General features: G+C 52.0%; 1 protein-coding gene across 1 annotated transcript; it reads right to left on the bottom strand.

Annotated features, from left to right (window-relative positions):
• Positions 1-15,710: 15,710 nt before the first annotated feature.
• Positions 15,711-64,893, bottom strand: DMBT1 (deleted in malignant brain tumors 1). The gene is given in 28 exon segments (XM_064488598.1): positions 15,711-16,204; positions 17,682-17,956; positions 20,441-20,829; positions 25,371-25,555; positions 26,398-26,606; positions 28,265-28,415; positions 30,370-30,453; positions 30,456-30,504; positions 30,506-30,604; positions 30,606-30,727; positions 32,405-32,437; positions 33,041-33,067; positions 33,502-33,825; positions 37,226-37,545; positions 39,556-39,949; positions 42,283-42,303; positions 43,109-43,466; positions 46,974-47,013; positions 47,804-47,837; positions 48,011-48,367; positions 50,378-50,737; positions 51,001-51,198; positions 52,047-52,076; positions 53,017-53,151; positions 53,864-53,893; positions 54,489-54,518; positions 55,280-55,603; positions 64,617-64,893. Coding segments are annotated over 28 exon segments (5,022 nt in total). The 3' UTR covers positions 15,711-16,037.
• Positions 64,894-71,399: the final 6,506 nt, after the last annotated feature.

The raw sequence follows: 71,399 nt of genomic DNA, 5'->3' as shown, positions 1-71,399 counted from the left end.
GTTGGAAAATTCAGCTCTCAAGAGGGTGACCGATTTGTCCAAAGAGCCTGGGAATTTCTCATCTCAGCTCTGAACAACACTTCTCCCATAAACGAAGACCGTTGGCCACCCTAAAATAGCCTAAACATTTCAAATAATTTTTTAATGAGATCCGTGATGAATTTGATGTTGGAATAAACACACTGAATACAATTTTCAGCTGAAGAGAAATGAAGCTTCTTCGTTTATGGACAATTCACTATTTCAGGGACCTGAGTCAGGTGCTTGGATCAAGGGCCCCGACTGTAATCACAGGGCCTCCCACTGCTGACCTGCCCCGTGGCTTATCTTCCTGATGTGACAGATTGGCACAGGCAGCCCTGGATCATAGATCTGTGGGCATGAGAGCCGGATGGCTTTAGGCAAACTGTTTACTCTCCTAAGCCTCAGTCCATTCATCTGTAAAATGGGAATTTAATAGTATCTGCCTCATTGGGTCCTGAGGATAATCCACACATACATGGCTCAGTGTCCAGCTCAGGGCAGTTGGGGGGGGGGGGTCTCCACTAAGTTACCTGCCATGTCAGCATTTTAAGATATTCATTTTATTTCATAAACTAGATGATACTTCTTTCCTCAGTAAATTAGAAATCAACATATGCTCTGGAAACTATTTGACCATAAATGTCAACCAGGACACTGGATGTCCAGCTCCAGGTGGCCTTCCTGAACATTGAGGAAGCATTGGTATTGGGGGGCACAAAGGAAACTTTCCCCATCAAGTCTCCTTGGAAAGATAAAATCAAGGTTTTCCTGACAGCGGACTGCAAGCGCAGAAGACTAAAACACCCTCATCACTTCAAGTGCTGTCGCTGGACTGGACCCACATCCGTAGGGTACTCCTCTTGTCAGGCTCTTTGGTCCAGACCTTAAGCACAGAGAAAATGTCCCCCCTGAAGAACTGTAGGACATGTCACTTTGAAACACATCACCTTTGCATACTGATGGTTTGAACTGAAGACACTTGAGAAACAGCAGATGCAGGAAGGGCTCTGATGTACCCATTTCTACCTACAAGCTGTCCACAACCTTTCCCATGAGAACAGTGCCCGGCCTGTACCAGGGAGAGAGGACACAGGAGGCGGGAGGGAGGCTGACGGGGATCTGTGCTACACCCTGACTGTCTCCCCCTTTCCTTCCGCTCAGCCCCGCACAGATCCTACTCACTGACCCGCAATTGTCTGCAGGAGAGGAGAGAGGAAAGGAGGGGCTAGTGATGGGGCAGCCCCTGACTTGAGGAATGAGGGGCAAAGTCAAGCAGGCAAGAAGTCATTGGGGGAGGGCAGGAGGAGCAGAGTGAGGAGAGATGAAAAGAGGAGCTGGAGCAGAAAAGGAAGAGAAGAAAAAAGGCAGAACTGGACACAGAGAGAGAGGAAGTTTTCCCTGAAGAAATGGATGCCTTTTTCCCTCCCAGCATCTGGAATCAGAGCTGGTCCCCCTGGTGAATTCACTGCAGTCCCAGTGCCCAGCCCTCTGTAGGGCGAGTGCCTCTCCCATCAGGACACCCTCAGCCCCTGCTGAGGGCTGCTGTTTCCTGCTGTTCATCCCTAAACCTGTGTTGCCACCATGTCTCAATCCTTGGGGACAGAAGCAGAGTACCCCAATCCTCTGCAGAGCTTCCCTAGGGGCCCCCATGTCCCCTTTGGATGACCCCTCCAACTCAGCTCAAGCCACGGCACCCACCCAGTCACACCTCAGAAAACACCTCCACAGCAAAACCACGTCTGACTGACCTCATCCCCATTGATCTGAGCCCCACTGCCCTGCAGGACATCCCAGGGTGCATTTGCTTAAGGCAGGAGGGAAGCAGGGAGCCAGGCAGGCCCATGAAACATATGTCTAATGAGGGACAGTGGAGCCCCAAAATATTTTAAAATCCCAAGGTGGCCTCAGCCCGGGTCATGGTCATTCCCATGTGTTCCTCCTCCAGCCGAGGGTAAGGAAGGCATCTTATTGGAGGAGAGTATCTTGCAGATCATCACCCGCAGAATCTCTTTGTGGGCAACAAGCCACCTGTACAGAATCCATAAGGTGAACAGGAAGCAGAGAGGGACCCAGGAGCCGGGGACTCGGGGCCAGGCTTTACCTGTACTGAGCAGCAAGGCCCAAGGGATGGCGCGAGACAGCTCCATCTCAGCAGGCCTGGCAGCAGCCCCAGGAGCGAGCCTGGCCCTGGGCCCGGGCTATATAGACAGCTGCTGCCACCTGGTCCCCGCCCCTCCCCCCGGGGCCCAGGCCAGCAGCGCTGCAGGAGCTCAGGGCCCCGAGGGAGCCCTGGTTCTAGAGGGAAGGGCGGGACCTGCTGTCACCACTCGTCTCCCTCAGACTCTCCCTGTTCCTCTCTCACCTGGACTGGGAAGTGTGGCCAGTTTCTTCTCCTCCTCTCCTCTTTCTGTGGTCCTGGGTGAAGGGTGACAAGTTGGCCACAGGCCACCAGGACCTCCTGTTTGGGTACCCTCCCGCCTGGGGTTAAGGTCCAGCACTTCCACCTCTATGAACCTGCGTAAGCCTCACAACAGCTTGGACAGGAGAGGAACGGGGACCCAGAGACCAAGGGACAGGCCCACGTCACAGGGTGACAGTGACAGAACCAGGATGAGGTCTGACCTCCTGGCTGCCTGGTGTCTCTGGGAGCCCTCCTGTGTCACTCGGGGCAAAAGCACATAAACAGCCTCCCGTCTGCTCTGAGTGAGAGAACTGAGGGGGCAGCTGTGGTACATATCAGCCCGTGTGTGGGCGTGTCCCTAAGGAGGACACCTGCACACATGTCCACTTTCTTCCTATATTTATAATATCAAGACCACATGGCTCAGTCCATGTGAGACCAAGGAGAGTGTCCCAGTTATAAGAATTGCTTGTTGGACTAGGCTGGCAGTTTCTCAACAGTTTACCAGGGTTTCCACAGGGCCAGCATTCCACTAGGTATTTATCCACAGAAACGAAAATGAATGTCCACACAGAAAATTGTGCATGAATATTTACTGCAACATTATTCATAAGAGTCAAAAAACGGCACAACCCAAATGTTCATCCACTGATGAATGGATAAATAAAGCATGGCCTGTCCATACGAGGAAAATTATTCAGCTATAAAAAGGAAAGTCAGCCCAAATGCCTTCTGAGAAGCATTACCAATCACACAGCAACCAGGAGCACGTGGGAGTCCGTTTTCCTGAACTCTAAACAACTCTAGATTTTACCAAATCTTTCAAAATTCCTTGCTGATCAAATATGCTAGAAATAATATCTAACTTTTTAAATGTGCTTTTCTCCAATTGCCAGGGGACTTTTGGTCTCTTTTTGTATGTTTCTAGTTCAACTGCAGCTATTTTGTGAACTGCTGATTGATTCATATCTTTTGGGCAATTTTCTATTACTGTTGGATCACTCATCTCTTTCTTACAGATTGTAGAAGACTTTCTGTCCTCTCCAACCCATATCTTTCTTTACAGAGGCCCTGATGGGTTCACAAAGTGAAGGAGATTCTGACTCAAGGAGAACACAGGGAAGCTGCCTTGAACCATCTCCCTCAGAGCTCTCCGGAATGGAGGAGGAAGCAGATTAGGAAGTTTCTCCCTCTCAGAATAGAGAGCTAGCTCTACTTTAGTTACACCCCCTGCTTATTACTACTATAACTGCAATATTTCCTCACAGTTCTCCTTCCATCTAGAATCTTCTTTTCCTAATCTTTGCAAGATACCCCTTACATTCCTTTGCCCTCAAAACACTCCCTGCCCCTGGTCTGCAGGGAGGACAAAGGGTCTCCCCAATTGGATAAATGCCCGGATGGAGCAAACAGGGGAACCACGGGGAGAAGGCAGCTCCTCATCCTCCATCCCAGCCCAAGGAGCCTGCCTGCAGCTCCAGCGTGTCAGGCCTGCTCCTCCCAGCAGCGTCCGAGCAGGGCTGTGGCCACCTGGGGAGAAAAAGCAGGCACAGTCCCTTTGCCAGAGGACACTCAGGAATCAAACTCTTAGGTTCCTAAAGTCACAACATCCTCGGGAAGACACTTATAGGTCAACAGCAGATTTTGAGGTTTTGTGTCCCTTGGATGTTTGTCCCTTAAATTTGCACCTAGATTCTGAGGGCCCTGAACCAGCCCGGTTTCTCCCCTTCTAGGCTCCTCCCTGTGCACGGCCCCTGCCCCTCTTTCTTCTCCTCCGTGAGATGCAGCAGTTGTCTCCACTTTGCCCCTGAGTGTCCTCCACCCCGTCAGAGCTTCCCAGCCACTCTCTCTCTGCACCGTCCCGTGGATGGGTGTCCTCTCCTCCCCAGCACCAGGCTCTTACTCTCATGGAAGCGTTGAAGGGTGTGTTGGGCAGTATGTAAGCTGCCCCCAGCATGGATTCCCTCCGTGTTGACAGAGAACCACAATTTCATTCAATTTCTGTTCCCGCCTGCCTGTCCCGTGGGCCTTGGGAGAAGCTGAACCCAGACCCAGCTCTGAGAACTGGCCTCAGTGGTGGAGGAGGTGGTGTGAGCGCCACCAGGAGGCTCCCTGTCCTGCTCAGTGATGGTGCAGGGAGGAGCATGTCCCCCAAACAGGCCAGTGAAGTGAAAGGAAAGGTCTGGCTGCAGGGGAGCGGGGACATGTCTGCTCTCCACTTCCTACCAGCTGAGAGTGAAGCCAGCTCACAAGGGAGGCAGAGCAAGAGGATGGCGGGGATGCCAGTCCAGAGCCACCAGGCACCTTCACCCCCAAAGCCTGCACTCTCCCAGCTGCAGGGTCATCCCCTGGCCTTGATGTTTAAGGCATTTGAGACGGGGTTTCAGTCACATGCAGCGCAAAACATCCTACCTCTTCCAGGTCCCATGAACCCCAGGAAAGAAAGTGCTTCTAAGATTCCTTAGAAAATCTTAGAACAACAAGAAGTATCTTCTATTTGAGCCCCGCAAGCTGAGCAGACCTGTTCCTGTGCTGATCTTTTGTAGAGAAAACGCTAAAAATGGCTAAGACGCTTCATACAATACTAACTAAACGTGATGACAGCCATTCTGTCGTTTCCTTAACTTTAATAGAATTGGTCCTGAAGTCTCAACTGTAAATTAGATGTTTTGCTGGATTTTCTTTATAAATGTGCTTTACAAAATTAAACTTACTTCCTTCAATGACTAGTTTCTAAAGAGTTTTGTTACAACATTAATAGCTATTTAATTTTGTTGAGTTTCTTTATCCTTTGAGATAGTAATATGAATTTTATTGTTTATTCCATTAATATACTACATTAATAGAATTTCTGATTTTGAATTATCTTTCCACCCTCAGGATAAATCCTTACTTTTGAAGAATATTTTCTAAACTACTGAATTCAGTTTCCTAAAATCCTATCCTATTCTGTTTTCTTTTATCTTATGCTTGAATCTAAGCTCATAAATTAGGTTGCTTAAATTTTCTTTCCTGTACTGTCCTTACCCATTACTCATATCAGATTATAGTTATCAGATTATTCTAAATCTGTAAAAATGAGTTGAGTAGCCTTTTTATTTCCTCTAAGATATTCTGAATAAGATAAAGATGATTGAAGACACTGATATTCCTTGTAAAACTTCCTGGAACTATGGTTTTGAGCAGAAAACGTTTTTCACTCTGGATAATTTCAAAGCATCTGTCCTCCTATTTTATTAAATAATCTGTGAATTCCCATTTTTCCTCCAGTTTTATTGAGTTTCAATTGACATAGAGCACTGTATAAATTTAAGGTGTACAACAGAACGATTTCCCTTACATACATCATGAAGTTTTTATCATAATAACTTTAGTGAACGTCCATAATCTCATAGAGACACAAGCTAAAGAAGTAGACAAAAAAGTTTTATGTGTGATGAAAACTCTAAGGATTTACACTCTTAACAGCTTTTATATCTAACCTACGGCAGTGTTGATTGTATTTATCACGCTGTACATTACATGCTTAGAGCTTATTTTTCTTACGCCTGAATGTTTGTACATTTTGATTGACCCCACCCAATTTCCCCTCCCCCCCACCTCTGGTAATCATTAATCTGATCTCTTTTTCTGTGAGTTTGTTTGTTTTTGAAGTGTAATGACATACAACACTATGTTTGTTCCTTGTACACAGTGTAGTGATTCAATATTTCTATATGTTTCAAAATGATCACTGTAATGAGCCTAGTTACAGAGCCACCATAGAAAGATGTCCATTTTTGACTGTGTTCCTTCACTGTAAATTTCATCCCCTTGACTCATTTATTTTGTAGCCAGAAGTTTATACTTCCTAATCTCCCTCACCTATTTCTTTCCTCCCCTTCACCTCCCTTCCCTTTTGGAATCACATATTTTTTCTCTATTATCTACAGCTCTGTGTCTATTTTCTTATGTTTGTTCATTTATTTTGTTTTTAAATTCCTCATGTAAACAAAATCATACAGTATTTGTCTTTCTCTGTCTGACTTATTTCATTACTATAATACCCTCTAGGTCCATCCATGTTGTTGCAAATGACAAGAATTCATTCTTTTTTATGGCTGAGTAATATTCCATTGTGTGTATATACTGCCTCTTCTTTATCCATTCATCTACTGATGGACATTTAGGTTGCTTCCATTTCTTGGCTATTGTAAATAGTGCTGCTGTGAACATTGGGGTGCGTGTATATAATGTTTTCATCTCCTTTGGATAAATACTCAGGAGTGGAACTGCTGGTTAATACTGTAGTTGCACTTTTAATTTTTTGAGGGATCTCCATTCTGTTTTCCATAGTGGCTATACCAACTTACACTCCTACCAACAGTGTGCAAGGATTTCCTTTTCTGTGCATTCTTGCCAGCACTGGTTATTTGTTTTCCTTTTACATAACCATTCTGACAGGCATGGGGCAATGTCTCAGTGTTGCTTTTATTTGCATTTTCCTGATGAGTAGTGATGCTAAGCACCTTTTCTTGTGCCTGTTGACCAAGCAGTCCCATGTCTTTTCTTTGGAAAATGTCTATTCAGACCCTCTTTTTTTAACACAAGTTGTTTGGTTTTCTTATGTTGCGTTTTATGTGTTCTTTGTGTATTTTGGATAGTAACACCTAATAGGATATGAAACAGAATGGGACCCTGCAGGGCCTTTCTGGGTACAGACTCCCCTGTGTCTCCCTCCTCTTGTTTGTAGAGACGCTTTAGCATCCTAGGCATTCCCTGAGTTCCAAAGAGCAAATTTAATCAGAGAAGTGAGAAAATGAAGAAACAAAGGAGAGTAATCAAGCAAGACAACATAATAATGGTTTAATTATAAAACAAAGTCAAGGACCTTTTGTTCCTCCCCAAGGGCTGTGGATAATACCCCGGGCCATACCCTTGAGCTGTTTCCCAGACACTGAAACCCCCACCACATGGAGGAAGTTAACTGTGTGCTGACCACCAGTATGTAGACCCCAGGCCTTTTGGAGTGGGATGTTTTAATGAATCTCTGTGTCTCTCTGACCCCCTCCCCTGGCCCTGGCCCAGTGCTCCACCCCCACGCTCTCCTCTCCTGGTCTTACTGGTTTGACAGTTGCCTCCACGTGGCTCTTTCCTGGGCCCAGAGCCCAAAACCAACTGAACCTCCTGCAGAGATACTGGGGAAAGGGCAGATCTAGTCAGAGATCCAGGAGCACCTGGGCTGGGTCTGTCTTCTGCCTCCCATGGCGGTGGCCCCAGGTCCAGCAGAAGATTTTCATCAGCTTCCATTAGCTGGTGGTCACTGGGTGGGTCGACGTATGTCTGTACTGTCTGGTTGGCCAGCTCCTGGCCCTTCCAGCATATCCCATTGGTGGGAGACTCCTGAGCTTCAATCCATTGGCCATCTGTGTTCATCAATGTTTCTGAACCTTGGAAATATTGCTCTTTTATTTGAACCCATGTGATTTTGCTTTTTTCCCTACATTATCCATCCTGCTATGTGTTGAATTTCAAGAAGGTTTTTACCCAAAGTCAAAGGACTGTTTCTCGAAGTGACTGGGAAGTCACCTCCATAAGAGTCACCGTCGGGAGCAGTGAGGACTGCGAATCACTGCCCTGCACCAGACCAACCCGAGAGGCTCCCGAGTGATTCTAAAGCTTGATAACTGCTTCATTTTAAAACAACTGAACCATTTAAAGTCTTGAAACTGTCTTCATGTTTACCCGGGAGGAATTCAGAACATGCCACCCCACAGTATGTTGATCTGTCGTATTGACTATTTTGATTGAAAGACACTTGAAAAAAGGCAAATCCTAAAAAACAATAACAACACTCACACACACACTCTGACCTTTTCTGTCTTAAAAGCAGGAGATAAATTGCCACTGAAATGCATCGTCCTTATGTCAAAAGGAAATAACATTGTTCTCATTGGGACAAAAAGTTGAGTCCAGAGAATTCTACACACAGAGATCTTGATAAAATAATTCTAATTCTCTTCACCTCCCCAGCAGTCTACTTATTTTTCCACAATTGCCTCTTTGTTGAACCTCATGTAAAAGCAAGTCGGTTTCCCAATTTGGGGAGCTTTCATTTCTTATGGAGTCTCCCATGTCACATGAACTTGCATTAAGTAAACCTGTGTGCTTTTCTCCTGTTGAGTCGTCTTCTTTCAACTGAAGTCGCAGGTCCAGCCACACAAAACCCCGAGAAGGTGACGACAACGTTTGCCTCCCCCACAGCCAAACCGAATCCAGCTCAGCAGCCTTATCTCCAGGGATGAAGTCAGTCTGCTTCCCTGTGTGACAGGAGGGAGGCGGGCACATTACAGCCTCAGTTACAAATGGAGGACAAGTCCAGGGACCAGCCCTGGGCTCTTCCGACTGCTGTCCTTCCCGCAAAGCCCCTGCCTAGGGTGGGCTCAGTGCCCGCGGCTTTGCTGATGCAGCCTGTTTGCAAATTCCCTCCAGTCCTCCTGAAGAGGGCAGGCAACTCCCCAAAGCCTTCTTCCCTCTCTGAGCTTCCCTTCCCTCCACAAATAAGTCAAAGCAGGACTGGCTTCCCTTCCAGGAATCTCTTCCTGAAGTGGACATCCCTTTAGAACTGGGTCCTGCAACTCCCAGCCACCAGGGGACCCTCCCCACTGGAGACTTTCCCTTTTCCATTTCTTGTGCAAGTGGAGATGTCACTACTGCTCACACATTGGGGAATGAACATGAGAGGTGCTAACCCAGCTCCTCAGATGGTGCTGGAAGACGTTATCCAGTCCATCCTGGATACACACACATGCATGCACATACACAACACACACCCACAACATACGAAGGCCCATATGCATTTGTAAGTCAGGGTCTCCATCCAGTCCTAAGTAAACCTGAGGTCTTCTCCCCAGTCTGTTCTTTGCCCCTAGAGACCAAAATCAAAAACTGGCCAGACACTGAATTGAGCCAAGGACAGTCTCCAAAAGTCCTGTGTACAGGGGATCAAGGCATGTAGGACCCACCTTAGATGCTGCACTTGGCCTGGTCTCCTGCCTCAATCTCCATCCAATCTGCTGCACTGGTGGTTGTCATGGGAACCTAGACACCATGGCCCCTGTCGCCCTGCTGTCTGAAGTCTAGAGTGACCAACCCTTCTGTTTTGTCATGGCTCCAGGGGGTTCTCAGGAAGATCCCAGAAAAATAGGGATGAGTGTTCCCCTCCCAAACAAGAGTGGCGTAAGTGAGGATCCAGTGCTCAAAGGAGAGGGGACAGAAGTTTTACTGGTCAGATGACCAACTCCTCGCAACACGGTCAACCAGGTGCCTTGTCAACCAAGCGGGAGATGCTTTCACAAAGATTTTATAGATTCCAACTTCAAGTAGCTTCCTGGCTCCTCCATCAAGTCTACTTCTCTCCTCACACCTCACAGGAGGCCATGTAGGATGGAGCGGACATAAGAGTCACTGTGGGTCTCTGTTGAGAGGGTTCTGTCCTCTTGCCCCAGCTGGACATTCCCCTAGGCCCCTCAGGCCAAACTCAGTCCTCCTACAACTACCCACCCCTCAGAGGACAAGCAGCAAGAAGGGGACACGCCCAGAGTTGCCTCCCACATGCTGTGTACAGAGGCTGTAATGGGGCCAAGGGAGGAGAGGCAGGTGGGCGGGGGCTGGTCGTCTGCCCACTCACAGCTCTCCTGCCCATGAAGATCCCCCAGGGCTGTGAGTGGAGGATGCTGTGGAACTCTTCCACCTCGTCTGTCCACTGCTCACTGCACACCCTCCTCAACCTCAGGGGAATGACCACAGCTCAGCCCAGTGGCCAAGAGTGGCCTTTCCTGTCCTTCTGAGCAGCAGCCCCGCTGAGCTCTCCGTGTGCCCAGGGCCAGGGAGGCCCCCACATGTCTCCCTCCCCAGTCAGCCTGGGAGCCTCTTCTGGGAGATTCTGTAGCACAAAGGTTGGTCTCTGAAACACATTCTGTCCTTGGTTTCAGAGCATGGGCAGGGCGATCTTGGCCACACAACAAGTGTAGAACCCAGGGAAATGGAACTGTCACCTCGAAGTGACCTCAGGACAGGGACCCACACCTAGGCCTCAGAGGGTTCAGACTTTGAAGGAGGTCAGAGCAGGTGAGGGTCAGTGAGGTAGGTGGTCTGGCTATGGAACAGAAGCCAAGGAGGCCCCTCACTCCTCTGCCTGGACCCAGCTCCCCAGCCCTCTCCTGCCCTTGCAACCTCCGTCAAAGTCTGAGCCCTCTCAGGCCTTCGTCAGAGCCTGAGGGAGCTGCCAGCCACCCCCTCACCCAGGCACCTTCCGCACCAAGCCTGTGGGATGCAGATGCTTCTCTTAAGATGGATCCTCCTGGAGGCATCTGAGCACAGGGAGGCCAGTGGAGGGTTTGGCCAAGCCTCTTAGTGGCTGGGTTCCTTCCTGGGTCAGTGTGAGCAGCGGTGTGTGGTATGTACCAGCAGCTCTGGGGTGGAGGTGGGGAGAGCCCTGACCTGTGATACTTATGGTGCAAACCCTCCCACCTCTGCTGACTTTATGCTCTCAAATGACATCCCTGAAGGTGGAGCTGGGAAGAGGGGTACAGTCGCCCACCTGTGTGTTGAATTCCTCCCAGACAGCTGCTGTAGATGTAAGCCATCTGGGACAAATATAACCATAAAATGAGGTTGAATGATTATGAAGTGAAGAGGTTAAGTATTACCTTGCTCTGAATACAGTTTATTTAATTGTAAGTTTGTACAATTTAATGTCTGAAAACAGCTGTGTTGAAAAACGGGCTTGAAAATTTTATGAAAAGGTATCCGACCACTGCTTGGCCTCCTCCAGCTGAGCTCCTCCCTCCAGTGGGCACAGACCGAGGCCGCCTCTCCACGTGCACACAGACCATATGCCCACCCCTCGTGTCCCAGCCAAACTCCAGCAGGGATGAGGGACTCTCAGGTCAAACCCATGACTCTTGGGGAGATTTGTTTGCTGCCCTTTGTGGCTCCTGCTACTTCAGGGCAGGCTGAGACCCAGTCTCCTGGCGAGTAAAGTAAAATAATCCAGCCCTTTTTGCAGTCCCTATTCATAGGGTTTAAAAAAAATTAAGATGGCTTTTTACTTTGGGAATCATTTAACATTCAGATTCAATAAAGTTGCTCTTTTGAGTTTGGCACTGATATTGTGAAAATGAATGTGAATCTCATTTCATGTTTCTTAATCATTCTCTTTTCTTCTTCTAGTTTTATTGAGATATAATTGACGTATGGCACTGCATGCCTTTGGGGTGGGGGGGTAAGTAGGTTTTATGTTTTTATTTTAATGGAGGCACTGGGGGTTGAACCCAGGACCTTGTACTTGTTAAGCACACACTCTATCACTGAGCTATACCTCACCCCTCTTATTTCATGGTTCTTAATGTTTGTTCTTATTTCACAGATGGATAATTAAGGAATTATGTGTCATAAATAAGGAGCCTAAGTGAGCTACAGGATGGATGTACCCTCTTTGCACACACACTAGGGTATATTCTGAATATAAGTCTCATTCATATTTTGCTTCCTAGTCTTTTTGTTGTACAGGGCTGGTCTCCTGTCATCATATGATTATTTATATGTGAAGCACATCTTACTATTGCCTTATTTTTGTTGCTCTTTTTCATGACAAGATTTGTCCATAGGAGAATGTACATCTTTTTTGCAAACAACTTAACAAAGAAGTTAAAAGAAAAGACAAAACCCTGGAGAAATGACCATGAGTGAGGCTGTCCCTGAGTAGCCCAGCTGGAACCTTCCGTATGCCACCAACCTTGTCTGGCCATCAGCCCCCTTGCAAGGCAGAACCCTGCCACGACACTACAGGGCTCGTTAGTCAAGACCAAGAATGGGGTCAGTATCCAAAGGAGTTCTAAGGATACTGTCCAGGGAGAAAGGGGACCTCTGTTGTTTGAGGTCCAGTAAGAGTTTGTCTCCTTAACCTCAGGGCGGGAGGGCATTAGGGTGAAGGCATGTAAAACAGCTTCCTATACTAGATCAGAGCTGGTACCCAAAGGAAGCAAAGTAAGATCCTCAACAGAAAAATTGCAAAGTAGAGACACAGCGCCTCCTGGCGATTGCATGGAGGGGTGCCAGGAGTGTAAGTCGGGGAGATGACGGTGCCCTGGGAGGGGCTGGAAGGCAGAATCTGTCACCAGAAGGGGAAAGGACACAACTCCAGGTAGCTTCCAGGACCCTGCCTCTCTGTACTCCTGGCCACTGGACAGAGGCTTAGGGTGTCAGTCATTCTGCTAAGGGTAGAGCTGAGGGTCACGGAGCACTGAGCAAGTCCTAAAGGTGTAGGGAGATGGAGGAGCCCCGCTGCCAGGTAAAACCAGGGGGCTCACAGGTAAAGCCAGGGGGCCCACCAAGCTTGGCAGGGCTGTAGATGGGGTGTAGACATCATCAAATCCCTCCTCTGACATCTGGTCCTCACCCACAGGGGCCACACCCCACCCAGCTGCAGGCAGCGTGTCAGATGCAGTAAGATGGGTAAACTCTAGGTGAGGCCAGTCTCCCTGGGTTCATGGGCCCTGGGGCTAGGACAGAGGGAAGCCCTGCACTGGGAGTCAGCAGACTGGACTCCATCTCGGCTCTGCCATTCCTTAACCAGCTCTTGCCTCTCTTCTCTCCTCTCCGACCTCGGTTTCCATCCCTGTCGGGGGGAGATGACAATATCTGACCCCACAGTGGTCAGGGATTGCATTTCAAAACATGTCTAAGTGCCATGATGGTAAGAATGTTTAATCAGTGTTTCTCCACATGTTGTTCTTACTGAGAGCTTAGGTTGAAGCAGTGCAGTTAGTCAAAATGAGACACTTTAGAGAAATGTCATTTGGGATTCGAATGGAGTAGCTATGCCAAAAGGAAGATACATTTTGGGGGAACCCTCAGGGCAGGCTGCTTGGCCCTGGACAGAGTCCTCCCATCTGTGGGAAGGGACCCTTTGCTTCCTCTGTTCCTTCCCATGAGCAGGGCCCCAAGTGGCCCCTTCAGAGGGATGGAAGGAATTCTAAACTTGTGGTTCTCAACCTTGGCTGCAAGAGAATCCCCTGGAAATTTTAAATCACTGATGTCAGACCTACCCCCAGAGATTCTGATCTGTGTGGTCTGGGGACAACCAGGCAGCAGAAGGTTCAAAGCCCCCAGGTCATCCTTAGATGCAGGCCTGGGGATGCATCCCTGCCCTAAACCACAGTCCCAGGCGCTGGACCTCATAGCGGCCTGGTGTCAGCCCTGCCCTGCCCAAGGTGTGGTGCTATCTGTGGCTGACATCAGAGGTCACCAAACACTTGTACGTGCTCAGATGAAGGGATGGGGCTCCCAGCTTATTCAAACTACATGGAGGGCAGACTCCAAGTTCCCAAAAAGCCACCCCCGCATGCTTCTTAGGACTCAGAGATACTACCTGTAGGTGAAGGGAGTCACACGACATGTTGTCTAAGCTGCGTGAAGCTTGGAAGGCGTGCAGTTTTACAAGAACAACTAATCAACGATACTGGGTTACAATTTGCTATTTAATAGACAAGCAAGTTTTAGCCTAAGGGATTTAGCTAATGATTATCCTCAGTTTCAACTCTTGCTTCCACTTAATTGTCCACCTGAGCCCCCACCTGCCTGGGTCCTGGAGGCTGTCACTTACCCACCTGCACCCCTGCCATGGGACTGGATTTTCTCACCTGCGGATACTCCTCCCCTATGATGAGGGGTCTGCAATGAGCCACCCCGTGACACTGTCCCCCTGTAGTCTGCCCCAGCCCCCCACTGCTGGAGACCCAGCTCCCACAGAGAGACTTGTTCCAGGGTAGACACATCCACACTGATTCTCAGAACATACAGAGCTCCGTTTGGGCTAGAAATGAGTCATTAGCTGTTCCTTTGAGGGGTAGCCCATGGCCAGGAGGGAGTCTGAACACAGAGCTCATCTGTGGAGGATGGCTGGCTCCTGAGGGGCAGGAGATGTTCCCAATGAGAGAGAAGATTCCAGGTGGAGTCTGGTGGGACCAAGTTTCTACTTTAACAAGGTAAGGACATTTGTAACCTCTCTTTGTATCCTCGGGCCAAGCAAATGGTCTGGCTTGGAGCCAGCAGCCAGTGGAATGAAGGAATGAATGAAGTCAGGACCCTGTGCTGGTTCCGTCTTCAGACAGTTTGCAGGGTACGATGCCCAACTTGCTGCTCTGCTCCACCGTTGCGTATCTCAACCCCCCGTGCAGCCCTGATCGCTGCTTCTCCTGCGTGTGCTCAGATCCCGGCCAAGAGCTAATTTCTTTACACTGTCACTGCTCTTTGGGGAAGACTCCCAATAAGAAGACCCTCAGTGCTGTCCTCCATCACTCAGCCTGAAAGAGCAGGGCGACAGTGGTCAGGGATGGCGAAGACAGTGGAAACAGGAGAATTTCCTGGGCCCCAGGCGCCTCTGCCCCATGCAGGGCTCAGGGAGGCTGACAGGTAGCGTGGGCGGAGATTGCTCGCCCCAGTGCTCCTGGGCTCTCGGGCAGCACACAACTCAATTCTCAGCTGCCAGCTGGGACCACAGCTAGTCCCATCCCGAGGTGTCCCCTGCAGCTGCTGCCCTGCTGGGGTCTCATCTGCTCAAGCCACGCCTCTGAGTGAGGCTTACCTTAGCAGTTCCCCTTCGGGTCAGGGGTCTTCAGCCTGGCTCAGAGGGACGAATGCTGGCACAGCCAGGGAACTATTCATAGATCCCACTGTTCCCAAACTTTATGTAGGGGCCCAGGGTCTGGCTGCTCTCCCATTTTCTGGCAAATCCACTGTCTCCTTGGTAGCCACCCCATGCCTTTGTTTCTTCTGAGCTCCTGGGGGCGCCTGGCAATCCACTTCTCCCTGGAGACCACGTACAAACAAGACTCCTGGAGGCCCACTCTCCTCCCTAACACCTCACAGTCCTGGATATGTTGTCAAAAACCAGAAGATGCACAGATTCCTGGAGGAATGGATGCAGTCAGCTCGAATTTACAATTTATGATGCTCTTAGCATTCAGGTCTTTCTCTAAGCTTCACCCTGTGTTTCCTGCTTTGGGCAGAACCAAAACTTGTCAAGGGCATAGAGGACACCTTCCCTATTTCCTAGAAGGTTCTGGAGGCCATAGGGCAGGGCCCTGTGGCCTTTCTCATTTCTTCTGAGAGCCTGACCTGCCTGTCTGCTTAACTTGAAGGGATCCAGCGCTTAGGTGAGCCTCTGGAAACAGTGACCAAATCCACATTTGCTTTGAAGTAAGTTCTTTATTAAGCATGTGCTACAATAAGGAAAGGCTGAGATTCCACTATAGGTCTAAGAATCTGGCTCATTAAAGCTCAGGAAAGAAATTCTATCCAGAGAAAGGTCTGCTGCCACTAGTGAGGGGCTCACAGCTGCAGGCAGGGTTTGAGGTTCCGGCACCTGCTGGCCTGACATTTTATCCCACCACCACGTCTGTTTCTGGGAAAACCCTCTCCCATCATTCTCACCCACACCTCCACCTGCCCCCCGCCGTGCCCCTGGGCCAGAGTAAAGAGCGCTCAGTGCTCTGGGTGCCCTGGTTTCCTCCTTCCTCACTTGGGCTGCAGAGCCCGGGGGCCTCTGTCTGCTCTGTGTTCTCCTGCTTCACATCTCAGCGCTCAGAAGCTGGACACCAGAGGCACGGGTGCTTCTCCCCAGTATGAAGGCTGCCACGGCCAGGACCACGACCACGAAGGTCCCAATGGAGATGGCGGCACTGTGGTTGCTCCACTTGGCACTGGCCTCCTCCTCCAGGTGGGCCACGGGCAGATCTGGGAAGAAGAATTGGGAATCAGGATGAGCCTGGCAGGGAAGGAGGACAAGTCAGGATGGGGGTGGTCCCAGGGCAGGGTGCTGGCAATCAGGACCATTTGTCTGGTCGGGGGAGGTGAAGGGAGAGAGGAGAACCTTTCAAACCCCAAAGGGCAGCTGATTCTCTCTCTGGGAGAGTCCACAGTGTCTTGTCAGCCAACAGGAGTGGGGAAGGGTTCTGAAGAGGAAGTCAGAGTGGGGTTTTGTATAACTCAGCTGACTCAAGGCCCCGATGGATGGGAGGGGAGCAGGTTGGGGAAATGGGTACAAGAGTCCCAGCAAGAGAGACACAGGCCTTAAGTTACTGCAGCACCAGTGGGAAGAGAGGTGAGCGGCGTCCCCATCGGCACCCCCTGCCCTCACCTGCCCCGCCTTCCTTCTCTCTGCGGCTCCAGCCCCATGGTGGGTACCATGCAGGTGACTTCTGTCTGCACTGTGTCCCCTCCCACTGGAATGGGGCAAGGATTTCGATCTACTTGGTTATATGACTCCTGGCACATAATAGGCCTTCAAAAGCTGCATGGAATGCTGAATATGTGAGGAAAGAACAGAAAAGCAGCCAGGCCAGGGGGAGGAGGGAGGGGGGAAGCTCTGAACACAGGCCTGAGGAGAGTGAGCTGTCAAAGATCCTACGGGGGTGGAGCCTGTGACTGCTGGACGGTTTGTGACAACTCCTGCTGCCCCACACCTGCCCCTGTCACCAAGGCCACCACATTTGTTGACCTGGCCTGGCCTGGACCAGAAATTGTAGGAGACTTTCTGCACACATTTGTGCATCCACACCCACAAGGCAGCACAGCAGGATCTCTGCTCCCCGTTCTAGATGAGGAAAATGAAACGGCTTTTCCAGTGTCAGTCCTGCCTGCCTCCCAAGGCCCTGCCCAGACCCTGATTTCACTGCAACGGGTCTATAGTTTGGTGTCATTATCATCATTAATAATGTTATCATGAAGGTTAATATAAATTATATTAATGTTATTTAATATCATTAATGTTAATAATGTTAATGTCAATAATAGAAACCAAAATCAGCGTACTTTGCACCCAATGACTTGTAGCAGGTGGGGGCCAAAGCAGTGTAACTGACACTATTTTATGTAACTCTCTCAAAAGTCCTCAGAGGCAAGTATTAACTTGTTTTATGGATGAAGAATGTGAGGCTGGGAGTTCAGAACGCAGAGGATAAAGGTGTCAGGTGTGTCTGTGTCCCAGGTCTGAACTCTCTCAACCAAACCCTACACATGCCTCCCCTCAGAGAGCAGAAGCCCTTGGAAGAAGACAGGAACCAGGTCAAGTTGAATTCCGTACCGCCCAGCATAGCCCAATGTGCCTGGCACACAGGAGGTGCCCAGTTCCAGGTGGAACCTATGCCCACAGACACAACCCCAGTGCCCATGGCTCACTGGCAGACGGTGGGGTGGGAGGAGGGACACCTACCCAGGATCTTCTTCTCAGCCTGTGGGGCATCCTCCAGTTGGATGGGTCCTAGGACAACGTCCACCTTCTCCTGGTAAGAGCCCACGTCCCTCTTGGACCTCACCACGCAACCTCTGTGGCAGCGGGAAGAGTAGTCATATGCCCTGCACACGACCATCTTACACTGCAGGTACACGGAGGGGAAGCGGTTCAGGAAGTGGAAGGAACTGAATTTGAAGCGGACCATGTGGGGCGATGGCGGATGGTACGACTGGTAGGTTTCGTCCTTCACACACCTGGAAGGAGAGGAGAGGAACCGTCAGCTCTGGCCAAGGCGCTGCCTGCAGGAGCGGGACATGCAGGGCGTGGATCTTCACAGCCCGACCCTGAGGCCCACGCCTGCCTGCCTGCCTGCCTTCCTCCCTTCCTGCCTTCCTTCCTTCCTGCCTTCCGTTCTTCCTTCGCAGCGCGGTTCGGACACCGCCTGCAGCCCCGCGGGGAGGTCCTGGCAGCCCTAGCACATGGGCAGCATCTCGAGGCCGCACCTCCGCCCAGGGGTCCACGTGGACCAGCAGCCCCCCTCCCTCCGCCACAGCGCATGCTCAGTACCCGTGAGCTCAATACCGCCGCTGAGTCAGGGAAGCAGCCCGGCCAGAGAGAGGGCACGAGGAAGGGACATTCCCTTCCCTTTTGTGGTCTCAGGGCCTGGCTGGCAAGTGGCCATCGCCTGCTCTCTGGTGTGTTTGGTGCTCCCGTGTCTCTGGTCCTGCAGCTGCCCGGAGCCCCGGGCGGCGGCGTTTTCCACACGGGCCTGAGTGCCGTCCAGGGCCTGCTGGTCCAGGGCCTGCTGCTCCAGTGCCAGCCACGTCCTCATTCCCTCAGGCACCTCGTCTCCCCGGTGTGCGGGGCAAAGCCACCTAAGAGTGCCCCGGGAGGTGCTGTCCTAGGGGATGGCCGAGGGCGGCCCCCAGCGGCCCCCGCGGAGGAAGCAGCTCGTGCTGACTCACGGGCGCCCCCCAGCGGTAGGGCTGCGGGGACGCGGGCAGAGAGAAGAGCAAGGAAACTGGCCCGGGGGTGGGGGCGGAAAAGTCTGCGCTGGGTGGGAGCCGTCACCAGGGCAGCCTGACTCCGCTGGGAAGTGCGACCCGGAGCCCACGCCCTCCCTTCCCTGTGCCTCTCAGAGCTCCCTCCTCCCCTGCACCCACGTCCTCTCCAAGCCCAAGTTCCTTCCCCCAGCGGTCACTTAGCAGCAAAGCTGAGAGGGGAAGGACCCAGGGACTCATTGGGACAGTCGTACACGAGGTCAGGTGAACCCGGGGCCGCCGGGCAGGAACCGCACTGACGCCGCAGCCGTCGGGGTGGCCTGTGGGGGCCGGAGCTTCGGAACCCAGACTGCACTTCACAGCCCCCGCGGAAAGTCTGAAAATAAGTCACCGGAGCCCCGGCGCAGACCAAATCTACAGAAGGTACAGGAGACGCCTGGGCGTGGCCGGGAGTGGCTCCGGGTTATTGCCATGGGCGCCCAGGCAGCTGGTCTGCAGCCAGTGCGCCTCCGCTCCAGGGGCAGCTGGGACACGTCTACCCCCATGTGCACCTCCCCCTCCTCTGAGAAGAGTGCATCACGTTATATACATACACACGCCTGAATTTGACCAAAATGAACCTTGAGATCCTGAAAAGGACCAAATCTCTCACGCATCTGCATTAATCTCATTTGACATAAATTCACATGTGACCTTGTTACTCGCTGTAGAAAGAGGATGTGGGTAAGCTTCTGCGACATCTTTGCTGCCAGTGGAGCTGCTGTGAACTGAACCAACTGCCTAAACTGAGCAAGACAAGGATCCACATCTACTCACCCACCTGACACAAATTCAAACTGTGCCTGGAAAGAGATGCTGTTTCTAGGATCTCCGGGAGGTGTGAAATTTAACCTCCCAAGGCTCATTCCCAGCAGAGCCCCTCACCCTGTCAGCACCACTTCTATGGGAAGAAATTGTTACTGAGGTGCCAAGGTCGACGTGTAAGCCGAGAGACGGTGCGCACGCCGATGGCAGACATGACAGGGCAGGGATGAGCGCTGCATGTGCCAGTGTCCTGGGACCCCTGTATGAGCTCAGAAGAGGCAAATCCCACTTCCCCAGAGTCCTGTCACCCAGGGAAGGAGGACTATGGTGGAGCAGCCCATCCTGGGCACCCCTGGCCCCAGCATGGGCACCACCGCCTCACCTCTGCGTCTCTTGAGCTTGGTTGGAACCATGGACTCTGACAACATCCATTCTCAGAAGATGGAGGTCAGGAGACCACCTGCTGCCTTCAGGCAACATTCGTGCCAGGCCTGCTCTTTGCCTGGGGCCCCATCTGCTCCTTCTCATTTAATCCTCCTACAGGCTGTGACATGGGCTTCACTAGGCTCATTTGATGGCTGAAGAAAGTGGCTCAGAGAGGTGCAACCCTCTGCCCAGAGTGACACAGCTAGTATGTAGCAGAGCTGGCATCTCAACCTCAATCTGCTTCAGAATCAATGTTTTTCCCACGACATGCATGTCTTTCTAATAGTGAGTCTTGCCTTAATATTCAGTTACCTGGTCCAGTTTCACTTTATAGCTAAACTGCTTGGTGACCACTGATAAGTCGCTGAATTCTTCAGACACCCAGAGATGATAACCTGACTAAGCTTGAGCGACTAGGAGCAAATCTGCATTTCTTGAGGTCTGGGCTAGTGCTGTTTGATTTATCAGATAAAGGTTGAAGCCTATCCCATGAAGACATGTCCTTACCCGCTCCGGATTAGATCATAAGTCAAAGATGTAAAGTCACCGGGATGTGGTGACGCCACACAGGTGTCCACAAATAAGGCCAAGGAGGTGTTGGAATGGAGGATTTCAGCCTGAATGTACAAATTCTGGTTCAAGTCCACATAGTATGGGCTGCTGGTCACAGGATAAGAGAATGAAGAGGAAGTATAAAAGGACACGTTCAAGTCAAAATTCCCATACTGCACGTTCTTGACCTCGATGGTGTCATTAGCAATGTACACTGTGTTCACCCAGGTGTTCTGCAGCATCTTGCAGCTGACACGGATGTGGAGGTCCTTCTTCCTCTTGATGACGCCACTTGAAACAGCCGCTCTGAGGAAGTTGGAATAGGTGATGGTGTCGTTGTCCACCTGGGAGAGGCAGGCAGGAGAGCAGTCAGGCAAATGTCCCGACTAAGGGCATCTCATTGCTGGTTTTGCGCAGAATGAGAGGGAAGTGATGGAACAAGATTTCATAACCCTCCTGGAACCACAAGAGATGGTGCATGACTATCGCCATGGTTACCGTTACCCGGGACAGATACGCTTAACCAGCAAGACTCCCTCCTTCACACATCCCCTTTCCTCTACCACGTGATGGGGACCACAGTGTGAGCCAGGCATTGGCGCCTCTGGGAGCTGCTGCTCAGGGAAAGATGGGCGAGTCTGGATGAGCCCTACCCCTGCTGTACACCTAAGTTGAGCCTGGACTCCACGGCTCAGGGCCCTTCTGGCTGGTTCTGTTTCATTTGCACTGCTGCTGGGGGAAATCAGGGGAGGCGGTCACGTGGGAGAGGCTGGTGGGATCAGTTCTCACTGCGCTGTTTGGATGGGTCAGTAGCTACTGCAGCCTGGTGTCCGGAGCTGCCGGAGCCAGAAGCGACAGAGACCCAGTTACAGCTGGGGTGGGTCTCCGGCCTCTGGGTAGGAGCCTCCCCAGAGGCTCATATGGACCAACGGGTGAGCCATGGCAACGCTGGAGCACTTCCTGTCACACTTTGCTTTTTCACTCCCCAAACCTCAGGACCATTTCCTATTGTGCCTTTCACCAAGGACAGCTAACTCCTAAGAATGTTGGTCTCTCATGCCGTTTGACAGATCTGCTTGTAAGAGCGACCTTTCCAGAGACAAGAGCCTTGCACCTGGTGGTCTGTGAGCATCTCAAGGAAAGGGTATGTGTAAGCGTCTCTCTTTTCCCAGGGCTTGGTGTACTGTTTACAGTAGCATCAGTGGCATCAATTCATGTCCAGAGAATGGAGGAAGGTCCAGGGGACAAGAGCCCAGCAAAAGTCCTCCAAGGAATGAAGGCTGGAGACAGAAGCAGCCAGCCCAAATGGCCAAGAGGACACAGGCAAACAGGTGCCCCTGGAAACCCCATGGTCATGACCATCTGGCCTCAGGTGAGCCAAGCACAAGAGAGGCATCACCAGGTGGAGACTGGGGGACTCTTCCCTTCCCAACAGCAAGTTATGAGTTCCCACCAGCCGTGGATGTCTTTGCAAGAATGAACACAGAAATAATACCCTAGTGGCCTAAACGGAAGTCCTAAAATGTAAGCCTTACTTAAAAAAAAAAAAAAAGTCTGTCTTTTAGTCACATTTAGCGCTGCACACTGTCAGGAGCAAAAGTTCATTCCTGGTCGTTTGGGAGAAAGACAGATTCCCTTCTGAAGCCAGCACCTATATGAGCTAAATAAAACTAGTCTGTAGAACAAAATGTGTTGGAAAGGCTTTCATTTCATGCCTGAAGTTGCAAAACTCAGCTCTGTGTCTGTCCTGTCCAGAAAACATGTGAAAAGAGAAACGTTTAACAAGTAACTTAAGGTGATTTTGCCACCCCAAGACCCTTGCCCCCTCTCTCTGACCACGAGTTTCCCTTCGCTCCCTGCAGAGGGAGGCTCTGGCCTGAAGGGGGCGCCAGAGCCCACACTTTGGACTCAGGTCTAGTGAGACTGAGGATGACTTCCATCCCTTTACGGGAAATACACTATGTTTTCTCCCTCTATAGTTTCTTTTCTTTTTTTTTAATTGAAGTATACTCAGTTTACAATGTTGTGTTAATATCTGGTGTACAGCATAGTAATTCAGTTGTACAAACATATACACATATTCCTTTTCATATTCTTTTTCATTATAGGCTATTACAAGATATTGAATATAGTTCCCTGTGCTGTACAGCAGGACCTTGTTGTTTATCTATTTTATATATAGTAGTTGGTATCTGCAAATCTCAGACTCCCAATTTATTCCTCCACTCCCCCTTCCTCCCTGGTAGCCATAGTTTGTTTTCTATGTCTACGAGTCTGTTTCTGTTTTGTAAATAAGTTCATTTACATTTTCTTAAGGAAAAGATTGGGAGCTTTATATTTGAGTGCCAGTGGTTATAGAAATAAACCATATAAACATTATTGCCATGTTACTCTTTCAAAAACAAACAAGGTACCTTCAATTTAACTCTGCACATTAACATGAAGGTTTTCTTAGAATCCACTTTTGTCTGTGGTTTCTGTGGTCAAGCTGGACTCTGAAAACAATGAACGTGGAGGGCAGGTTTACTTCTTGATCATAAGAAGCAGCTCTGGTTTTAAATTAAGATTCATGATTAGATACCTGCTCAGTTTGAAAGCACTCAGGATGGAATGGGAGGTCTAGCAGACACGCTGCTATCCCATAGAGACTCGGACTCTTCCACCTGGCATCCCTCATTAATTCGGCCGCATGAACAACATTTGTCAGGCACCCGCTAAATGGGCACCTGGAGGAGATGCAGAAAACGCCAGGTACAGGGCATGCTGCCCTGCCTTTGATCCCGGCTCTACAGCTCAGGATCATGTGGCCTTGGGAGAGTGGCTTATTCTCTGTAAACCTCCATTTCCTCATGATTAAATGCGAGTAAAAGTTGTCCCAAGAATTTTGAAACTCACGTGGAACTCCTAGTTCAGTGCCTGGCATATGTATAAGCCATTAATAATCTGATCATAAAGGCTTACCCCACACCAGGGCCACTGGGAGTTGCAAGGATGAAGGAAACACTGGCTTCCCGGAGGCACAGTTTGGTACGGATACAGGTATTTAAATAACAGAAGAATAAGGATGTAGCATGTGCTGCCCTCAACCAGGAATATGTATATATGTAATAACTGAATTACTATGCTGTACACCAGAAATTAACACAGCATTGTATACTTCAATTAAAAAAAAAGTTAGAAGACCAGGGCTGGCCCGTGGCTTTGGCAGCTCCTGACAGAGATGGAGCAACAGGGATGGGACGGGCAGGTGTCACGTCTAGAACCAGCAGGGATGGTCACCTTTGTGGCCTGACTCCTACCAACTAAACTCATGACCAACCAGAATCCAACACGACTGATTCACAGGGTAAAATATGAAAGCCAGATCGACCAGAACGTTTGCATGGCCTGACTCTTCTGTACCCTTCTCTGCCTGTGAGTCTCCCTGACCCACTCAGTTCCTCTGGGAAGGCGATCTCGTGTCTGCGGGGACTGTCGAGAGGGAGCTGGGTAACCCCAGTGGCGACTGCAGACCCACAGGCCAACATGGTTAGCTAATGAGTGCCCCTCCGCCTCCCGCTGTTTCTCCTGACCCTGCCAGCTAAGGAACAGCCTCCTCAGGGCGCCAAGCCTGGACCGCAGCAAACGCCCAGTGTGTCTTTGGTGAATGACAAGCCCTCTGAACGTGTGTGTCACACACCTTGCACAGACGCGAGCATTCCAGGGGGCACATATGCTGCAGTCCTCAACCTGACAGAAGTGTCTGCCCCGCGTCTGCTCCCTGACGGACAAAATCTTGAAGTGATTACTGAGGTGGCAGCCAAAATTCAGAACTTAGGATGGAGAATTGAAAATCTATGTACGTAAAATTAAATGCAACCCCTGTCAGGGTACCGCTCAGTGAGCTCTGAGAGTAACCCACCTCAGCAAGATGCCCAGCGCCGCCACCGGCCCCCACAGTGCCACCGCGCCCCTCGCAGGCCGCCCCTCCCCTCAGACGCTGGTTCTGCATTTCTCAATGTTGTAGAAATGGGTCGCATGTGGGGAATCGGGGGTGTCTGGCTGCTTTCACTCAGTGTAACATCTTGGAGATTCTCAGAGTCTAACGTCAGTCCTACTGCTTCCTGGCTGAGCAGCCTCAGGCAACCTCCTTGCCCCCTGGAGGCCCAGTCTCCCTATTTTTAAAGTGGGGTGATGATGAGAGGAGGCTGCACCGTCTTGGTGGGGCTTTGGGTGGTAGGACACGGGCTAACCTCAGGGTTTGCCACTTGTAGGGTGACAGGATCAAGGGTTTGCCTGGGACATGGGACTCCGCCGTGCTAAAAGCTGTGAGGTCCCAGGCCAACCAAGACAGTTGATCCCCTAGACAGTGACAACTCAACACACGGCAGCTGCAGATGCCAATTTCCTGTGAAGCTAATGACGCTTGAGCTTCAGGGTCCCCGTGGACATGGGTTCCTCCAAGGCTTAGCAATGCACTGGAATAGCTGTGTGTTTTTGTAAGATTTCTAAAAGTAAGATGTGTTTGCATTCTTTCCTTGAATGAGGTATCCACCTCTCTCACCCACCCACCCCAACCTGTGTAAGTGCCAGAACCATCCAAACCTGGAGTTGCCCCGGGAGCTGCTGTGGCCCTTGCCGACCTGATCACAGCCTGCCAGGCACCCTCTCTGCTAAAGGATGCTGGAAAAAGCCCCTGCTGAACTTCCTGCCTCCTCCTTTCTTCTACTTGGATGTGGCTACAAGGACATCGTGGCACCAAGAAACAAATTTATATCTTCATCCCAAATACATGCTAGTTATACCATAAGCATGCCTTCTGGGTCCCCAGAATTCAAAAAGCACAGCACACATCACTGTAAGAAAGCTCGCTCAGCAGGAGCTGGAGGGGAAGCCCCAGGCTCACCTGCTCGACGGTGCCGCAGCCGGAGTAGGGAATCGTGAAGGTCACCTGGCTGCTTGTTATCTGGGGCTGACACTGGCGGTTCCTGTTCCAGTTGGGAATGACAAGGTCCCAGGCAGAGTAGCCCAGGGACTGGAGGTAGCCCCTGCTCACGCTGGCTCGCATGTGATTCGGCAGGCAGAGCAGCTCTGGGGACCGAGGGTGGAGAGTGCAGTCAGTCAGCGCCCTCTGAGCCCATATAAAGGTGCAAAGACCAAGATGGTGGGCAAATGGTCCCCTCAGGACCCGGTTCCCTGCCACCCCACGTGCCCTGTGACCAAGTCAGTCTCCCTCTCACGACAGCCCTGGGAGGACACAAGGACTTAGGATTCCTCTGATGGAGAAATGGAGGCAGGATGTGAAATGAGTGAAATGTTTTGCCAAGTTACCATTTATCCATAAAGTGAAGTAGCACTGGGGGTGGGTTTTGGGGATGTTGTGAAATCAACATCCTTAGCTATGGACCTAAACATCGGTCCTTTAGCCATGGGGTGGGTCAGAGCTTAAAATCCTGCCTGCAAAAGAGAGCCAGCATAGCCCGGTCCCCGGCCGGTCTGTAAATCAATCCATTTAACGGTTCAGACTGTGTCCCTTGGCCTCTGCCAGATGTGGTTGAGTGACCGGCTCCATCCATCTCAGTGTAGCAGCCAGATGTGCTGGGTCTCAGGAAATGGTTGCAGTGTCCCTCATTCTGGGAAGGTCACAAGGCCTCAAGCCATGTGGCCCTCAGCACTGACATCTCAGTAGGTGCTGAAAGCATCGTCTTGCCCCTTCTTCCTAGTCTCTGCTGACCACAGAAAGGCCAATAGACCACCATCGGCCATTTCTGAGCAGCCACAGTGCCAAGACCCCCCGCTCTTGGCCCCTTTCTGTGCTGGATGGAGCCTTGGTGACCTGACAAGGTGTCTCTGGCTTCTTATTTCACAGCCACGGGGGGCTGAGCAGCGGAAGGCTCTCAGAGGAGCCCCACCCCTGACCATCAGGGACTTACTTGTGTTCTGAGGGGAAGGACTGGAATAGTATTCAGCCCAGAACCCTCTCCTCGTGATGCTGCCATCGCTGACGAAGCGGATGGACATGAAGTTGGAAGAGGAGGTGAAGGAGCCCCTTGCACCGTCACAGACCCGGGCGAGGAGCGGGGAGCTGTGGTAGGGGCCGTCAAACACTTCAATGTAATCATAGTTACAGCCGCCTTCAAGCCTGCAGGGACGGAACACACAGGTTTGGCTTCACTTTTAACCAGGATTTGATGCAGGGGATCAGATCCCCGTGAGAGCGGTCACAACTTTCTAAGCCAGAAACCCCGACAAAGTTAATCATTGAAAATAAGAGATTTCTTTTTTTCAATTGATCTACAGTTGATGTATAATATATGTTACAGGTGTGCAATATAGTGAGTCACAATTTTTAAACGTTATACTTCACTTATAGCTTTTACAAAATAGTTGCTGTATTCCCCATGTTGTACCATATGTCCTTATAGCATTTTTTATGCATAATAGTTGTGTACCTCTTAATTCCCTGCCACTAAATTGCCCCTTCCCCCGCCCTCTCCCCACTGGTAACCACTAGTTTATCAGATGTTCTTAAATTGAATGGAAATTCATCTTCCCATGGCCTCCAGGCACGGGTCTCAGCCCTGCATTTTGGGGTCACACACATGAGGTCTGTGGCCCCTCCCCTGACAGCCCATTGCATCATGTGAGAAAGGATCATATCCTGCCTTAGACTTTTTCTTTGATCAAAAAGACCCCAGTTGGCCATAGAATAAAATAAACATCCATGAATTCTTACTGATAGAAACAAATAATTGAACAAATAAATATTGGGCAAGTCAAATAACCTCTGAAGATCGTTTCTTATTTACAAAGGTGAAATCTCCCTATCCACGTACACTGAAGAGAGCTGTTGCGAGGCTCAGATGATACAACGTATGGATATAAATGATACAACACATGGCGGTGGTCACTGTTGTAAGATGCTGGCTAAAGAACCAGTCATGGTCAGCCTTCCTCCATAGGATCTCACCAGCCACAAGTGCAGTCCCCCAAATCCAAAATGAACTGTAAAACTGACACATTGGAATTGACTGTACTTCAATTTAAAAAAATTAATTGTAATCATGACGAGATTAAAATAATACTGTATCTTTTGCAAAACCTCAAATGAATTTCCAGCGCAGAGACTCCCAAGGCCACTGCAACCAGAAATCAAGAGTGAGAACTGTTTTGCTCAGTGATGGCTGTTCGAGAGCAAATGGTGGTCCCCTTTCCCTGGACGTTAGAAAACAGTGGTTCCCCAGTGAGGTCACCCCCTCCTTGAACCAATCATGTATCGATGTGGTACTGATGATGTCTCCTCTGCTTAAAACAGTGGTTCCCACTCTTCGCTGGATGAGGAGCAGATTAACCTAACCTCTCCAGCAGTGATTTCCCCACCTCTGCCTGACCCCTGGAATTCACCCCCAAAAAAGGGGGGAGTGGAGACAAATGGGTTCAGAAAAACTGGTGTGATTGTTACTAGGATTCTTTGTGTTATTATTACTCCTAACAACAATCCCTTCCATGGGATGACATTTTCCAGGTATTTTCATATACTTTCTATCGTGACCTTCCCAGTAACCAGTGAGGGGAGGACAGCAGCTATTTGATTCTCCTCTTTTAAGGCTCAGGAAGTTAAGTGATTTCTTGTGATCACATAGCAAGTTAGTGACAGAGCTGCAACTTTAAACCCAGGCCCTTGTCCTGGCCCCATCTCCATGACTGCCCCTGTGCTCAGTCAAAAATTGAACCCCCGAAAAGTCAATGGGACACATATGTCTTCTGAAGTGCTAGGTCCCCCTCCCCCCACACACTTACTGGACATCTGTGAAGACCACAGTTATACGGTAATTGTTTTCAACTTCAATGTCCCACACACACTTGGCGTTGTTCGGATAGTTCTCAGGGTAGAACTGGCTGTGGAGGTTCCCTGAGGACTGGGACAGGAAGCCCCCACAGGAATAATTTGCTGTTGGGAGAAAATGGAATTGCTGATGACCCGCAGTACACATTGCACAGTCACCTGGGGGAAATGTTTCCACGGTTCCCGAGACAGAAACCCGCCAGGAGGTGCCTAGACCCAGATGACCCACTGAGGGTCAGCCGGGTGCCCCTCGCGGGAGGCTACACTTAGGGAAGCCATCTCCACATCATTCTTGTCATCCCTCCCTGTGTCACTGTCATTGAGGAAAAGGCAAAGGGGACTTTTCAGGGAGCTCAGAACTTACCGGCTGGCCGAGTGCTGTTGTGAAAGAAATCTGTTGACAGAGAGAAAAGATAGCGATTGTTGAGTGCTTGCTGGCTCTGTGCCAGAAATGTGCCAACCCTGGGTTCACAGTGAGATCCTGGATACAGGCCTGACCCTCAGGGAGCACCCAGCCTAGAGGAGGGGATGGAAAAGAGCGAATCCCAGTGCAGCGGGATGGGGCTGTGGTGGAGTAAAGCCCAGGAAGTGGTAGGAGCCTGGAGCTTTGGTTCCTGACCCAGATGAGCAGGGAAAGGTGCTCAGGTAATCAGGGAGGTGAGGCAAAAAGGTGAAAAGGGGTGTTCCTGGCAGAGGGAACGTGTGCCGAGGTATGAGAGTACCTGGCACATTTGGGGAACCTCGGTGTGGATGGAGCAGGCAGGAGAGGGAAGAGGGTTAGTCATGGAGAGCCCTAGAGGTGGCCCTGAGCAGTGAGGATCTGTGCCCAGGAAGCCCTGAGGAATCAGTCTCAAGGCTGGAAATGACACTGGCTTTTTGTAAAGACAATTCTAGCTGCAGAGGGAAGGGGAGGGAAGGGGAAGCCAGGTGGTGAGGAGGTGAGGGTGGGGATGGAGAGGAAGGAACTCAGGGCTTCGGCAGCAGCTCAGGGGCAGCCAATCGGGAGCTTTTGCTGGTTACACACGAGCTCAGCAATGAAGCAGGCTGCTTCCAGCTGGCACTGACCAGGGTGTAGTGTCCAAGGGGAAGGGCAGGACCAAAACCAGGGCGGGGGTGGGGGACCAAAACCGGGGATGGAGGGAGGGGCAGGACCAAAACCAGGGGTGGGACGGGCGGGACCAAAACGGGGCAGGGGGTCTGGCCTCTCCTGGGGACCGACCAGAGATTGGAATCTTAGACTGACCAGGCTACTAACAGGGAAACCTAAGGAGAGGCCCAGCTCTCCTCGGCCTGGGACATCAGCTGCAGGGGACGCCGCGAGCCAGGAAAGGCGGGAGAGGCAAACACTTTGGAGAGTGAGCGACATGACCTGCAGCCCAGGGACCAGCAGCAGGAAGGGGCAGCCAGGCAGTGAGATGGAAACCACAGGTACTTACCGGGAGTTGTTGTTGAGTAGGTTCCTAAAAAGGGATAGAAAGAAAGTGGTTACTAAAGTGTGGCTGGAAATCAGCGAGTGCACCCCTGGTCCCCTGAGTTACTGCTGTGGAGGCCTGTGATGTCAGGAGGGGACCTACATGGGTTTCCACAGTGGCTCCCTCAGCCGCATCATTACGCGGGGTCATCAGCGGCACAGCCAAGGTCATAACGCCGTCATTTATTCATCACTTCCTACTTGTCCAGAGCTGTTCTAAGGGTTCACATGCAATTGCATTCAATTCTCTAATCACCGTTGGAAGCAGGTTCTATCCTGACCATCTCTTAATAAACGAGGAAACTGAGGCTTAGCAAGATGAATTCGTTGCTAAAGGTCACAAAGCAAACGAGAGAGTGAAACACACTGGGCACCAGCTGTGTGTTCAGCATAATGACCCCCGCCTCACCAGAGAGCAAGTGGGCCCTGCATGGTCTCCTGGAGTGGACAGGCCAAGGGGACAGGCTGGAAAGCTCCTGCGTGTCCCCACCCCCTGAACTGAACTGCAGACACCATTAGCTACCAGCCTCCAGCTTTCACTTGTAGCGGGTCAGAGGTGGGCCTTCCATGAGCGACATCATGCAATACTTGAGCAAAAGACTCCAGCATCTTTGGAGTGGGCACAATTATGGGAGAACCAGCCTTGGTTCCGGCACTGCCAGAGCGTAGATTCCCTGAGCACTCAACATCATCCAAAGTGATGGGGCCAGAGCCAGAGCCAAAAATAGGCATTTCCTGGGGCTGACACTGCCTGTCCACAGCCCAGCTGCCTGAAGACTACCTGGGCATCCTGAATGCCCCAGTTATCATCACAGATTCTTCCCCCACTGGCCATCACAGTGAATTTCCACGTGCCCGGCACATACGGGACAGGAGGAGGAGTTCCCACTAACTAATCTCAAGCTGGCATCTGAAAGACTCATGTTGTGAAAGGTGATGGCCTTGCCTCACAGCAAATCCCAAAGGCCAATCAATAACCCCTAGGTCTTTCCTCATCCCCAGGGTCACCAAACAGCACTGATGAGGGTACAAATCCTACGTGATCCACCTGGAAGAAGCCCCAGCATCACAGAGCCCAGACTCCCTCACCCTCGGCTGCGCAGGTGTTGGCTCAGCAAGGTGAGTCACCAGGACCCCCAGGGTGCTGGTGGCAAACCCAGGGCCAGGGTGTGTCCCCTCTTCTCCCCCCCTTGCTGCCTTGTATTGCCCAGATAAGGACAATGGGCAACACGTCCCTGAAGCCCTTCTTTAGTTTCACACGGGGACGGTAACACATGCTGCTTGACAAGAAGCAGTGCAAAGGGGGGGGGGGGTCAGAAACAAGGTTTCTGCCACAGAAGGCTGGGGCTTGCATCTTGGCTCTGCCTTTATCAGCTCCGTGATCCTGAGCAAGTTACTTAACCTCTCTGCCTCAGTTTCCTCATCTGAAAAACGGGAGTGATCATGATCAGATTCTGATAGATGTTAAATGAGATAATACATGTAAACCCTTAGAACAGTGCCCAGCGTGTAACAAGCACCCAACAATGTTAGCTATTATTATTTACCAGAGAGTGATAGTGTGCATTCAAACTTTTTGTTGGTTAGTTTATTTTAATAGACCACTTAAAAATATACATGTACTCCTCAGTAGTGATCTAAATTAAAACTGTTTTTCTTCATTCATAACTCTTATTTTTTCCAAAGTTTAGAACTTTATGATTTGTAGTATATTCAGAGCTCTGCAATCAGCATCACAGTCAATTTTAGAGCATTTTCATCACTCCAAAGAGAATCCCTGTGCCCAACAGCAGGCACTTTCCATTTTCCCCCAAAACCCCCAGCCTTAGGCAACCACTAATCCACTGTCTGTATAGATTTGTCTATTCTGGACATTTCATATAAATGGAATCATACAGTATGTGGTCTTTTGTGACTGGTTTCTTTCACTGAGCATAATCTTTTCAACGTTCCTCTGTGTTGTAGCATGTGTGCACGTGTACCAGGACTTCACGTCTTTTTATTGCCAAGTAATATTCCACTGCATGGATATACCATATTCTGTTTGTCCATTCACCATAATGAACATTCAGGTTGTTTCCACTTTCGGGCCATTAGGAATAATGCTGCTACCCACGAACATCTGTATGTAAGTTTCTGTGCAGACGTATGCTTTCCTTCCTCCTGAGTATATGTCTATGAGTAGAATAGCTGGGACATAACTTTCTGAGGAACCACCAGGCTTCATCTCAAACTGCATGCTCCATTTTACATTCCCACTAGCAGTGGATGAGGGTTCTGATTTCTCCATGTCCTCAGCAACACTTATTATTATCTGACTCCAGGAAATAAAAGCCATGAAGTCTATTCTTTTAAGAACCACTTACCTCATTCACTTCAAAGAAGGGGAAGGAGATTTCCTTAATTAAAACAAAAGTCCTCTCGAGGGCAGGGGAGATGTGAGGGCTGAGCATGTGCAAGCTCTGTGTTGGCCCTGGGTGGGGGCTGGGGTGTGGGGGAAGCCGGGGCGGGGGGGTGCAGGTACAGGTGGGCATTGCGGGTGTAGGCACCACTGCATGGACAGCCAAGCATGAGGATGAGAAACCCGTGCCCTACAGCTCAGGAGGGAAAATGTGACACTTACTCTCTGTGGTGGTAGTTGATGGACCCAGGACATCTAGAAAGAAAATGAAGCAGTGTTAGGATATTGTTGGATAATTCTTTAATTCCATGGTCGATAGAGAAACTAAATCCTTTTTCTTTCTGCAGGACTTCTCAGAGCCTTGACCTTTCCCACTTATACTGTGGCGGTCCAAATGGGCTGGAGTACACAGCACTTCTCAACATATTTGGCACTAGATATGTTTGCTGTGCCATGAAGATCATTTTGGGGATTGCTCTCAACGTGAGGGAATCCTTTAACAGACAAACATTTGCAAGAGTGCCACTTGGCCATGTCAGTAACATGGTCACAGTGCTCCACGGGACGACTGCGATAGTTATTGTCATCCAAAATGACCAGGGGAACAAATCCTGTTCCCCCACAAGGTCCCTTAAGGAACAGAGGCAGCAGGTGATGACAGGAGACCAGAAGGGCCCTCCAGGCAGAGCTGAGCGACAGCCAGTGTCCTGGGAGCTCAGCTGGTCACCGAAACAAATTCTAGAGTCCTCCCAGGGACACCCCTCCCCAGGAGGGGCCTGCCCTCCTCCTTCTCCTTCTGGGGACTGAGAGGGGGGATTGCAGAGAGGAATCTTGCTGGGTTGCTCTGCAGGGACGCACCTCCGACGGTAGGATCGATTTGTGGACCTGCAAGAAAGAGGACACAGGGTCAGCCTGGGCGCCCAGGATGTGCTGCCGTGAACCCTTCAGGCTCCTGAGAGAGATGCTGAGGGCCCGCCCCTCCCTGGCCGGAGAAGGGCGATCTGGGACTTGTCCAGGAGAGCTGAATATTAAATGTCAACCTCACATATTAGTCTCCACACACACACACACACAAAAGGTTTTGGGGGAATTCATTCTTACAACCTTAGTGTCCATTGCACCCTTGTCTGCTCCAGGGGCCGCTGAGAAAGTGATACTTCAGACACATGAAACCCAGGGATGCCACTGTAACCACTGATGCCATTAGGAAATTACTCATCTTTCAGGGACACTCAGGATAACGAGAGCCCTGGGCAAAGAAGAGCAGTTTTTTGGAGAAAATCACACTAAAACAGAGGTTCAAAGCCTTGGAAGCCCACCTGTGCAGATGACCCCAGCATCCTCGTAGTGCCTACAGTTGTGGGTGTTCCAGGGGTTGCGGGGGCAGCTCCACAGGTAAGTCTCATTTCCTGAGCACTGCAGCTCATCCAGGACAATCGGCCCTGAGCCCTGGCCAAATTGGGCACTTCCTGGGGCCGACGTGGCCCAACCACAGCCCAGCTGCCTGCAGACCACGTTGGCATCGTTGATGTCCCAGCTGTCGTCACACACGGTGCCCCAGGAGCCTTGGTACAGGACCTCCACTCGGCCTTGGCACCTGTCACTTCCATTCACCAGCCTTAGCGCTAAACCAGAATCAGATCCTGGAAAGAGATAGGAAAATTGACTCTCTTCTGTGTGTCCTGAAGGAAGTCGTCCTGAGGTCTGAGTGAGATTCAGAATTCTTTCAGGGAAAGACTTCTGGGTTCTGGTTAAGGTTCTGCAGCAAGAGGATCTGATCCAAGCCTGTTCATCACATTTTATCCCCAAGAAGCCATTTTACAGACTCCTTGGGTGGGGGCAGACCTGCACATGATTTCTAACTGGAGCCCCTCAAAGCCAGAAATTCAGTTGCTGAACCCAGCCTTGGGATGCAGCTGGGAAGAAGGGAAGCCCACAGCCTGCATCCCCAGGGGCCACTGGGATGGACTGAGCCCCTGAGGGAGCAGACCACCAGAGACAGCTTCCCAGCCCCACCAAGGTGCCACCTTGGACTGTTCACCCCTACAAGGGACCTGCTCCATCGGACCTGAGGTTGTCCTGAAGACTACCTTTCCACTGAGCACCTCTTCATGTTACTTTCAAACCTGAAGCTGACCCTTAAACTTGAACAAACCATGGACGTACTGAATGTCATCCGAGCACAAGGAGATGGCTGGGGAGAGGGAAACAATTGCCAGCAGGCTGCTGAAGTTCCCTCCAGAGACAAACAAGACAATTTCCCCTAACAGACAACCCAACCCAAAAACGAGCAGAAGACCTAAACAAGCAATTCTCCAAGGAAAACATATAAATGATCAATAGGCACATGAAAAAATGCTCAATATCACTAATTATCAGAGAAATGCAAATCAAAACTACAATGAGGTATCACCTCACACCAGTCAGAATGGCCATCATTCAAAAGTCCACAAATGACAAATCCTGGAGAGGCTGTGGAGAAAAGGGAACCCTCCTCACTGCTGGTGGGAATGCAGTTTGGTGCAGCCACTGTGGAAAACAGTATGGAAATTCCTCAAAAGACTAGGAATAGACTTACCATAGGACCCAGTAATCCTGCTCCTGGGCATATATCCAGAAGGAACCCTACTTCAAAATGACACCTGCACCCCAATATTCATAGCAGCACTATTTACAATAGCCAAGACATGGAAACAGCCTAAATGTCCATCGACAGATGACTGGATAAAGAAGAGGTGGTATATTTATACAATGGAACACTATTCAGCCATAAAAACCGACAACATAACACCATTTGCAGCAACATGGATGCTCCTGGAGAATGTCATTCTAAGTGAAGTAAGCCAGAAAGAGAAAGAAAAATACCATATGAGATCGCTCATATGTGGAATCTAAAAAAAAAAAAGTCACAAATCAAAAACAGAAACAGACTCATAGACATACAATACAAATTTGTGGTTGCCAAGGGGGCAGGGGGTGGGAAGTGACAGACTGAGATTTGAAAATGTAGAATAGATAAACAAGATTATACTGTATAGCACAGGGAAATATATATGAGATCTTGCGGTAGCTCACAGAGAAAAAAATGTGACAATGAATATATGTATGTTCATGTATAACTGAAAAATTGTGCTCTACACTGGAATTTGACACAACATTGTAAAATGACTATAACTCAATAAAAAAATTGTTAAAAAAAAAAAAAGACAATTTCCCCTAGTAGGATGCAGAATTGTGGCTGGCAACTAGCATACGCAGGAAGCAAGCTGACAATCAATCCAAAAACATATGAAAGAGGGGATAAGATCATTTGGAACTTCTGGATCCAGCTGTACCTGAAAACAGAACTACCGCTCAATGTCTAGATAGGTAAGCCTTTGCACCCCCTGTAGCTTAAGGCAGTATCAATTCGGGGCCTATCACTTGCAAACCAAAATGTCTTGACTAATATGCACCATAGCTGGTAGGTAAAAGCCATCCATATTTCTGGTAAGTGAAGGCAACCCTCTACATTGGTTGAGGCTGTGAGCTCAGAGGCCCAACCCAAGGTTCAGGCATTGCACCCAGGCCTGTTGACTGGAACACTGAACACTGATACTTTGGCAGGATTCCAGTGATGCTTACCATGGGTAGGAGTTGTTGTGTCCCACCAATCTGGAGGGAAAACAGCAGAATCAGAAAGGAGATCTACAGAATCAAGGTTGGCCTAATGACCTATAACTGGGGTCTGAGACAGTGGGGACTGAGGAGCTCCACTGTCTGGGGGAGAAAGGGCCCTTTCCTGAGAGTTTGCAGTGAGCCCAAACCATGCCCTCGAATGTCCACAACAAGGGCCATGAGCTGGTACAATCCCCCAAGAGCAACGTCTGGGCTCTCCTGACTGAGCGCTGTCCAGTAAAAGCATGGCCTCGACTCTGCAGGACGTGATGAAGATCTGTTCTCTCCTCACAGAGAACTCTTGGTCCAGATAAGGCTTGCAAGTCCAAATGGCCCCAGGACAGACCCCCACTGTCACCCTACTCTCAGTGGGGAACACTGTGTCGCTGTAAAGCCCTTATCTCGCTGAGCCAGCTCAGAGGACCCATGTGACAGGGGCTCATCTGGAACCATCCACAGGATCTAGAGCGACCTAGGAAGGTACTGAGAGGTGATCCTCCACACACCCCTCTCAGGACTACTGGTTGGGGCTGTTGAGGTGACTGGGGAGAGAGAAGACACCCCGAAGACTGGAAGCAGCAGGACTCACCTGGCCTGAGTGTGGGCTGGGACTGGACAGCTGTGAGGAGAGAAGGCAGATCAAACACTTGCACACAAGTGGCCCAACAGGAGCAAAGGGGATGATATTGAGCAGGTGAGCTGCTCAGTTCCTCGTGTCCCCAGTCATGGAGGGTGGGGCCCTGCCAGCCACACCCCTGCAGAGATGCTCCTTGTGAAATGTCCTGGCAGACCAGCGTCCATTATTTCCATGTCAGAGTGACAAACTCCATCTCTAGGTGACCACGTTGCCCCTAACCCATCATCAGTCTCCCTGATGTTACTGGTCCACTGAGGCACAAGACCGAGGAGTCCAGCCCCTGGCCCAGATCCCATGTGTGATCTCTGAGAACCGACCACAGGTGATGACAAGGCTGTGTCTGGCGGGCCGTGTAGGGGCCACTGCCCTGCACACAGCAGACCATGTGCCAACATGCATCTCTGTGATCTGGAGGGGCCTTCATTCCAGACTCAGGAACAAACCCTGGGACATCTACAGTCCTTTCCCATGACCACCATTCAAAGACCCTGTACAGAAATTTCCTCCTTTGCTTCTGGCTGGCACTGTCACAGTGGAGAATCACGGCTTAAGTGTTAATTTCAGTTTCTATCTTTCTTATCATTCACTATCATGATACCTGGTGGCTTGACCAAAATTATAATAACTGAAGAAAAGAGTTAAGGAGATTTCAGGGAAAACAGAGGTGTAGAAAAAGCTTTGAGAAGACATCACAATGGAAGGGGAAAACACACCCTAGGAGAGGGACACCCAAATTCTTTGAGGCTCACCTGAGCAAATGACACCAGCATCTTCCTGGTGCCCACAGTTATGGGTGTTCCAGCCACTGTTGGGGCAGCTCCACAGGAAGGTCTCATTCCCTGAGCACCGTAGTTCATCCAGAAGAATAGGCCCAGAGCCCTGACCAAACCAGGCATTTCCTGGGGCTGACACGGCCGAACCACAGCTCAGCTGTCTGCAGACCACGTTGGCATCGTTCACGTCCCAGCTGTCGTCACACACGGTGCCCCAGGAGCCTCGATACAGGACCTCCACTCGGCCCTGACACCTGTCACCTCCGTTCACCAGCCTCATAGCCAAACCCGATACGGTCTCTACAGGGCAACATAAGACCCCACATCATGTCTTTCTTCAGGGCACAGATCTAAGGCAAATACCAGACTCAGGAGACTTCCTGATGGCAACTCTCCCTCAGACTCCCTAAAGGGAGTCACCTTTTATAAGCTCAGGAGCTCATCGTCATCACAGAGGGAGGAGCAGAGACATCCTGTTCTGCCCGTGTCTCGGGTTACTCACATGCAGGGATGCAGCCCATAAGTCCAAAAAGAGGTGAGCAGGAAGGGACCCCCACCCACCCCAGACACACCCAGGCTGCAGGACCACAGCTACCGGGGGAAGGCCACCATCCCTCTGCTTTACAGCTTGGTGGCTCCTGGGTGCTTCTGCCCAGGTTCTGGCAGAGCTCCTGGAGAGGATGGGACCCGGCCAGACAGGAGCAGGTCGGGCAGTTTCACCCACTGCCCCGGACAGCCTTCCATGGCCTGAGAGACCTGCAGAGGTCCCAGCAGCACTGAGAGGCATCCAGGACCTACACTGACTCCACACTCCCCACCCACAGAGGATGTCTGCTGAGCATCTGACTAGAACTCTACTGGTCACATAGTGGACTGGCCCGCAATGACCAGACCGCCGCTTGCACTGTGCGTGCCCTGAGTCAGCCTCCCACTCAGCTGGTTCACCTGGGACAAGGGCCCCGTCTGAGGTCCACAAGCTCCCTCCACCTCTCTGAGTCTGCATGTTCGCTTTTTCATCAGAAAAACTTTGCTACCTCCCTTGCATGAGCTAAGGGCCCACCGGCACATTTGAGGGGCTACTCAGATGCTGGAGCCAATACAGGTTCCTGGAACCCAGAGCACTAAGGTCATTCATGATCCGCCCTCCCCTGGGCGCTCTTCGTGTCACTTCTGCGTGCACATATGGCCCCGTGGTGTCTGCAGTGTGGCTCAGATGGGGGACACAGGGACTCAGGCCTGCAATCACATCCCACCGACAGACGGTCGGTGGTGCCCATGTTCCTACCCCCACAAAGCTCTCCCTGCCAGGACTGTAATGGGACCAAAGGCAGGAGGACACCTTCCAGCTTCTCTGAACCTGCAGCCAGCCTTCTTTGGGAGCGCATCGAGCAGAGGATGACAACTTAGCTGGAAGAATGGGGAGAAGGGAGTGTTGGAAATCCCAAGCCCAGGTAAGAAGCACCAGAGGGAGACTCAGGGATGAAGGGGAAAATAATGGTCCCCATCATGTTCTGCAAAGTGCTGTGTTTCCTCTACAGTGGGGGGAATGGGGGCGGGTGGGCAGGGTATAGAGGGACATCCCGAGGAAGGTCATCAGAGACTCACCTGGCCAGGCAGTGGTCTGGGGCTTAGGACCAGTGAGGAGAAGGAAAGTCAGACAACAAGCACACTGGGGACCCACTGGAATCGACACAGATGACACTATGCATATACACATGGAGCTGATACTCCTCGTGGGTCCAAAGCATGCATGGTATAAGGGCCCGCTACGGGTGTCTCAGTCCTCTAGGGGGCTACTCCTTCAGTCTCACAAACTGAGCAGCCCAGCACCTGAGCCTCTGCAGCAGGAGACCGCCAGAGACAGCTTCCCAGCCCCACCAAGGTGCCACCTTGGACCGTTCACCCCTCCAAGGGACCCGCTCCGTTGGCCCCGAGGCTGTCCCGAAGACTACCTTTCCACTGAGCACGTAACTCATGTCACTGTCAATCCTACAGCCTACCCTGCATCTGGAACAAGCATGGACCTACTGAGTGTCATCTGAGCACAGGGAGATGGCTGGGAGGAAGGCGACAATTGCCAGCAGGCTGCTAAGAGTCCCTCCAGGACTTATCAGCTGAAGTACAGAGACAAATACACGCTTTCCCCTAGTAGAACGTACAACCGTCGCTGGCGACTGTCCCGTGAAGGAAGCAAGCGCACAGTCCAATTCGCCAACCTCATACCTGGTGGCTTGGCCAAAGCTAACACTAATTCTATGCAAAGAGCTAAAGAGATTTCAGGGAAGACAGAAATGCAGAAACAGCCTTGAGAAGGTGTCAGAATGGAAAGGGTAATCATACCCCAGGAGGGGGACACCCAGCTCCTTTGAGGCTCACCTGAGCAGATGACACCAGCATCCTCCTGGTGCCCACAGTTGTGGCTGTTCCAGCCCCTGTGGGGGCAGCTCCACAGGGAGGCCTCATTCCCTGAGCAGCCCACATCATCCAGGACAATCAGCCCTGAACCCTGACCGAACCGGGCACTTCCTGGGGCCGACGTGGCCCAACCACAGCCCAGCTGCCTACAGACCACGTTGGCATCGTTGATGTCCCAGCTGTCGTCACACACGGTGCCCCAGGAGCCTCGATACAGGACCTCCACTCGGCCCTGACACCTGGCACTTCCGTTCACCAGCCTCAGGGCCAAACCAGAATCAGACCCTAGAGGGCAACACAGGACCCCAAGTCATGTCTCTTCAGGGCACAGGTCGAAGGCAGTTTACAGACCAAGGAGACTTCCTGATGGCAACTCTCCCTCCCGCTCCCTAAAGGGAGTCACCATTTTACAAGCCCAGGAGCTCATCGTCATCACAGGGGGAGGATCAGAGACATCCTGTTCTGCCCGTGTCTCGGGGTGCTCACATGTAGGGATGCAGCCCACAGTCCAAAAAGAGGTGAGCAGGAAGGGACCCGGACACACCCAGGCTGCAGCACCACAGCTACCGGGGAAAGGCCAAGACCGTCCCCCTGCTTGGCAGCTTGGTGGCTCCTGGGTGCTTCTCCCCGGGTTCTGGCAGAGCTCCTGGGGATGATGGGACCCGGCCAGATAGGAGCAGGTCAGGCAGTTTCACCCCCTCCCTGGACAGCCGTCCATGGCCTGAGAGACCTGCAGAGGACCCGGCAGCACTGAGAGGCAGCCAGGACGTACACTGACACACCCCCACCTCCCAGAGGATGTCTGCTGAGCATCTGGACTCCACTGGTCACCTAGTGGACTCGCCCACTAAGACCTGACCTTGCATCTGGCCTTCACGGACTCTTGTCTCACTCACAGGGACAAGGATAACAAAAGCCACACCCTGAGCCTTCTCGTGTCCCATTCAAACCCAACCTGTATCCAGCAGCAGAGAGCGAGCCCCACAGAGGTGGACAGGGACGGTTACCTGTTGGTAAAGGAGCAGGCAAGGATGTGACCGGTGGGGGTTCTGGAAGGGGCAACCAAGAAAGGTCGGGGTTACACATCACAGGAAGGAAGCTCCGGGAGAGTCTGCAGCGGCACCAGGACTGTTCCCCACCCGGATGTCGCCGCTTCCCTGTGCGTGCCCTGAGCCAGCCTCCCGCTCAGCTGGTACACCTGGGACAAGGGCCCCGTCTGAGGTCCACCAGCTGCCTCCACCTCTCTGAGTCTGCATGTTCGCTTTTTCATCAGAAAACCTTTGCTACCTCCCTTGCATGAGCCACGGGCCCACTGGCACATCCGAGGGGCTGCCCAGAGGCCGGAGACATTCCGGGGTCCTGGAACCCAGAGCACTAAGGTCACTCACGACCCGCCCTCCCCTGGGCACTCTCCCTGTCACTTTTGGGTGCACATGTGGCCCCGTGGAGTCTGCGGTGTGGCCCAGATGGGGGACGCAGGGACTCGGGCCTGCTGTCACGTTCCACCGACAGATGGTCGGTGGTTACCGTGTTCCCTCTCCACAAAGCTCTCCCCTGCCAGGACTGCAATGGGGCCAAAGGTAGGAGGACACCTTCCGGCTTCTCTGAACCTGCAGCCAGCCTTCTGTGGGAGAGCATCCAGCAGAGGATGACAGCTTAGGTGGATGAATGGGGAGTAGCCGTGTTGGAAATCCCAAGTCCAGTTACGAAACCCCAGCCAGGAGACTCAGGGATGGAGGGGAAAACAGTGTGTCCCCACCGGGTTCTGCAAAGTGCTGTGTTTCCCCTACTGTGGGGGGAACGGGGGTGGGGGTGGGGCAGGGAGTAGAGGGACATCCCGAGGAAGGTCATCGGAGACTCACCTGGCCAGGCAGTGGTCTGGGGCTGAGCACCTGTGGGGAAGAGAAGGACAGTCACACACCCAGCACACAGGGGACCCACTGGAATCCACACAGATGACACTCTGCATATGCACATGGAGCTGATGCTCCTCGTGGGTCCTCAGCGTGGGCGGTGTCAGGGCCCACTGCGGGTGTCTCAGTCCTCTGGGGGCTCCTCCTTCGGTCTCACGTCCTGTGCCTGCCTCCCTGGGCCTGGGGGATTACCCTCCAGAACAGGTCAGCCGCTGCCATGCCTGGGACAGGCCACCAAAGCCACCAGTTAACTTTTCGGGGGAACAGCAAGAAAGCTCCAGCAGTCAGTGTAGAAAGTGCCCAAATCCAGCCCAGGTGCCATGATTCTCAGACCGATCAAGGCGCCCCCCGGCGTTCCTGCCTGGCGGCCAGCTCCAACCCCAAAGTCCCAGCAGGCTCATTAGTTTTCCACACAGAGCCACCCCTCCCCACACCCTCCTCCCTACCCCCATCCACTCAACTAGTGGTCACCCGCTCACACATTCATCATTTACGCTTGAAACCTATTGTCTGGGGCAGCTGTGACAGGACCCAAATTCACAAGCTGTCGAGGGCTGAGAGCAGTACATTTCCAACCACTTCCCTAAGGCTGGGCCTTGAGGAGGGAGCCCCAGACAACAGCAGTGTGGCCTGAGAAGGCCATCCTGCTGGAAAGGAAGGCTCAGGGAGGTGGAGGCTCTAGATCGCTCCCTCTGCCATTGTTGCCCCAAGGCAACGTGGGTGACACTTGGACGAAACGGGAGGGGAGTGCACCTTGATTCTCCCCCGGATGTTGCACTCCCGGGGCCAGCTGCCCGCAGGACAGTCGGGAGGTAGGGATGCCTGGGAGCGGCTTCAGGGGGGCCCTGGAGTGGGAAGTACGTGTATCTCAGCGAAGATCACCCCAGATGCTTGCAGCGACATCTTTGAGGCCCACCTGAGCACATGGCACTGGCGTCCTCCAAGGCCCCACATTGGGTGTGTTCCAGGAGATGTGGGGGCAGCTCCACAGGTAGGTCTCACGGCCTGAGCAGCCCAGGACCTGAGCCTCTGCAGCAGGAGACCGCCAGAGACAGCTTCCCAGCCCCACCAAGGTGCCACCTTGGACCGTTCACCCCTCCAAGGGACCCGCTCCGTCGGCCCCGAGGCTGTCCCGAAGACTACCTTTCCACTGAGCACGTAACTCATGTCACTGTCAATCCTACAGCCTACCCTGCATCTGGAACAAGCATGGACCTACTGAGTGTCATCTGAGCACAGGGAGATGGCTGGGAGGAAGGCGACAATTGCCAGCAGGCTGCTAAGAGTCCCTCCAGGACTTCTCAGCTGAAGAACAGAGACAAATACACGCTTTCCCCTAGTAGAACGTACAACCGTCGCTGGCGACTGTCCCGTGAAGGAAGCAAGCGCACAGTCTCATTCGCCATCCTCATACCTGGTGGCTTGGCCAAAGCTAATACTAATGCTGAGCAAAGGTCTACGGAGATTTCAGGGAAAACAGAAATGTAGAAAAAGCCTTGAGAGTGTGTCAGAATGGAAGGGGAAACCATACCCCCGGAGGGGGACACCCAGCTCCTTTGAGGCTCACCTGAGCAGATGACACCAGCATCCTCCTGGTGCCCACAGTTGTGGCTGTTCCAGCCCCTGTGGGGGCAGCTCCACAGGGAGGTCTCATACCCGGAGCAGCCCACGTCATCCAGGACAATCGGCCCTGAACCCTGACCGAACCGGGCACTTCCTGGGGCTGACGTGGCCCAACCACAGCCCAGCTGCCTGCAGACCACGTTGGCATCGTTCACGTCCCAGCTGTCGTCACACACGGTGCCCCAGGAGCCTTGATACAGGACCTCCACTCGGCCCTGACACCTGGCACCTCCGTTCACCAGCCTCAGAGCCAAGCCCGATTCGGTCTCTAGAGGGCAACACAGGACCCCAAGTCATGTCTCTCTTTTGGGCACAGGTCGAAGGCAGGTTGCAGACTCAAGAGACTTCCTGATGGCAACTGTGCACCCCACTCCCTAAAGGGAGTCACCTCTCTATAAGCCCAGGAGCTCATCGTCGTCACAGGGAGAGGAGCAGAGACACCCTGTTTTGCCCATGTCACGGGGTGCTCACATGCAGGGATGCGGCCCACAAGTCCAAAAAGAGGTGAGCAGGAAGGGATCCCCAACCCACCCAGGACACACCCAGGCTGCAGCACCACAGCTACCGGGGGAAGGACAAGACCGTCGCCCTGCTTGGCAGCTTGGTGGCTCCTGGATGCTTCTGCCCGGGTTCTGGCTGAGCCCGTGGAGATGCTGGGACCCGGCCAGACAGGAGCAGGTCGGGCACATTCCCCCCCTGTCCCGGACAGCCGTCCATTGCCTGAGAGACCTGCAGAGGACCCGGCAGCACTGAGAGGCAAACAGGACGTACGCTGACCACCACCTCCGCCCGGAGGATGTCTGCTGAGCATCTGGACCAGGACTCCGCTGGTCACCTAGAGGACCGGCCCACAGAGGCCAGACTGCCGCTTCCCTGTGCATGCGCGGAGCCAGCCTCCCGCTCAGCTGGTTCACCTGGGACAAGGGCCCCGTCTGAGGTCCACCAGCTCCCTCCACCTCTCTGAGTCTGGATGTTCCTTTCCTCATCAGAAAACTTTGCTACCTCCCTTGCATGAACCTCGGGCCCCCCGGCACATCTGAGGGGCTGCCCAGAGGCCGGAGCCAATGCGGGTTCCTGGAACCCAGAACACTAAGGTCACTCACGACCCGCCCTCCCCTGGGCGCTCTCTCTGTCACTTCTGGGTGCACATGTGGCCCCGTGGAGTCCGCGGTGTGGCCCGGATGGGGGACGCAGGGACTCGGGCCTGCTGTCACGTTCCACCGACAGACGGTCGGTGGTTACCGTGTTCCCTCTCCACAAAGCTCTCCCCTGCCAGGACTGCAATGGGGCCAAAGGTAGGAGGACACCTTCCGGCTTCTCTGAACCTGCAGCCAGCCTTCTGTGGGAGAGCATCCAGCAGAGGATGACAGCTTAGGTGGATGAATGGGGAGTAGCCGTGTTGGAAATCCCAAGTCCAGTTACGAAACCCCAGCCAGGAGACTCAGGGATGGAGGGGAAAACAGTGTGTCCCCACCGGGTTCTGCAAAGTGCTGTGTTTCCCCTACTGTGGGGGGAACGGGGGTGGGGGTGGGGCAGGGAGTAGAGGGACATCCCGAGGAAGGTCATCGGAGACTCACCTGGCCAGGCAGTGGTCTGGGGCTGAGCACCTGTGGGGAAGAGAAGGACAGTCACACACCCAGCACACAGGGGACCCACTGGAATCCACACAGATGACACTCCGCATATGCACATGGAGCTGATGCTCCTCGTGGGTCCTCAGCGTGGGCGGTGTCAGGGCCCGCTGCGGGTGTTGCAGTCCTCTGGGGGCTCCTCCTTCGGTCTCACGTCCTGTGCCTGCCTCCCTGGGCCTGGGGGCTTACCTTCCAGAATAGGAGAGCCCCTGCCATGCCTGGGACAGGCCGCCAAAGCCACCAGTTAACTTTTCGGGGGAACAGCAAGAAAGCTCCAGCAGTCAGTGTAGAAAGTGCCCAAATCCAGCCCAGGTGCAGTGATTCTGAGACCCATCAAGGCGCCTCCCCTCCCCCAGAGTTTCTGCCTGGGGGCCAGTTCCAGCCCCAATGTCCCAGCAGGCTCATTAGTTTTCCACACAGAGCCACCCCCTCCCCACACCCTCCTCCCTACCCCCATCCACTCAACTAGTGTTCACCCCGCTCACACGTTCGTCATTTCCGCTTCAAAATCTCTTGTCTGAGGCAGCTATGACAGGACCCCAATTCATAAGCTCTCAAGGGCTAGAGCAGTGCATTTCTAAGCGTTTCCCTAAGGATGGGCCTTGAAGAGGGAGTCCCAGGGAACATCAGTGTGGCCTGAGGAGGCCATCCTGCTGGCAAGCAAGGCTCACTTCCTCCACCCACAGGGAATTGGAGGCTCTAGATGTTTCCTTCTGCCATTGTTGCCCCAAGGCAACGTGGGTGACACTTGGACGAAACGGGAGGGGAGGGCACCTTGATTCTCCCCCGGATGTTGCACTCCCGGGGCCAGCTGCCCGCAGGACAGTCGGGAGGTAGGGATGCCTGGGAGCGGCTTCAGGGGGGCCCTGGAGTGCGAAGTACGTGTATCTCAGCGAAGATCACCCCAGATGCTTACAGCGACAACTTTGAGGCCCACCTGAGCACATGGCACTGGCGTCCTCCAAGGCCCCACAGTTGGGTGTGTACCAGGACATGTGGGGGCAGCTCCACAGGTAGGTCTCACGGCCTGAGCAGCCCAGGACCTGAGCCTCTGCAGCAGGAGACCGCCAGAGACAGCTTCCCAGCCCCACCAAGGTGCCACCTTGGACCGTTCACCCCTCCAAGGGACCCGCTCCGTCGGCCCCGAGGCTGTCCCGAAGACTACCTTTCCACTGAGCACGTAACTCATGTCACTGTCAATCCTACAGCCTACCCTGCATCTGGAACAAGCATGGACCTACTGAGTGTCATCTGAGCACAGGGAGATGGCTGGGAGGAAGGCGACAATTGCCAGCAGGCTGCTAAGAGTCCCTCCAGAGACAAATAGACACTTTCTCCTAGTAGGAGGTAGAACTGTGGATTGTAACTATCCCATGCAGGAAGCAAGCTGACAGTGAACCCCCAAAACATAAGAAAGAGGACGTTAGAAATGTATAGTTTGACAGAACATCTTGGAACTTTTGGATCCAGCTGTACCTGGACAGAACTACCACTCAATGTCTAGATAGGTAAGCCTTTGCGCCCCCTGTAGCTTAAGGCAGTATCAATTCGGGGCCTATCACTTGCAAACCAAAATGTCTTGACTGATATGCACCATAGCTGGTAGGTAAAAGCCATCCATATTTCTGGTAAGTGAAGGCAACCCTCCACATTGGTTGAGGCTGTGAGCTCAGAGGCCCAACCCAAGGTTCAGGCATTGCACCCAGGCCTGTTGACTGGAACACTGAACACTGATACTTTGGCAGGATTCCAGTGATGCTTACCATGGGTAGGAGTTGTTGTGTCCCACCAATCTGGAGGGAAAACAGCAGAATTAGAAAGGAGATCTACAGAATCAAGGTTGGCCTAATGACCTATAACTGGGGTCTGAGACAGTGGGGACTGAGGAGCTCCACTGTCTGGGGGAGAAAGGGCCCTTTCCTGAGAGTTTGCAGTGAGCCCAAACCATGCCCTCGAATGTCCACAACAAGGGCCATGAGCTGGTACAATCCCCCAAGAGCAACGTCTGGGCTCTCCTGACTGAGCGCTGTCCAGTAAAAGCATGGCCTCGACTCTGCAGGACGTGATGAAGATCTGTTCTCTCCTCACAGAGAACTCTTGGTCCAGATAAGGCTTGCAAGTCCAAATGGCCCCAGGACAGACCCCCACTGTCACCCTACTCTCAGTGGGGAACACTGTGTCGCTGTAAAGCCCTTATCTCGCTGAGCCAGCTCAGAGGACCCATGTGACAGGGGCTCATCTGGAACCATCCACAGGATCTAGAGCGACCTAGGAAGGTACTGAGAGGTGGAGATCCTCCACACACCCCTCTCAGGACTACTGGTTGGGGCTGTTGAGGTGACTGGGGAGAGAGAAGACACCCCGAAGACTGGAGGCAGCAGGACTCACCTGGCGTGAGCGTGGACTGCGGCCGGGCAGCTGTGAGGAGAGAAGGCAGATCAGACACTTGCACACAAGTGGCCCAAGGGGAGCAAAGGGGGTGATGCTGAGCAGGTGAGCTGCTCAGTCCCTCGTGTCCCCGGTCACAGAGGATGGGGCCCTGCCAGCCACACCCCTGTAGAAATGCTCCTTGTGACAGGTCCCTGCAGACCAGCGTCCGTTATTTCCATGTCAGGGTGATAAGCTCTACGTCTAGATGACCAAGTTACCCCAAGACCCATCATCAGTCTCCCGGCTGTTACCAGTCCGCCGAGGTACAAGACTGAGGAGTCCTGCTCCAGGCCCAGATCGCATGTGTGATCTGTCAGAACCGACCACAGGTGATGACAAGCCTGGGCCACGCAGGGGTCACTGCCCTGCCCACAGCAGACCTGGTGCCCACGTGCATTTCCGTGCTCTGGAAGGGGCTGCCGTCCAGACTCAGGAACCAAATCCTGGGCCATCTGCAGTCCTAGCCCATGACCTCCATTCCGAGACCCCTACAGAACTTCCCTCCTTTGCCCCTGGCTGGCACTGTCACAGGGGAGAATCACGGCTTAGGCGTCACTTTCGGTTTGGATCTTTGCTCTCATTCAGCAACCTCATACCTGGTGGCTTCGCCAAAGCGGATACTAATTCTAAGCCAAAGGCTGAGGGGCTTTCAGGGAAAACAGAAATGTAGACAAAGCCTTGAGAAGGTGTCAGAAAGGAAGGGGAAACCACACCCCAGGAGGGGGACGCCCAACTTCTTTGAAGCCCACCTGAGCAGATGACACCAGCATCCTCATAGTGTCTACAGTTGTGGCTGTTCCAGCCCCTGTGGGGGCAGCTCCACAGGGAGGTCTCATACCCGGAGCAGCCCACGTCATCCAGGACAATCGGCCCTGAGCCCTGGCCAAATTGGGCACTTCCTGGGGCCGACGTGGCCCAACCACAGCCCAGCTGTCTGCACACTACATTGGCGTCGTTAATGTCCCAGCTGTCGTCACACACGGTGCCCCAGGAGCCTTGATACAGGACCTCCACCCGGCCCTGACACCTGTCACCTCTGTTCACCAGCCTCAGGGCCAAACCAGAATCAGACCCTAGAGGGCAACACAGGACCCCAAGTCATGTCTCTTCAGGGCACAGGTCGAAGGCAGGTTACAGACCAAGGAGACTTCCTGATGGCAACTCTCCCTCCCGCTCCCTAAAGGGAGTCACCATTTTACAAGCCCAGGAGCTCATCGTCATCACAGGGGGAGGAGCAGAGACATCCTGTTCTGCCCGTGTCTCGGGTTATTCACATGCAGGGATGCAGCCCATAAGTCCAAAAAGAGGTGAGCAGGAAGGGACCCCCACCCACCCCAGACACACCCAGGCTGCAGCGCCACAGCTACCGGGGGAAGGCCACCATCCCTCTGCTTTACAGCTTGGTGGCTCCTGGGTGCTTCTGCCCAGGTTCTGGCAGAGCTCCTGGAGAGGATGGGACCTGGCCAGACAGGAGCAGGTCGGGCAGTTTCACCCACTGCCCCGGACAGCCTTCCATGGCCCGAGAGACCTGCAGAGGTCCCAGCAGCACTGAGAGGCATCCAGGACCTACACTGACTCCACACTCCCCACCCACAGAGGATGTCTGCTGAGCATCTGACTAGAACTCTACTGGTCACATAGTGGACTGGCCCGCAATGTCCAGACCGCCGCTTGCATTGTGCGTGCCCTGAGTCAGCCTCCCACTCGGCTGGTTCACCTGGGACAAGGGCCCTGTCTGAGGTCCACAAGCTCCCTCCACCTCTCTGAGTCTGCATGTTCGCTTTTTCATCAGAAAACCTTTGCTACCTCCCTTGCATGAGCCACGGGCCCACCGGCACATTTGAGGGGCTACTCAGATGCTGGAGCCAATACAGGTTCCTGGAACCCAGAGCACTAAGGTCATTCATGATCCGCCCTCCCCTGGGCGCTCTTCGTGTCACTTCTGCGTGCACATATGGCCCCGTAGAGTCTGCAGTGTGGCTCAGATGGGGGACACAGGGACTCAGGCCTGCAATCACATCCCACCGACAGACGGTCGGTGGTGCCCATGTTCCTACTCCCACAAAGCTCTCCCTGCCAGGACTGTAATGGGACCAAAGGCAGGAGGACACCTTCCAGCTTCTCTGAACCTGCAGCCAGCCTTCTTTGGGAGCGCATCGAGCAGAGGATGACAACTTAGCTGGAAGAATGGGGAGAAGGGAGTGTTGGAAATCCCAAGCCCAGGTAAGAAGCACCAGAGGGAGACTCAGGGATGGAGGGGAAAATAGTGTGTCCCCACCGGGTTCTGCAAAATGCTGTGTTTCCCATACAGTAGGGGGAACGGGGGCGGGTGGGCAGGGAGTAGAGGGACATCCCGAGGAAGGTCATCGGAGACTCACCTGGCCAGGCAGTGGTCTGGGGCTGAGCACCTGTGAGGAGGAGAAGGAAAGTCAGACACCAAGCACACTGGGGACCCACTGGAATCGACACAGATGACACTATGCATATACACATGGAGCTGATACTCCTCGTGGGTCCACAGCATGCATGGTGTCAGGGCCCGCTGCGGGTGTCTCAGTCCTCTAGGGGGCTACTCCTTCAGTCTCACAAACTGAGCAGCCCAGCACCTGAGCCTCTGCAGCAGGAGACCGCCAGAGACAGCTTCCCAGCCCCACCAAGGTGCCACCTTGGACCGTTCACCCCTCCAAGGGACCCGCTCCGTCGGCCCCGAGGCTGTCCCGAAGACTACCTTTCCACTGAGCACGTAACTCATGTCACTGTCAATCCTACAGCCTACCCTGCATCTGGAACAAGCATGGACCTACTGAGTGTCATCTGAGCACAGGGAGATGGCTGGGAGGAAGGCGACAATTGCCAGCAGGCTGCTAAGAGTCCCTCCAGGACTTCTCAGCTGAAGAACAGAGACAAATACACGCTTTCCCCTAGTAGAACGTACAACCGTCGCTGGCGACTGTCCCGTGAAGGAAGCAAGCGCACAGTCTCATTCGCCATCCTCATACCTGGTGGCTTGGCCAAAGCTAATACTAATGCTGAGCAAAGGTCTACGGAGATTTCAGGGAAAACAGAAATGTAGAAAAAGCCTTGAGAGTGTGTCAGAATGGAAGGGGAAACCATACCCCCGGAGGGGGACACCCAGCTCCTTTGAGGCTCACCTGAGCAGATGACACCAGCATCCTCCTGGTGCCCACAGTTGTGGCTGTTCCAGCCCCTGTGGGGGCAGCTCCACAGGGAGGTCTCATACCCGGAGCAGCCCACGTCATCCAGGACAATCGGCCCTGAACCCTGACCGAACCGGGCACTTCCTGGGGCTGACGTGGCCCAACCACAGCCCAGCTGCCTGCAGACCACGTTGGCATCGTTCACGTCCCAGCTGTCGTCACACACGGTGCCCCAGGAGCCTCGATACAGGACCTCCACTCGGCCCTGACACCTGGCACCTCCGTTCACCAGCCTCAGAGCCAAGCCCGATTCGGTCTCTAGAGGGCAACACAGGACCCCAAGTCATGTCTCTCTTTTGGGCACAGGTCGAAGGCAGGTTGCAGACTCAAGAGACTTCCTGATGGCAACTGTGCACCCCACTCCCTAAAGGGAGTCACCTCTCTATAAGCCCAGGAGCTCATCGTCGTCACAGGGAGAGGAGCAGAGACACCCTGTTTTGCCCATGTCACGGGGTGCTCACATGCAGGGATGCGGCCCACAAGTCCAAAAAGAGGTGAGCAGGAAGGGATCCCCAACCCACCCAGGACACACCCAGGCTGCAGCACCACAGCTACCGGGGGAAGGACAAGACCGTCGCCCTGCTTGGCAGCTTGGTGGCTCCTGGATGCTTCTGCCCGGGTTCTGGCTGAGCCCGTGGAGATGCTGGGACCCGGCCAGACAGGAGCAGGTCGGGCACATTCCCCCCCTGTCCCGGACAGCCGTCCATTGCCTGAGAGACCTGCAGAGGACCCGGCAGCACTGAGAGGCAAACAGGACGTACGCTGACCACCACCTCCGCCCGGAGGATGTCTGCTGAGCATCTGGACCAGGACTCCGCTGGTCACCTAGAGGACCGGCCCACAGAGGCCAGACTGCCGCTTCCCTGTGCATGCGCGGAGCCAGCCTCCCGCTCAGCTGGTTCACCTGGGACAAGGGCCCCGTCTGAGGTCCACCAGCTCCCTCCACCTCTCTGAGTCTGGATGTTCCTTTCCTCATCAGAAAACTTTGCTACCTCCCTTGCATGAACCTCGGGCCCCCCGGCACATCTGAGGGGCTGCCCAGAGGCCGGAGCCAATGCGGGTTCCTGGAACCCAGAACACTAAGGTCACTCACGACCCGCCCTCCCCTGGGCGCTCTCTCTGTCACTTCTGGGTGCACATGTGGCCCCGTGGAGTCCGCGGTGTGGCCCGGATGGGGGACGCAGGGACTCGGGCCTGCTGTCACGTTCCACCGACAGACGGTCGGTGGTTACCGTGTTCCCTCTCCACAAAGCTCTCCCCTGCCAGGACTGCAATGGGGCCAAAGGTAGGAGGACACCTTCCGGCTTCTCTGAACCTGCAGCCAGCCTTCTGTGGGAGAGCATCCAGCAGAGGATGACAGCTTAGGTGGATGAATGGGGAGTAGCCGTGTTGGAAATCCCAAGTCCAGTTACGAAACCCCAGCCAGGAGACTCAGGGATGGAGGGGAAAACAGTGTGTCCCCACCGGGTTCTGCAAAGTGCTGTGTTTCCCCTACTGTGGGGGGAACGGGGGTGGGGGTGGGGCAGGGAGTAGAGGGACATCCCGAGGAAGGTCATCGGAGACTCACCTGGCCAGGCAGTGGTCTGGGGCTGAGCACCTGTGGGGAAGAGAAGGACAGTCACACACCCAGCACACAGGGGACCCACTGGAATCCACACAGATGACACTCCGCATATGCACATGGAGCTGATGCTCCTCGTGGGTCCTCAGCGTGGGCGGTGTCAGGGCCCGCTGCGGGTGTTGCAGTCCTCTGGGGGCTCCTCCTTCGGTCTCACGTCCTGTGCCTGCCTCCCTGGGCCTGGGGGCTTACCTTCCAGAATAGGAGAGCCCCTGCCATGCCTGGGACAGGCCGCCAAAGCCACCAGTTAACTTTTCGGGGGAACAGCAAGAAAGCTCCAGCAGTCAGTGTAGAAAGTGCCCAAATCCAGCCCAGGTGCAGTGATTCTGAGACCCATCAAGGCGCCTCCCCTCCCCCAGAGTTTCTGCCTGGGGGCCAGTTCCAGCCCCAATGTCCCAGCAGGCTCATTAGTTTTCCACACAGAGCCACCCCCTCCCCACACCCTCCTCCCTACCCCCATCCACTCAACTAGTGTTCACCCCGCTCACACGTTCGTCATTTCCGCTTCAAAATCTCTTGTCTGAGGCAGCTATGACAGGACCCCAATTCATAAGCTCTCAAGGGCTAGAGCAGTGCATTTCTAAGCGTTTCCCTAAGGATGGGCCTTGAAGAGGGAGTCCCAGGGAACATCAGTGTGGCCTGAGGAGGCCATCCTGCTGGCAAGCAAGGCTCACTTCCTCCACCCACAGGGAATTGGAGGCTCTAGATGTTTCCTTCTGCCATTGTTGCCCCAAGGCAACGTGGGTGACACTTGGACGAAACGGGAGGGGAGGGCACCTTGATTCTCCCCCGGATGTTGCACTCCCGGGGCCAGCTGCCCGCAGGACAGTCGGGAGGTAGGGATGCCTGGGAGCGGCTTCAGGGGGGCCCTGGAGTGCGAAGTACGTGTATCTCAGCGAAAATCACCCCAGATGCTTACAGCGACAACTTTGAGGCCCACCTGAGCACATGGCACTGGCGTCCTCCAAGGCCCCACAGTTGGGTGTGTACCAGGACATGTGGGGGCAGCTCCACAGGTAGGTCTCACGGCCTGAGCAGCCCAGGACCTGAGCCTCTGCAGCAGGAGACCGCCAGAGACAGCTTCCCAGCCCCACCAAGGTGCCACCTTGGACCGTTCACCCCTCCAAGGGACCCGCTCCGTCGGCCCCGAGGCTGTCCCGAAGACTACCTTTCCACTGAGCACGTAACTCATGTCACTGTCAATCCTACAGCCTACCCTGCATCTGGAACAAGCATGGACCTACTGAGTGTCATCTGAGCACAGGGAGATGGCTGGGAGGAAGGCGACAATTGCCAGCAGGCTGCTAAGAGTCCCTCCAGAGACAAATAGACACTTTCTCCTAGTAGGAGGTAGAACTGTGGATTGTAACTATCCCATGCAGGAAGCAAGCTGACAGTGAACCCCCAAAACATAAGAAAGAGGACGTTAGAAATGTATAGTTTGACAGAACATCTTGGAACTTTTGGATCCAGCTGTACCTGGACAGAACTACCACTCAATGTCTAGATAGGTAAGCCTTTGCGCCCCCTGTAGCTTAAGGCAGTATCAATTCGGGGCCTATCACTTGCAAACCAAAATGTCTTGACTGATATGCACCATAGCTGGTAGGTAAAAGCCATCCATATTTCTGGTAAGTGAAGGCAACCCTCCACATTGGTTGAGGCTGTGAGCTCAGAGGCCCAACCCAAGGTTCAGGCATTGCACCCAGGCCTGTTGACTGGAACACTGAACACTGATACTTTGGCAGGATTCCAGTGATGCTTACCATGGGTAGGAGTTGTTGTGTCCCACCAATCTGGAGGGAAAACAGCAGAATCAGAAAGGAGATCTACAGAATCAAGGTTGGCCTAATGACCTATAACTGGGGTCTGAGACAGTGGGGACTGAGGAGCTCCACTGTCTGGGGGAGAAAGGGCCCTTTCCTGAGAGTTTGCAGTGAGCCCAAACCATGCCCTCGAATGTCCACAACAAGGGCCATGAGCTGGTACAATCCCCCAAGAGCAACGTCTGGGCTCTCCTGACTGAGCGCTGTCCAGTAAAAGCATGGCCTCGACTCTGCAGGACGTGATGAAGATCTGTTCTCTCCTCACAGAGAACTCTTGGTCCAGATAAGGCTTGCAAGTCCAAATGGCCCCAGGACAGACCCCCACTGTCACCCTACTCTCAGTGGGGAACACTGTGTCGCTGTAAAGCCCTTATCTCGCTGAGCCAGCTCAGAGGACCCATGTGACAGGGGCTCATCTGGAACCATCCACAGGATCTAGAGCGACCTAGGAAGGTACTGAGAGGTGGAGATCCTCCACACACCCCTCTCAGGACTACTGGTTGGGGCTGTTGAGGTGACTGGGGAGAGAGAAGACACCCCGAAGACTGGAGGCAGCAGGACTCACCTGGCGTGAGCGTGGACTGCGGCCGGGCAGCTGTGAGGAGAGAAGGCAGATCAGACACTTGCACACAAGTGGCCCAAGGGGAGCAAAGGGGGTGATGCTGAGCAGGTGAGCTGCTCAGTCCCTCGTGTCCCCGGTCACAGAGGATGGGGCCCTGCCAGCCACACCCCTGTAGAAATGCTCCTTGTGACAGGTCCCTGCAGACCAGCGTCCGTTATTTCCATGTCAGGGTGATAAGCTCTACGTCTAGATGACCAAGTTACCCCAAGACCCATCATCAGTCTCCCGGCTGTTACCAGTCCGCCGAGGTACAAGACTGAGGAGTCCTGCTCCAGGCCCAGATCGCATGTGTGATCTGTCAGAACCGACCACAGGTGATGACAAGCCTGGGCCACGCAGGGGTCACTGCCCTGCCCACAGCAGACCTGGTGCCCACGTGCATTTCCGTGCTCTGGAAGGGGCTGCCGTCCAGACTCAGGAACCAAATCCTGGGCCATCTGCAGTCCTAGCCCATGACCTCCATTCTGAGACCCCTACAGAACTTCCCTCCTTTGCCCCTGGCTGGCACTGTCACAGGGGAGAATCACGGCTTAGGCGTCACTTTCGGTTTGGATCTTTGCTCTCATTCAGCAACCTCATACCTGGTGGCTTCGCCAAAGCGGATACTAATTCTAAGCCAAAGGCTGAGGGGCTTTCAGGGAAAACAGAAATGTAGACAAAGCCTTGAGAAGGTGTCAGAAAGGAAGGGGAAACCACACCCCAGGAGGGGGACGCCCAACTTCTTTGAAGCCCACCTGAGCAGATGACACCAGCATCCTCATAGTGTCTACAGTTGTGGCTGTTCCAGCCCCTGTGGGGGCAGCTCCACAGGGAGGTCTCATACCCGGAGCAGCCCACGTCATCCAGGACAATCGGCCCTGAGCCCTGGCCAAATTGGGCACTTCCTGGGGCCGACGTGGCCCAACCACAGCCCAGCTGTCTGCACACTACATTGGCGTCGTTAATGTCCCAGCTGTCGTCACACACGGTGCCCCAGGAGCCTTGATACAGGACCTCCACCCGGCCCTGACACCTGTCACCTCTGTTCACCAGCCTCAGGGCCAAACCAGAATCAGATCCTGGAAAGAGACAGGAAAATTCACTCCCTTTTGTGTCTCCTGTAGGAAGTGGTCCTGAAGTCTGAGTGAGATTTACAATTCTCTCAGGGATATACTTCTGGGTTCTGGTTAATGTTCTTCAGCAAAAAGATCTGATCCAAGCCTGTTCATCCGCTTCTATACCCAGGAAGCTATTTACTGAAACTTTGAGTGTGGGCAGACCTACACATGATCTCTAACAGTCCCTGCCTGTACCAGTCATGGAGGGTGGGGATCTGCCAGCCGCACCGCTGCAGAGATCCTCCTTCTGACAGGTCCCAGTGACCAGCATCTGTTATTTCTATGTTAGGGTGATAAGCTCCAAGTCTAGTTGACCACGTTATTCCCAAACCTAGCATCAGTCTCCGGGCTATTATTGGTCCACTGAGGCAGCAAGACTGAGGAGTACAGCTCCAACCCAGATCCCTTGTGTGATCTGTCAGAACCGACCACAGGTGATGACAAGGCTGTGACTGGCAGCCCACATAGGGGCCACTGCCCTGCACACAGCAAACCTGGTGCCCGCGTGCATACCTATGCTCTGGAGGAGCCTTCACTCCAGCCTCAGGAACCAAATCCTGGGCCATCTGTATTCCTAGCCCATGACCTCCATTCTGAGATTCCCCTATAGAACTTTCCTCATTTGCCTCTGGCTGGCATTGTCACAGTGGAGAATCAAGGCTTAATTGGCACTGGGCACTGAACGTGGGCCATAGGACCCTCATAGACCCAGGACACCAAGCTCCACCTTGGAGGTCCTTGGAGATGCCTCTGTAGGTTGACTCCTTCCCAATCTCAGAGTCAAGGTCCATGGAAGAGACACCCGGTCAGGCCTTGTTCAGAGGCTGCCAGCCTTGAGAGCTGTGCACCCCCATCCTTACACCTTCTGCACAACTTCGGGATCAGAGATGATACTGTGGGTGATGTAGGGTGATGAGCCCACAGCAATCACAGGAGACAAACATGTCCTTCTGCTGCCCGGGCATCCCCTGCCCAGCACCCCTTATCCCCCTCCTTCCTCTGACCCCTGTCCCCGCTCCTTAGCCGATTTTTCTCCTCTCTTGGGACCTTCCCTACCGCTGCTCTCCCAAGCACTGTCTTTGCCCTCTTCTCTTCCCCACCTGCAGGACCTCGTGTGCTCCGAGAGCTTCCCGGAAAGAGGACCCCCGAGTCCACCTCTCCAGTCCTGATCAGCCCTTCCCACCCCAGCCCCAGGCTCTAGACACACACTTTCAATGGCCTCCTGGATCCCACCCCGTCATCCCACAGGGAACCCAGTCTCTTCCCTCCATTTGGATCCACAGTGTCACCATGCTCCGTCCCTGTGTAGGAAATCTGGGTGTAACATTTGAGTCTTCCTTCTCCTCACCTCTTACACCCAGCTTGTCACCGAGGCTGTCGTTCCGTTTTAGTCCCCGGCCATCTTGCTAGGTTAGCTCTTCCCGCTCTTGAACCTGGCCTGCCCCAAAGGCCTGCCCGCTGACTCCCTGCCCTGCCCTTCCTTTCTCTAATCAGTCTGCAGTCACTGACTCAACCAGCATTCATGAAGTGCCTACTCTGTGCCAGTTCCTGGGCTGAGAAGATTCATCTGTCACCCCCAGACCATCCCAAGTTGTATCTTTACAAAGTACAGACATGGTCAAGTCACCTTCCAGTTCAAAATGCCTCAGCGTGCTCTCCACTCCACCAGGGTCAAGTCCAAGATGCCATCTGACCAAGAATGGGCCTCAACCTATCTTTTGAGCCTCCTGGGAGGGGCTTAGAGAGCCCGATTGCCACCACCAGGAAGACCCGAGACTGAGGGGTCAGTGGGCACCATGTTCCTGCCTGACGTGGTCCTGCTGAATCACCTACACTGATTACACAGGAAAACGGGCAGGTTTTGAGGGATCCAGCCCGGCATCCTGGCGTCGATAAGGATTTCTTGAGGCTCAGGTGTGTGCAGTGAGAGCGCTAGACTTGCTTCTAAAATGCCTGTATCCCCACACCTCAAAAGCACCCCCTCCCCGTGACAGCTCTTCTCCTCCCTCCCACACAACCGAGGGCACTGATTTTTAAAGCTGGATCGTGGCAGATGATTGTGAACATTTTCTGACCTGGGGACCCAGAGTCTTTATATGTGTCATCTAATGAATCCTCAAAACAACCCCGTGGGGAAACTGCAGCTCAGATCAAGCGACTAGTAAGTGATGGGGCAGGATCTGCCCTCAGACAGTTGCTCTAAACCACTTCACTATTCTGCCGCTCAGTGTACATGTTGTTAACACTTGTATTATTTGGTGCAAATCACGGTCCTCACTTTCGCACAGGCAGGTGCACTTGTGCACACACAGGACTGCAGTAAATGAGGAATGAGTGAGCAGAAGGAGCTATCATTTAAAGCCTTGACTGACCAGGGATATTCGTTATTTCCCCAAGACCTGTTAAAAGATCTAGAAAAGAAGAGAAATGAGATTATATCCAGAAAGGCTCAGTTAGGTGCTGCTGTCCCCAGCTTCCCCTGCCGCCCTGCGGCCTGGGACCCCTGCTGGACACCCAGTGAGGGGAGCCTGGGGACAGACATCCTAGGACAGTGGTGTGGTCAGACAGAGACTTTGCCTGGCAACTCGGGCCTGTCTTATGGTCAATAAGGAACCTTGCAAGGAAGCGGCTGAGGGTCCAAGTGAGCCCCATCGGAGGAGGCCCTTCCTGTCCTACATCTAAAACCCAGCAGGACTCTCTGCAGCAGCCCCTCCTGAGTCCTTGGGGGTGGTCTTGGGCCCCAGAGTTTAGGTGGAGTTACCAGAGCTGGCAGTCTGTGTCTCCCAAACAGCGGGTCCTGTGGAGTCTTCTATTGTTGGTATCACTGAAAATACAAAGAAAATGACACAAATGAGGGCTTTTCTGAAAACAAACATTAAATCCAGACCCCCCATTAGCTAATTCGAGCAGGGGAGGGGGATGCATTACTCTTTGCTTTGAAGCGTAGCTGGACCGATCACTCACTAATTGATTCACTCAGGGAATCAGCCTCTGACCGCACATGAGGCCCTGAGCTAAAGTTCGGGGAGAAAGGAGGGATCCGTCTTGGAGGGTAAGGCTCAGGCATCTGGAGCTCAGAGCCACCTGGCAGCCAGACTTGCTAACCAGTAGTTCTTGGTCTTGGCCAACGAGGAACACAGTGGAGGGGAACGGGAATCTCAGAGGAAGCGATTCATGGGCTTGGGAGAAGGGCAGGAGGAATCCAGAGAGGAGAGGATATTTCAGCAGGACCCAGGAGAAGGCGTGGACACATGTCAAGAAAAAATGGGGTGAAGTCGAGTTGCTGGATGAAACATGGGAGGCCCAGATAAATTTGAATTTCAGATGAACAACGAATACTTCTTACATCAGTATGTCCCCAATACCACATGAGATATATCTACACTCAAGAAAAAAATTTTATCTGAAATTGGAATTTGACTGGGCGTATTGTATTTTTATTTGCACTATCTGGCTGCTCAAGAGGAAAGGCATCCCATGGGTGGCAGTAGACAACAAGTTCTCCTCACTGACCTGCGTGTAACCCCCAGCCAGAGCAACGGGGCTCTCCATCCTTTCTGTAGACCTACTGAGCGCTAGGCTGGTGGGCTAATTCCCAGTACACGTGGCAACGCTCACGCCAGCCACGGTGTATTAGAGTCCGTTGTGAGTCCTGACCCTGCTTCTGCCAGTTGTACTTGGCATTAAATTAAAATAAATATTAAGTAAATTGATCAAATATAGATATAAAAAGAAGGATGTCTTTCAATAACAGTAACGCTGAAAGCTTTGGAGATAAAATCGAGTTGCTAAAAAGAAATCAAGTGGGTAAGACAGCAAGAAGTAGAAGGATCTGTAAGACAGCAGAGCTTCTGCCCCCATCCTGCTCTGCAAACGTCTCTCATTTCATGCTCTACTTCAGAGGAACTAAATTAGATATTATTGATACGCCAAGTGGGCGTAGTTTATGCAAGAAAGACACTGCAGAACTGCAGACAATCCCTGCGGAGAGAGACTCACAGCAAGAAATCGGCGAATCAAAGTGCGTTTATATGTTTTAAGTTTAAAAAATGAAACATTTAAAAGGTGTGTGTATCATATTTTATGATTTCCCCGTTTTGAGCAACATTTTTGAAGAACCAATCCACTTCCCGTCCCAGTCACGTTAGAAAGAGCGCTTTTAGAGCAATGGCTCTTCAAATGGTTCCAAGAATCAGTAACGCCAGCCAGCACCTGGGAATTCAAAAAAAAATTCAAATTCTTAGGCTTCCCCCAAACTTCAGAATCAGGAACCCTGGAGGGGGCGCCCGACAATATGTGTTTTTAACAAGCACTCGTGATGATTCTGATACACACTGAAGTTTAAGAACCGCTACCCTGCAGCATGTGTAAATGGAACGTAAGAGTGTTTCAAAAGAGTGGTAAGGAATAATTCATTCAACAATCACTTACTGAGTGCCTACTGGATGCTAGACTCCAGCAGGCAGGGGGAAGACTGAGATTACATGATGCCACCTCTGGAAATCGGCTCGAGTGGGTGAGACATACAGAGAAGACATTAGAGGACAGGAGACTAAGGACTCTGACTGAGGGACGTTCAGGAGTCCAGCAGAGGGTCGCACGAGATTGTCTAGAATGGTACCAGGACATAGAAGCAGATATAAGCCAGGCACAGGGGAAGATGTGGCTTAAACAGGCTCCAAGGAAGTAAAAACACTATGAATAAACTGCCCTTTCAAAATAAACTCACAGGAATAAAACTACAAGCTCCGTGTGAAACTTCTTGACTGTTTCCTGGCAGATGAAGAGATGAATCAGGTTTCTGGATGGAAGGACTGAATACAGGAATATCAATCATTCTAAACTCACTCATAGCTTTGTTATAACTTCTAACAAAACGTTTTCCTTGAATTGATTGGTTCTTTGAAAAATGATTCTAAAGTTTATCCGGGAAAATAAATAGGCTAAAAATAACTAAGTTCTTGAAAAAGAACAAAAAAAATACTGAAGGGGCAGAGGTAGGGACAGTAGGAGTGGGGCTGGGGGACAGCATCTTGCCCATCTATGAAGCTGGGAGATAGGTGACCTGGGTTTAAATTCTAGCTCTGCTGATTATTTGGTCTCTAAATTTGAGCAAGTCATTTATTCTCACTCAGTCTTAGTTTCCTCACCTGTAAAACTGTCGTTTCACTAATCTACTTCAGTAGGTTATTGTGAAGACAAAATCAGAAAAACTATATCAAGTGCTTAATATAGAGTTTGGTATGTAGTCAGAATTCAGAAAATTATTATTAGCTCCAAAAATGTCTAAAATAAAGCTATAAAAAGAAAACAGAGTGAAAAATTTTAATAAGATAATTTAAAAATTATTTTAGATATTTACTTCACATCAGAAAGCAAAATAATTTTAAGAACTGAAGGAAAAAACTTTTTTTTTAAACACAAAAAGAAGAAATTAATTAAATGTTTATCTGGTTTCTGTGAAATTTCTAGATTTTTAAATCAATAGGAAACCACAAAGGAAAATAGCAATAAATTTAATTATGTAAAAATATAAGATATTTGTGTGAAAAAAAATCCAAATCCAAATTGGGAAAATACTTGACATCATTGTAAATGGACAAAGTCATAACATCTAAATTATAGAGAGAATTTATATAAGTCAACAAAGATGATGCTAACTTTCAAAACAGTGGACAAAGGAGATAAACAAAGTCAAGGGAAAGGAATGTAAATGGCTTTAAAAAGTTCACCCTCACTCTAAGCAAAGAAATGCAAATCAAAATAACTCTGTACCATTTTTCACCCAATAATTTAGCCACTGTTTTTGAACAATAACATTCGGAGCTGGTGAAGGTGTAGAAAATTGCCGCTTGTTTACTGATTAGAGAAAGAACTGGTACATTGATAGAAAAGAATTTAGCAGTATGTTTTAAAAGCCTTAAAATGATCAACTCTTTGACTCAGTAATTCCAGTTCTGAGAATCTAGCCAAAGGAAATAATAATTTCCATGATGCGGACAAAGATGCATGGACAAACGTGATCTTCACAATAACCTCCACTGTAATTACAGAAAGAACCTGAAGGGGGTGGAGGAAAGAGGGAGAGGTTGGTAAAAGGGTACAAACTTTCAGCTCTACCATGAATAGGGTCTCAGGAGCGAATGTAACCCATGGGGGCTATAGTTGGTGACACTGTATTGTACAATTGGAACTTGCTAAGAGAGAACTTTAATGTTGTCACCAAAATTAAAGAAATGAATGAGATGATGGATGTGCTGATTAAGTAGGTGGAGGAGAATCTTTTCACAATACACATATCAAATCACTACAAGGAACATTTTAAATATCCTATAAATTTATTGGTCAGTCATACCTCAATGAAGCAAAAATTTGTTTTTTTTTAAAGAGAACCTGAAAAAACTTTAATCTCCAAAAATCATGAATGCATGTTAAAATGTTCAGAATATAAAGATAAATTAGAGAAAACATGTATATTAAATGATATCCCTTACATACATACATAATTTGAAAGGAAATACATATTGTGACAAAGTCACTCGGGTGACAGGATTATAGGTGTTTTTACTGTTTCTCTGTGTTTTTCTCTAGTCCCTACATTTTCTGCACCAATTATGCATTAAAAGCTGTGGTTTGAGGCTGAAGGTGGGAGATGAGGTTCTATAGGAGGCAGATCCTTTTAGGTTGGGAAGAAATTGAGGTTGCAGGCTAAAGGAAAAGAACAAGGAAGAAAAAGATAAAGAAGGTAAAGAAACAGTGAAGCTCAGGATAGAGAAAGCAAAGAGGGAGGAGGAGGAGAGAAGAAGGGGAGAGGGGAGGAGGGGGAGGGGACCATGTCTTTTATCAATTAGGGACATTCTCAGCATTGAGCTAAGTATACTGCCTACAGTATCTCATTTTATCTTCACAATATCCTTTACAGTGGAATTATTACACACATCTATTTATAGAAGAGAAATCCAAGGCTTAGGGAAGTAAAACAACTTGCCAAAGGTCACACAGCAATGACGCAGTGAAACTGACACCGAAAGTCAAGTGCACTGACCCCCTGCCAAGTGCACTCACAGCTCCCCTCCACTGCCTCCCAAGATTCAAGTGAAACAATGAGATTCCATGTCAACTTGTCAGAAAGCTAAATGTTCTGAAATAATAATTTGCAGTAGTGGAGAGGATGTGGTGAGTATTGCTCCTGATACAGAGTTTGCTCCCCATAAACGAGATGTAAGGGAATAGAAATACTTGTCAGGACCCGGCACAGGGCACAGTGGGGATGGTTCTCGGCACACACACCCTCTCTCCTGCTCTTCTGTTAGGGTCACCGGGAGCCTCCATTAGGCTCTCGGCAGTGCACGGGGTTGTGCCTGATACTAAGCGAGCAAGACGGGCTCCCTGCCCTCCAGGGACTCCCAGCATAGCAGAATCCCTAGAAAAATCTGCAGACAACTCAATGCAAGAGTTAAGGTGTTGTGGGAGAACATGAGAAGCAACCATAGGATGATACACTGTGTGCATGTGTGTGCGTGTGTGCATGTGTGCCTGGGTGTGTGCATATGTCTGTGTGTTTGTTGAGAACACATGTCAGGGACAGGTTCCTGGACTGGCCTGTGTCCGTGTTATTTAAAAACAACAGCTAGATTTATCCAGGTGAGGGGGTGGGGGCGGGGAGAATAAGACTGCATTCCAGGTAGAGGGAACAGCATGAGCGCGGGCACCACGGCAAGAGGCAGGGTTACTGGAGTGCACGGTGTGGGAAGGACAGGTTGCTTTGTACTACGAGACATCCTGCTGCAAGTTATCCTGGAAAACAGGACAAAAAAAATCACAGGGTGGAAATCAGCTTGGGACATGTGGGAAGTGACACCCAGGTGAGTGTTGTCAGCAGGGTGGGAGAGACACAGGGCTGGAGAAGACGGCTGGGTGGGGCCACGAGGTCCTGGGTGCCAGGCTGGGTGCTGGGACTCAGTCCCAGACACCACCTTGGACTTTCTCCTCATTGGGTAACATTCCACACCTAGACCAGACTGAGTCACGTAACATCCAGCGGGCAGTTTGCGCAGTAAAGACAGGTTGAAGAAAAGATCGCTACTGGGGAGTGATTAGACATCTGTGTGGCCTATTTAGGTGATAACAGGAGTGCCTCCCCCAGTCCAAATGTCACCCACATTAAAGACATTTCACAATGCCTGGAAATCGCCCCGTTGGTTCTCCTCCTTCTTTTCAAGGCATTAATCATTATACCCCCTGATAAATGTGGAAAGGGGAAGTACAAGTTTAACAATTTGCTAGGAATTCATTTGTAAGCAGTTATTAATTTCTCATTTTGCAAAACATTAACATTGAAGAAATGAGACCAAAGGCAATTAAGTTAAAAAAAATTTTTAGAATAACTTTATAGGGTTAGAGAGAAGCGCAGAGAACTCCAGCCCCTGACTGTCCACTCCCACAGCCCCTGCGCAGGCTCCCCTAACGGGAACATCTCACCTGATCGGAGCATTTGTCACGACCACCCAACCAACCCTGGAACCTTCCTATTCACTGAAGTCCAGGCTTTATTTGGATTTCACCAGCCTTTCCTTTTTCTGTTCTAGGGTCCAACCCAAGAGTCCACCTTGCATCTGGGAAGCTGTTAGGATTGCCTGGAAGAGTCACGGTGGGCGGCCCTGAGGCGCCCTCCCTGGGCCAGGCCCTGCAGCGGGGCCCTGGTGTCTACGACAACCCGAAAAGTGGGAACACAAGCCTGTTTTACCAACAAATAAACTGAGGCTTGCAGAGGCCCCAGAGCTGGTAAATGGCAGAGGAAACACGTGGCTAGGAGCCGCAGAAGCTGCAGGTTTGTCTGGCCCACAACAAACCTGAGCTCCCTGACTTCTTCTCAAGAATCTGTGCAGAGACCAGAACTGAGAGGAGTGTCTGAGGCCTCGGCTCTCCAGGCACAAAGCTCCCCCGCAGGGCGCCAGCGCTGAGTGACGTTCACCTGCTCCGCTCTCTGCAAGGGACAGCGGGGGCTCACAGGCCGAGGCGGCCACCCGGGTGCCAGCTGACCTCCTCCAGGTTCGACTCCGGGCCCAGCCACTCACCAGCTGCTGACCTTGGACAAGCCACGGAACCTGTCCCAGCCTCCGCTTCCTCCTCTGCAGTGTGGAAATGATGCCACCGAACTTGGGGGCTGTGAGCAGGTTTAGACCAGCGAGGAGAGGCTCCCGGTCCCGCACAGCGCCCGGCGCAGAGTAAACACTCCGCAGCGAGTTCATCCCCACGTCCGAACTGCAAACACGGGCACGCGCGTGTGTGCGGGTGTCTGTGCGCTCGCGTGCGCGTGACAGCGTGTAAAACCACTTTCCCTCAAGACAAGAGCGCGGCTGCCTTCAGCCCCTTTGTGGATAGGACGGGGCAGTGCGCTGCCTGTCCTTTAAGGGATGACAGGCCCTCTCCAGAGCCGGTGCAAATCCAGGGCTTAACTCTGTACCGATAAAAGCTGGAGCCAAGAACACTGCCTCCATTTTCAGATATTCTGATGGAGACACGATCTCCAGCCCCTGACTGTCCAGAGTCAAGACCCCCGAGGTCCTCTCGACAAGAAGGGAAGGTGGGTGTCCCTGGCAGCTGGCCCGCTGGCAGCCCCGTGCGGGGCACACACGTCACAGAGTGCAGGTTTACTCCCCCGTCACCAGGGCCATGAGGGCTTGGTTTTGGGGTGCTGCGTCCCTGAAAGCAATTTCCCAAATCATCCTTTATCCTCAGAGCTTCCCCTGGGAAGCGTGGGGGAACGAGAGTTCTGGAAGTTATCTGAAAATTAGGATACTTTTGCCCTGACTCCTGAAATTCAGAAATGTAGCAAAAGGTGACACCAAAGGGGAAAAAGGTGGGTGGGAAGAAGAAGGAAGAAATGCATGAAGGATGGTGGTGGGGGGAGAAGGGGAAGTAGAAGACAGATAATAGACACCAGAGAGATCAGAGAGAGAAGAGGAGAGACAGAGAGAGACAGAGACAGAGAAACAGAGGGAGAGATAATAGACAGACTGGCTAAGCGTCCTGTTCACTTAGCATCTCAGTAAAATGTCACTGACATTCAACGGTCTCACTGACTTGCCCAGGGCTCTTTCGTGCACATTTTATAACTTGACGCACTAAGAACACAAAGATATGCTTGAGTAACTAAGCTTCAAGTCATTGATCTAAAGCAGCGTCAGACATAAACTTGGAATCTTAGTGATCTTATGTGTGCTCAGCTACCTGATCTGATTCTGCTCAGTAAATATGGGTTAACGAGCCAGACACACCTGCAGAGGGAAATCCCATTATGAGCACTTACAGGGCAATCTTTTCTGCCCATTTTCACAAGTACACAAACTGTGTGCTTAACCAGCTATGACAAAGGTTTAGGGCCTCTTAACTGTACACCCTTTTCCTTAATTTCAGGAATTTTTCTAAGACCAATCAATCATTTCCTTAGCTGAGCAACTCACTGAAAACACTGACATAATGACTGACTTTTTCTAACCAGAATCTTGCATTTACCAGCTAGAAACAAAACAAAACATACTTGCAATTACAATTATCAGCAAAGAATTGTCTCCCCCTTGATACAAAACTCCCCTTGAGATGGAAAGTCTAGCACCAAGGAACAAGTAGATATAATTTGCCATGATTCGAATTTGCCGCAGTGAAATGAACAAATATAACAATTAGATAGAATACCTGTGGATAGAACTTGACCCAGTAAAAGGCATAATTCAAGGATGACTGTGGAGATCCCCATTTTGCTGGGCTCTTCTCACTGAGGGAAAATGCCTTGACATTTATAGGTTCGTAGCCAAAAGGAGGCGTGTCCTCTGGGCGTATATGTCTATTGGTGCCATAAATCAATATAAAGGAAGTGAGGGACTTTTCTCACAATCGATGGTGACCTGTGGCAACATCTTAGGTGTTCTAGATGGACTGTCGCATGAACAGTCTGGCTCCCCCCCAACTGCAAAAGCACTGACATTAGCGATACACTTTCCAACTTCCTTCTAGGTGAACCTCTAAGACTCTAAAGAGCCCCCTGAACATAGGCTTGATTTTCATTTTGGAGAATCTGAATGAAGCTGTGGGACGTCTGCTCCAAGTTTCAGGGTACAGCAGGATGTGGGCTGCTGAGCAAACAGAGGACAGGGTGCCAAGGGGAAAAGCACGTCTTCAGGATGATTTGTCCTGGCAGGGTGTCCTCCTGTTGGCCCCTGGCCTTGGAGAAAGGAGGACGGCATCGGTGCAGCCGTGGCTGCAGAGTAGCGGACGTGCGGGGGATCCATGGATTCCACGGGCTTGCACCTGCTTTGACCCCATCGTCTGGCTCCCGCACTCATTCCATAGCCCAGGAGCTGAGAAACAAGTGGCCTCAAGAACAGCCACCTCACAGGCTCTGACTTCTTGCCCTTGGCGTTCACATGGTCTGACCCCCTGGAGCTCAGCAAACCCACAAGGCCTGCCCCCCATCCTCCTCCAACCTCTCCCACAAGCTCCCTTCTTGGGTTTGTTATGCAGGTACCCCTTTGAGACCCTCCAATCTTTTTTTTTTTTTTTTGAAAGACATTTTTAATATTGTACTGTAACATAAACCATATGTGGTGACTTTTTTCCCTTCTAATTTTTTTTTTTTTTTTTTTGCGTTTTTTTGAGACCCAGTCTTATTCACCAGACTCTGGTAAAAGTCCTACAATCTATCAAGAAGGTTTCCTGTTGTTTATTTTTTATCAAAACTTTCTTGGTGGTCAGTAACTCTTGGTTAGAAGCACAGGGCTTTGCAGGACTTGCCTGTTATCCTGGCCTGAGTGAGCCCCTAAGGCTGAGAGAACACACCTTGATTTCCTCGCCTTGAGCTGTTAACCCCTAGGCTCCTGCTGCTTCATTCTGGAAGAAAACCAGGAACACAGGCCTTATATCAGCCACAAGGAGGATTCAGCGCGGAACACCTGCATTTGGCTTCATCCAGATGAAAGTTACTTTCGACCTTGGATTTCTTCGTTAATCCCACAGCTCTTCCTGTTGTTCCCAAGTTCCTCTTCTCCCCTTGATGAGAATAAGCAGACTTCCAAGCACACAGCCTCGCTATTTTTCGTTCTCCTTCTGTCAGTCCAGCAGTTGATGATGCAGGTGACAAGGCACCCGCCTGGGATGCTAGAGGCCAGACAGCACGTTGGATTCCTCTTACAGGGGTGATGATTGTTTGGATCCTGAAGTGCTGGGCTGAGAATGATTGTGATGCTGGCCTTGGGATCATCCAAAAATATATATATATATATATATATATATATATATATATATATATATATATATATATATTGTGATTGGTTAGTAATGCCTGCCCTGAGCACAGCCGAGAAAAATAGAGGCCAGAGTACAAAATATCGACGGTAGAGGAGCAGGCAAAGGGCGTCCCTGCCCCACAGAAGCACGCGGTCTGGTCTTGGGGACAGACCTGCCTGGTGACAGTTACAAGGAGTGAGCACTGGCGCACGTTGCTACGGGAACATACACGGGGGAAATGTAAGTCAGACGGCAGAGGCAGTTTCCCACAGGTGAGACTTGACATGTAAACAGGAGTCATCGGGCGCCCAGAGTGGGAGGACCACATGAGGAAGAGCAGCGACCCCCAGGAGGAGGGAGGTGGGGCGGGGGTGACCAGGCAGGAGACGGCGGAGGAAGCCCAATCGATGGCTCGGCTCAGACCAGGAAGAACAGCGCCACTTCCTCACTGTTGTCATTTTGGGGACTCTGTCCTTCCCCCTGTGGTTAGCGGTGAAGAGCCTAACACAGAAATGTTTGTGAGCTTCTGGATCAGATGTTACCAGGAAGGAGGAAGTGGGGGGACCTGCCTGTCATTTCAACAGGAGAGGTCCCAGGTGGGAAAGTGGGTGATGTCAGTGGAGCAGGAAGAACACAAGGGGACCACAGGCCACCTGCCACCACTGTGTGGGTCCTTCAGCACCAACACCCCCACCCGGTCCCAAGGCCCTTGTGTCCCTGGCCCTTTATGAGACCCTGTTCAGGGTGGGCTCTGTCCTGTGCAGAGGGTGGGGGACCCACCCCTCTAACAGCATCTGCTCCCCCTCAGAGGGTGCACTTCCCCACCCACTGGCTAGAAGCACCTGTGTGAACAGCATGTCTGGGTGCAAGACCAGAGCTACAGACCCCCAATTCCTAAAAAAACTGCCATTAAGAACAACAGGAAGAAAGGGAAGCCCTCAGCACTGTGCCCTCTCCTCCTCCAGAGCAGCCAAGGGCAGACTTGGGAATTCCCTGATGGAGGCCAGCCCCTCCCTTTAAGGGACCAACCTGGAGACTGAGCCAGGCTCCTGGGGAGCCTGGGGTTCTACTGCATACTGACCTGGGGTACCAGGTGGACCCCCCCAGAGCAGATACCTGCCTTCAGCTTCTGTCCTCTAAGCCCCTTTCCCCAGAGGTTGGCTCAACTCACAGACACACAACCTGCCTGCTACCCTGGGCCCTCCCATCTCTGTGGGGTCTCTGACCTCTGAGCCCAGGAGCCCCATGACCTGGGACAGACGTGAGGGGGCAAGAGAGAGGACTGAGGGCCTGAGTGGGAACAGCTGGGGAGCTATGGCCTCCCCACCATCGCCATTGGCTTCTGGGCATCAGGTCCCAGAAGTCCCGGTGACCATGTTCCCCCTACAGGTGTCAGACTGACCCCTAAAATCTAATTTTACTGTTACTGAGTAACACGACATGATTGTTAGCCATTGTTACCATTGTAATAGCCCTTTGGGCACTGGGTATATGATACTTAGCAACGTCACAGTGTCACTCAGCTTTGCTCTCTGAAAACCTGTCTTCCCAGCCAGGTTACAAGGCTCCCCGCCCCACCCCAGCCCCGCCACACTTGAGGACCCGGGCGAGTCTTGTCCTTTCCTGCAGCTCCTCTGTACCTGCAGAGCCTCAAGCAGAACAGGTGCTCAGAAGGGACTGGCTGTTGAAGGTGGATATCAAGACAGCCCCCCGCCCGTCTTTCCAGGGTCACCGACATCCTCAAGTTGGGGACACTGAGGTCCAGAGATGGGAACTGACACACAGAGCCAGGCCAGTGTCCAGGGCAGTAGAAACTGCCTCCCTTCAGAAGGATGCAGACCAGGAGGGCTGATACAGCTTTCTGCTCATCAGTGTGCCGTCCAACTGCAGAATCTTCTAGCAGCAAACACAGTCCTCTAATGACCCTTATAATAGAAGTCTGATCGCAGTCCTCTCATCTTTTTTCAGAGTAATGCTGAAATCCCTCCCCATGGTTTACAAGGCCCCACTCAATGGGCCCCCATGGCCTTGCTCCCCCCAGAGCACTCTAGCAATCATCCAGCCCCACGGCCTTTGCACTTGCTGTTTTCTCTGCCTGGGAGAATTTCCCCCAGAGATCTATGAGTTCATTCCCTGCCCTCCTTCACACCTTTTCTGGAGTATCATCTCCCTCTGTGCTGCCTTCTTGACCACCCCAATCCCCAGCAACCCCTCACCTCTTCCTGGTTTTACCCTCTCCACAACACTTCTCACCGTCTGACCTCCTCATACTTTACTTCTTTATTCTTTGCCTGTCTGCTCCCACTAAAACCCAAGCTCCAAGAGGCAGGGATTTTTTTGTCTGTTTTGTTTATGGCTGTATCCCTAGAATCTAGAACAATGCTTAGCACATAATAGTTGCTCAAGAAATATTTGCAGAATGAGTTGACTGAATGCGTGTGAGCAGATCCGGAAGAGGAGCACCAGGACTTCTCACCCAGACGGTTCAGGTGAAGTTGACAGTAACTGGGTGCCAACCACGTGCTGGGGCTGAGGCTACCCATTCATCTGTTCACTCAGCAAATGTGTGCTGAGCGCTTACAATGTTCTGGGCGCTGCTCTAGGTAATAGGGCTACAGCCCAAAGTCAGGTAGACTTGGCCCCTGTCCTCCTAGGCTTTCTGGGCTAGGACAACACAGACACTAGGCAAGAGTGTAACTATCTGGGGAGAAATGTTTCAGGTTGGGATAAGAATTATGAAGGAAATGAACAGGGTGATAGAGCAGGGAGTACCTGGGGTGGGAAAGGCCATTTGGACAGGGTGCTCCGATATCTCACACTAGCTCAAAACTGCTTCAGGGGTTCCTCGTCTGAAGCTCAGAGAGGTTAAGTCACTTACTCAAAGTCACACAGCTAGAAAGGAGCAGAGCCAGAGCTTGAACGGAAGTCTGAGTCCAGCGCCTGGTATTTTTCCACTAGACCCCAGAGCCTTCTCTTTCTTCGCAAAAGACCGTGTTTCCATTCAAATGGCAGGCTTGTGCCTTAGTGCCCTCCACCAAAGGATGCCTTGCTATTCAGAAACATTGAAAAGAACGGGGAGAGACGGAGAACTGGCTCAGGTCGTCAGAGGAGTGTAGGATTTCTGGACGGACGCCCTGCGAAAGATGCGAGGTGGCTTGTCCCCAGAAGGGTGGAGGGAGGGCATTTCTAAAGGCAGCACTAGCTCTAGACCAACGCGGCTGGACGTCGTCCAGGCGGCTCGCACCGCGCAGTCGGATCACAGCGATGCGGGGAAACGCAAACCGGAGCTGTGGTCGTTTCCCAGCGCTGCTTACTCCTTAACTCCTTCCGGTTAAGGCGCATGAGCGCTGCCTCTCCAAGGGAGCTATTGCAACTGAGCAGGGAACCCTCGAGAACGAAGGTCCAACGACCAAGTGAAGGAAGCTCAGGGCGGTGGGGGACAGTGGGGGGGGGGCTGTTTCAAGGGGAGCCT

This window comes from Camelus dromedarius, chromosome 8 (genome assembly GCF_036321535.1).
Source record: "Camelus dromedarius isolate mCamDro1 chromosome 8, mCamDro1.pat, whole genome shotgun sequence".
NCBI classification, from domain to species: domain Eukaryota; kingdom Metazoa; phylum Chordata; class Mammalia; order Artiodactyla; family Camelidae; genus Camelus; species Camelus dromedarius.
The sequence above is the reverse complement of the archived record's forward strand: the minus strand, read 5'-3'. Positions and strand labels throughout refer to the sequence as shown.